At 39.3% G+C, this 72,089-nt stretch overlaps 1 long non-coding RNA gene across 1 annotated transcript; it reads left to right on the forward strand.

The window, feature by feature from the left end:
• Positions 1-13,608: 13,608 nt before the first annotated feature.
• Positions 13,609-22,134, forward strand: LOC135644669 (uncharacterized). Its single transcript, XR_010498556.1, has 2 exons — positions 13,609-15,247; positions 17,359-22,134. It is a non-coding gene; the product is annotated as an uncharacterized LOC135644669 (long non-coding RNA).
• The last annotated feature ends 49,955 nt before the right edge of the window (positions 22,135-72,089 follow it).

Consider the following 72,089-nt stretch of genomic DNA (forward strand, 5'->3'; position numbering starts at 1 on the left):
GAACACCCATCGAACTTGACTCTAGTAGACTTGCTTTATGTTTTCAGGCTATCGTAATTAATCCTGCACACTTAACTCAATAATATAGATTAGATCAATTAACCCATCAATTGATTTAATCATCAAAATCTGAGATTCAACAATCTCTCCCTTTTTGATGATGACAATCAATTGATGACGAAGTTAAACATAACTCCCCCTATCTATATGCCATATTATGAGAAGATTAAAATACTTGAATTCAATTTCTTTGAATTCAAGCCTAAGCCGATAAGTTCTATTTGTTGAACTTATCGTCATTCTCAATAAGCATGAGCAAATACGAAACTTCATATTTCTCATAATTTCAGGCTATGAAGATTATTTTCAAGTCGAATGATAAAAGATAATTTTCATTTCAACAAGAGATATGAACTTTCAACACGAATCTCATGATATAAATGTAAGGCAAGATTAAGCAACCTAAAAGCTTGCAATATTCTCAAGGAGTTTTGTGATGTGTTTAGGACATTTACACAGGTTCTTGCAATTCAGATAAGTTTTGCTATCGATGCATATAATTCATATAAGTCCTTTGCAATACAAAAGCTTTTGCTATTTATATAAGTCATGCTTTCACATTGGCATACAATTCATCAATCTTTTACTTCATTCTTCTAGTATTAATGTAGGCTCTTGCAATTGATATAAGTCATGCTATCGATGCAGACAAGACATTTGCATTAACATAAGCTTTTATAAGTTATATAAGTCATGTTATCACATTGGCATACAATTCATCAATCTTTTACTTATTCTTCTCCCCCTTTGTCATCAACAAAAAGGAGATAAGACTCTTAAGTATACAATTTGTGATTGAAAATTCACCATGAAGATTGATCATTCGGCATTCATAAGATTATACAGCAGCATGGCTTTCATCTTAGTAGAAAGAAATCAGCATTCATTCAAAATTCATCATATTTGAAAAATTCAGCATTCATTTAAAACATCATGGCTTTCATACAAAAGAAAGAAGATGGAAAAAGTTTAACTTGGTATTAAGAGTAATCATACAAGGATCGCATGTCAAGGTAACAGAATAAGAAGGCATATCGATTAATCCTTAGGAGGAAATCCATAGTTCTTATACATGACATCTATATTTTGATTCATTTGTCGTAGTTCCTTCAAAATTTCAATTTGTTAAATTTGAATTTGCTCTTGCTGTGATTTGAGTTGTTCCTGTTGTGATTTGATCTGATATAATTCTGCCATGATGAGTTATATAGAAGATGAAGCAGGAGCTGAAGGTGCTGCACCAAAGGGATTAGGAGGAGGAGATTCATTTCCCCTAAAAATTGGTGTTTCGGGGTATTCTACTAGTGGGGGACTTGGATCAGTCCTTCTAGGTTGCCTAACCCATATACCATTGCTAAATGTGCACCTTAGTCTTTTCAGTAGATTTCTATTAATGGTGTTAAATCGATCAACTTGAATTATTTCTTCATCAAGTGAGACACAAATGTCATGGGCAAGTATTAATCAAGTGATTAGCCCCCCATATGGTAACATAGTGTCTTTAGCTATTATATCCTGCATGTATTACCAGATTAAGTATCCAAAACAATTATATTGTCCGGTCATAATCCAATATATGGTGCTTAGTTCTATTTGACTCATTTTATCAAGATAAAATTGCTTAGGAAGTAGTATGTTAGTCATGATGTGATAAAGAATTTTAGAGTTAAAGGGTAGTAAGTGCTCGCAACTTTTGGGTATCATGCCTAGGTTCGGATTTTCAAAAATATTTTCTAAGGCTTCGTAGTAAGTTGCTCCGATTATAGTGACATCCCATTTATTTCTAAAGTAACATCCCCTATCATTTTCAGTAATTCCCATTAGTTCACAAATAGTACTATCAAAGATTTGAATTTATGTTCCTAAAAGGTAGGTACTTAGTCTATCGTTGTCCACACATAAGTTTGCATAAAATAGCCTAACAAACCTAGGATAAATTGGTTCATTGATTTATAGGAGAGGTAAGACATCTAAATGTGCAAATCATCTAATGGGCTCTAGGTTTTCAAGTTCATCTAGATCAACATGTTTGCCCTTATGTATAGTTCTTGTTTCAAAATTTGAAAATCTAAGAGCTATTCATTAGATCTAAATGTTGAATCTCGGATTTTGATGATAAAATCAATTGATAGGTTATTTGATCTAATCCATATTATTGAGTTAAGTGTGCAGGATTAACTATGATAACCAGAAAACACAAAGCGAGAATACCGGAGTCAAGTTTGATGGACGTTTAAGAGTCCGAAGAATCGTCGGAGATGCTGCTAGAACCAACCGAGAAGAAATCGGGAACCTGTTGAAATTTTCGGAAGTTCACCGAAGAGATTGTCGGAGGTTCACGGAGATCACCGAGAAGGCTCGGCTACTCATTAAAGTCATCACAAGTTCGGGAGCTTGCTAGAAGCCCGTCGGCAGAAAGTTCGTCGGAAAGCTCGCCAGAACAAGACTCGACGTTCGCGGTTGAAAATTTGCTTAGGATGTGTTTTGGTTATGTAGTCCACTTGTAATTAGGATTAGGATTAAGAGATAATCCTATATCCTGGTTTGGGGCCAACTGGGCCCAAAGTCAGAGTTGGTTTAGGCTAAAAATTAAGCTAAACCAGCGAACTAGAGAGCCAAGATTGAAGCCCAACTAGTGGCTGAAAACACTGTAGTCGGGCTGAAAACACTGTAGGCGGTGGCACCGCCTAGCTGGGCGGTGACACCTCCTGGGCTGGGCGGTTGCACCGTCCAGCACCCGAGCGCTGGGCGGTGGCACCGCCTGGCTGGGCGGTGGCACCGCCAGCACCGGGAACCCTAAGAGAATTCAAATTTTGGAGCCCAAAATTTGAATCCTCTTGAGGCCTATAAATACCCCTCAAATCTCAGCTGAGGTTACAACTTTTGAGAAGCATTTTGATTGAGAAAAAAGTCTTAGAAAGTCTTAGCAAGTCTTGTTTTCAATTTGCTAGAGAGTTCTCCTCCTTCTTTCTTATTGAAAATTTGTAAGAGGTTGAGCTGCTTGTAAAAGGTTGTAAGAGGGGTGTTTACCCTTCCATTTCAAGAGACTTGCTAGTGGAAGGTGGGAGCCTCATCGAAGAGGGGCCTCGCAAGTGGAGTAGGTCATTTGACCGAACCACTCTAAAAATCGGCGTAATCTCTGGTTTGCATTTTATTATTGTCATTTACATTACTGCAAATCTTCTTACTGCTTTAGTTCCTTATTACCCTTGCTGCGCAACTTTAAGAATACGCTTTCAAGTTAAACTTTTCAAGTTCCGTTCTTATCGTACGAAAGATTTTGTTAAAATCGAAGTTTTAATCCGCTGCACTAATTCACCCCCCCCTCTTAGTGCCGCTCCGATCCTAACAAGTGGTATCAGAGCGAGGGTATCTCTCATATTTGGTTCAATACCCAAGAGAGATGGCTTACTCCGGCATGCAAGAGGGCCATTCTATTGCACGACCACCTTTGTTTAATGGGTCGGATTACACATATTGGAAGACTCGCATGAGGATCTTCCTCATTTCTATGGACTTTGAGCTTTGGTCTATTGTTGAGAATGGATTTCAAAAATCTTCTCTTCCGATGAGTGAATGGAATGAATCGGAGAAGAAGGTTTTTGCTTTAAATGCAAAGGCTATGAATGCCTTGTTTTGTGCATTAGACAAAAACGAATTTAATCGTGTTTCAATGTGTGATTCGGCTTTTGATATTTGGAGAACTCTTGAGGTCACTCATGAAGGCACTAGCCGAGTGAAAGAGTCCAAAATCAACATCCTTTTGCACTCTTACGAACTTTTCCGAATGAAACCAAGTGAGTCCATCGGAGACATGTACACCCGGTTTACGGATGTCATCAATGGACTCAAAGCTCTTGGTAAAGATTTTACTAACTTTGAACTAGTAACTAAAATCTTAAGATCCCTCCCTAAAAGTTGGGATCCAAAAGTTACAGCCATTCAAGAGGCCAAAGACCTTAAAGCATTCCCTCTTGAAGAACTCATTGGGTCTCTAATGACCTACGAAATGACATGTCAAGCTCATGACGAGCTCGAGAACCCCCTTCCAAAGAACAGGAAGGATATGGCACTCAAATCACAAGAAGACCACTTGAAAGGAACATCAAGTGATGAGGACAGTGACAATGACATTGCACTTTTGACTCAAAAATTTAAAAAATATTTAAGAAAGAACAAACTTAAAAATAATGTAAAAAATAAATTTGAACAAAAGAAGGACCAAGTGATTTGCTATGAATGTAAAAAACCGGGACACTACAAGAACGATTGTCCTCAAGCCAAAAAGAGGACATCAAAGAAGAAAGCGCTCAAGGCAACATAGGATGATTCAAGCGCGTCCGAAGAAGAGGAGTCCAACACCGAGCAAGTTGCTCATTACGCGCTAATGGCGTTAGGAGAAGAGGTATGTGATTTATTTAATGAAGATTTATCTTTTGAAGAACTATCTATCGCTTTTCATGAATTATTTGATGAATGTAGAACTGTTAGCAAGAAGTTAAGTATCTTAAAGAAAGAGCATGCTTTGCTACAAGATAAGTTTGATAGTCTTCAAACTCCTCCATGCTTTAAGTGTGAGCACTTAGAAGCAATAAAAAATGAAAATTTGCTTCTTAAGGAAACCTTAAACAAGTTTAAGGTTGGTAGCAAAGGATTAGATATGATCCTTGCACACAAGGGTCACATCGCAAATAGAAATCGAATTGGATTTGTAAAAGGATTACATCAAAATCCTACCACTTTCATAAAAGGACCTACATTACATGTTTCCTCTTATATGAAATGCAACTTTTGTTGCAAATCCGGACATATTGCCTACAAATGCCCATTTAGGAAAATTAGTTCACAAAAATTAATATGGGTTCCTAAAGGAACTATAAAGAATTCAATCAAAAATAACAAAGTTAGTGGGTCAATTTTTAAGGCACCCAAAATCAAATGGGTACCTAAAAATCATCCTCTTTTGTAGACAAACCCACAAGCTAGGAGCAAGAGATGGTATCTCGATAGTGGATGCTCAAGACTTATGACTGGAGATCCATCTCATTTCTCTATGCTCACTAGCAAAGAAGAAGGGTACGTTACCTTCGGAGACAACAACAAGGGCAAAATCATTGGCAAGGGAACTATTGGTAACAAATTTAATTTTTCCATTGATGATGTCTTACTAGTTGATGGATTGAAACATAATCTCTTGAGTATTAGTCAACTATGCGATAAAGGTTACATCATTAGATTTGAATCAAATATGTGCATTATTGAAAAACCAAATCATAACATGATTATGATTGCTTTAAAACAAAATAATGTCTATACCATCAATCTTGATGAACTAAGTAATGAAATGTGCTTCTCCGCCGTAAATAATGATGCTTGGCTTTGGCATAGGAGATTAGGCCATGCAAGCATGAAAACAATATCTAAGATCTCATCTCAAGAATTAGTACGAGGAATTCCAAATATAAAGTTTATTAAGGACAAAGTATGCGATGCATGTCAACTAGGCAAACAAATAAAAACAAGCTTCAAACCAAAAAATCAAATTAGCACTACTACACCATTACAATTGATCCATTTGGACCTATTTGGACCAATTGATACAACAAGTCTAGGTGGAAGCAAATATGCTTTTGTGATTGTGGATGACTACTCTAGATACACTTGGACCTATTTCTTAGCTCACAAAAGTGATTGCTTCAAGTGTTTCTCTAAATTTTGTAAACTCACTCAAAACGAAAAAGGCTTCATGATTTCATCAATTCGGAGTGATCACGGTGGTGAATTCCAAAACCGTGACTTTCAAATTTTTTGCGAAAGTAATGGGTACAATCACAACTTCTCAACTCTAAGAAATCCTCAACAAAATGGAGTAGTTGAAAGGAAAAATAGAAACCTACAAGAAATGGCAAGAACTATGTTGAATGAACATAGTTTACCTAAGTACTTTTGGGCCGAAGCCGTAAATACGGCTTGCTACATCATGAATAGAGTCCTAATAAGACCATCCTTATCCAAAACTCCCTATGAATTATGGAATAACAAAAAACCAAACATCTCCTATTTTAAAGTTTTTAGTTGTAAATGCTTTATTTTAAATGAAAGGGATGCTTTAGGAAAATTTGATGCTAAATCCGATGAAGGCATCTTTCTTGGTTACTCTTCCGTTTCTAAAGCTTTTCGGGTTTTTAATAAAAGAACTTTAGTAATTGAAGAGTCTATTCATGTAGTTTTTAATGAAATTTCCGATTTAAAGAAAAATGATTTTGATGATGATCTTGGTTTTGATAATTTGAATTTAAATGAACCCTCTCCTCAAAATAGCCATTTGAATGCATCTTCTTTCGAAATTTCTTTACCAAAAGAATGGAAGTATGTAGATGCTCATCCAAAAGAGCAAATTATAGGAGATACATCAAAAGGGGTTCAAACTCGTTCTTCTTTCAAAAATTTCTGTGCTAACGCCGCTTTCCTTTCTCAAATTGAACCTAAATGCATTAACGAAGCCTTAAAAGATGATTTTTGGATCATTGCAATGCAAGAAGAATTGAACCAATTTGAGAGGAATGAGGTATGGAAGCTTGTTCCTAGACCAAGTGACCACTTAGTCATAGGTACTAAGTGGGTCTTTAGAAATAAGCAAGACGAAAATGGTATCGTGGTTAGAAACAAGGCTAGATTAGTGGCCAAAGGTTTCAACCAAGAAGAAGGTATCGATTACGAAGAAACCTTCGCTCCCGTGGCTCGATTAGAAGCCATAAGGATGCTCCTTGCCTATGCTAGTAGTAATAATTTTAAACTATTTCAAATGGATGTTAAAAGTGCTTTCTTGAATGGTTTTATTTTCGAAGAAGTATTTGTCGAACAACCTCCCGGATTTGAAAATTCTCTTCTTCCTAATCATGTATTCAAATTGACTAAAGCTCTCTATGGCTTAAAACAAGCTCCTAGAGCTTGGTATGAAAGGCTTAGTTCCTTTCTTATTTTAAATAATTTTACCAAAGGCAAGGTTGATACTACATTGTTTATTAAACATTTTGAAAATAATTTTCTTATTGTGCAAATTTATGTTGACGATATTGTGTTTGGCTCTTCGGATGAATCACTATGTGAATCATTTGCCAAATGTATGAGTCTTGAATTTGAAATGAGTTTAATGGGTGAATTAACTTTCTTTTTGGGATTACGAATCAAACAACTTAGTGATGGTATATTTCTTAACCAATCCAAATATACATTAGAATTGTTAAAACGATTTAACATGGATAATTCAAAAGCAATAAACACCCCTATGAGTACTGCGACTAAGTTAGATATGGATGAAAATGGTGAAAGTTTCGATCAAAAAACATATAGGGGAATGATAGGTAGTCTACTCTACCTCACTGCGACTAGACCGGATATTATGTTTAGTGTAGGACTTTGCGCTAGGTTTCAATCTAATCCTAAATTATCTCATCTTAAGAGTGTTAAAAGAATATTTAGGTATCTTAAAGGAACTCCAAATTTAGGATTGTGGTATCCAAAATCTGAAAAATTTGATCTAATAGCTTATGCAGATGCCGATTTTGGCGGATGCAGGATAGATAGAAAAAGTACATCCGGAACATGCCAATTTTTAGGACATGCACTTGTTTCTTGGACTTCCAAGAAACAAAATTCAGTTGCACTATCTACAGCGGAAGCCGAATACATTGCTGCAAGTGCATGTTGTGCACAAGTAATTTGGATGAAAAATACATTAGAAGACTATGGAATTCACCTTGAAAATATTCCCATAAAATGCGATAATACTAGTGCCATATGCCTTACTAAAAATCCAATTCAGCATTCTAGAACTAAGCACATCGACGTTAGGCATCATTTCATACGCGATCATGTCCTTAACAATAATGTTGTTCTAGAATTCATTGACACAAAGCATCAATTAGCAGATATATTCACAAAAGCCTTGAATGAAGACCAATTTGAATTCATTAGAAGGGAATTAGGTATGTTAAATTGTCCCTAAACAATAAACTTGTTTGATTGGATTTTCCGTAAAGTTTTTCATCTTCTTTCCATCTCTCATTCTCCTTCAAATTCCATATGACATGTTGTGAAATCTCGAAATCGACTTTGATGACTTGATTATGAATTTCAAGTTAGCAATTTGATTTAAATAAGTTTTATCTAAATCATAATCTTGATCTTGCAAAATTGGAATCACAAATAATATCTTTTGGCATTCATGAATTGATACTTACAAATATGAAAGTATTGGCATTCATGACTTGAATTTGATTGAAACATTGTATGCTTAAATTCATCATTCTCTTATGTTTCAAAAATTCTTTAAATGCCTTATGTGATGATTAAAAAGTAATGTTGAGATTTTCATGAATTTGACGATTTGAATGAGTTTGTATTCGAATTATGATCTTGACTTCGTGAAATTACTACTTGAATTTTTTTTTATCCCAATCTCTCTCTTATACATCTACAATTTCTATTATTCATAGAAAGAAGAGATTAGATAATATGAATGCATGCTGAATTTTCCTCTAAAATGAACTCTGCGTAAATATTTTTGCATACTTAATTTTCAATGATAAAATCGTTGTATGACAAAATATGTGCTTCAAGTCTCATTTTCCTTTTTGTTGATGACAAAGGGGGAGAAAAGTGATGACTTATATCATTCTTAATAGCATGACAAAATATGAATTGCAAAATCCTTGAGAAAAGTGATCGATCGATGATTATCTTATATGCCTTGCAAAATCCTTGAAAATATCGTAAGATTGATTGATCATATTGAATGCATGTCTAAAATGTATAATCATGCAATTCAAGTTGAAAATCTTTATCTCTTGTCATAGTAAAATTTGTTTCTTATCTTTCGACTTGAAAAAGATTTTCATCAAAGTTTCGCATTTACATTATGCTTAATGAGAATAACGATAAGTTCTACGGTTAGAGCTTATCGGTTTATACTTGAATTCAATGATGAAATTCAAGTGTTTTATCTTCTCATAATATGGCATATAGATAGGGGGAGTTACGTTTAACTCCGTCATCAATTGATTGTCATCATCAAAAAGGGGGAGATTGTTGAATCTCGGATTTTGATGATAAAATCAATTGATAGGTTATTTGATCTAATCCATATTATTGAGTTAAGTGTGCAGGATTAACTATGATAACCAGAAAACACAAAGCGAGAATACCGGAGTCAAGTTCGATGGACGTTTAAGAGTCCGAAGAATCGTCGGAGATGCTGCTAGAACCAACCGAGAAGAAATCGGGAACCTGTCGGAATTTTCGGAAGTTCGCCGAAGAGATTGTCGGAGGTTCACGGAGATCACTGAGAAGGCTCGGCTACTCATTAAAGTCATCACAAGTTCGGGAGCTTGCTAGAAGCCCGTCGGCAGAAAGTTCGTCGGAAAGCTCGCGAGAACAAGACTCGACGTTCGCGGTTGAAAATTTGCTTAGGATGTGTTTTGGTTATGTAGTCCACTTGTAATTAGGATTAGGATTAAGAGATAATCCTATATCCTGGTTTGGGGCCAACTGGGCCCAAAGTCAGAGTTGGTTTAGGCTAAAAATTAAGCTAAACCAGTGAACTAGAGAGCCAAGATTGAAGCCCAACTAGTGGCTGAAAACACTGTAGGCGGTGGCACCGCCCAGCACCCGAGAGCTGGGCGGTGACACCTCCTGGGCTGGGCGGTTGCACCGTCCAGCACCCGAGCGCTGGGCGGTGGCACCGCCTGGCTGGGCGGTGGCACCGCCAGCACCGGGAACCCTAAGAAAATTCAAATTTTGGAGCCCAAAATTTGAATCCTCTTGAGGCCTATAAATACCCCTCAAATCTCAGCTGAGGTTACAACTTTTGAGAAGCATTTTGATTGAGAGAAAAGTCTTAGAAAGTCTTAGCAAGTCTTGTTTTCAATTTGCTAGAGAGTTCTCCTCCTTCTTTCTTATTGAAAATTTGTAAGAGGTTGAGCTGCTTGTAAAAGGTTGTAAGAGGGGTGTTTACCCTTCCATTTCAAGAGACTTGCTAGTGGAAGGTGGGAGCCTCATCGAAGAGGGGCCTCGCAAGTGGAGTAGGTCATTTGACCGAACCACTCTAAAAATCGGCGTAATCTCTGGTTTGTATTTTATTATTGTCATTTACATTACTGCAAATCTTCTTACTGCTTTAGTTCCTTATTACCCTTGCTGCGCAACTTTAAGAATACGCTTTCAAGTTAAACTTTTCAAGTTCCGTTCTTATCGTACGAAAGATTTTGTTAAAATCGAAGTTTTAATCCGCTGCACTAATTCACCCCCCCCTCTTAGTGCCGCTCCGATCCTAACACTAAAAAGGTTTTGATCATATGAATCTCCTTCCACCCTCTTCCCTTTTGTTCTTGTTGATCTCTTATGTGTCATTATCTAAACAAAATGATAGATCAAGTATATGAAACTGTGAAGAGTAGGCAAAATAATGAGAAGAGGAAGGAAAGATTTCAGATTTTACCTTATAGAGAATTCCTTGGAAGATAGAGAGCTTGAACCAACAAGAATCCCTCTCTTAGGCTTCTAAAGGTTAGAATGGGGGTTAGAGAGATTTAGAGAGTGTTGTGGGAGTTCTAGGGAGGGTCTCACGGGTTGGGGGTGGTTCCACTAGTGGCCCTAACCCCTTCTCTTATAAAGGAATTCTCAGGCGGTGCCACCGCCAATCCGAGCGGTGCCACCACCTGGCGACTGAGCGCTCAGGCGGTGCTACCGTCGGTTCTGGTGGTGCCACTGCTGGCGTGCCAAAGGAGAAGAAAAAAAAAAATTCTTTCCTCCCCCTTTTTGTTTTTCAGAGGTGTTTGGTTTGGTTTGCGCTTAAAGATGTCATTTGGAATCAAAAGAGAAGGAAGAAATCAAATCGACGAAAAAACGGAAAGAGGATGAAAAACACTTCGGAAAATACATTCAATCAAGCTTATTCTTAGGGACAATTTAATATGCCTAGTTCCTTTCTAATGAAATCAAATTGGTGTTCATCTAAGGCTTTTGTAAAAATGTCTGCTAATTGATGCTTTGTGCCAATAAACTCTAAAATGACATTATTGTTAAGGACATGATCACGTATGAAATGATGCCTAACGTTGATATGCTTAGTTCTAGAGTATTGAATTGGATTTTTGGTAAGACAAATGACACTTGTATTATCACATTTTATGGGTATGTTTTTCAAGTAAATTCTATAGTCTTCCAATGTATTCTTCATCCAAACAACTTGTGCACAGCATGCACTTGCAGCAATATATTCGGCTTCCGCCGTAGATAGTGCAACTAAATTTTGTTTCTTGAAAGTCTAAGAAACAAGTGCATGTCCTAGAAATTGGCATGTTCCGGATGTACTTTTTCTATCTATCCTACATCCGCCAAAATCAGCATATGCATAAGCTGTTAAATCGAATTCATCGGATTTCGGATACCACAATCCTAAATTGGGAGTTCCTTTAAGATATCTGAAAATTCTTTTAACACTCTTAAGATGAGATAATTTAGGATTAGATTGAAACCTAGCGCAAAGTCCTATACTAAACATGATATCCGGTCTAGTCGCGGTGAGGTAAAGTAGACTACCTATCATTTCCCTATACGTTTTTTTATCAAACTTTTCACCATTTTCATCCATATCTAACTTAGTCAAAGAACTCATAGGAGTGTTTATCACTTTTGAACCATCCATGTTAAATCGTTTTAACAATTCTAATGTATATTTAGATTGATTAAGAAATATACCATCACTAAGTTATTTAATTTGTAATCCTAAAAAGAAGGTTAATTCACCCATTAAACTCATTTCAAATTCATGATTCATACACTTGGCAAATGATTCACATAGTGAATCATCGGAAGAACAAAAAATAATATCGTCAACATAAATTTGCACAATAAGAAAATTATTTTGAAAGTATTTGATAAATAATGTAGTATCAACTTGGCCTTTGGTAAAATTATTTGAAATAAGAAAGGAACTAAGCCTTTCATACCAAGCTCTAGGAGCTTGTTTCAAGCCATAGAGAGCCTTAGTCAACTTGAATACATGATTAGGAAGAAGAGAATTTTCAAATCCGAGTGGTTGGTCGACATATACTTCTTCGGAAATAAAACCATTCAAGAAGGTACTTTTGATATCCATTTGAAATAGTTTATAAGTATTACTACTAGCATAGGCAAGAAGCATCCTAATGGCTTCTAATCTTGCCACAGGAGCGAAAGTTTCTTCGTAGTTGATACCTTCTTCTTGGTTGAAACATTTGGCCACTAATCTAGCCTTGTTTCTAACCACGATACATCATTCGTCTTGCTTATTTCTAAAGACCCATTTAGTACCAATGACTAATTGGTCACTAGGTCTAGAAACAAGCTTCCATATCTCATTCCTCTCAAATTGTTTCAATTCCTCTTGCATTGCAATGACCCAAGAATCATCTTTCAAGGCCTCATCGATGCATTTAGGTTCAATTTGAGAAAGGAAAGCGGCATTAGCAAAAAAATTCGTGAAGGAAGAATGAGTTTGAACCCCTTTTGATGTATCTCCTAGAATTAGCTCCTTTGGATGAGCATCCACATACTTCCATTCCTTAGATAAGGAAGAAGATGCATCCAAGTTGCTATTTTTAGGAGGGAGTTCATTTAAATTTAAAATTTCAAAACCAAGGTCATCATCAAAATCATTTTTATTTAACTCAGAAATTTCATTGAAATCTATATGAATAGACTTTTCTATAACTAAGGTTCTTTTGTTAAAAACACGAAAAGCCTTATAAACAGAAGAGTAACCAAGAAAGGTGCCTTTATCAGATTTGGCATCAAAATTTTCTAAAGTATCCTTTTCATTCAAAATAAAGCATTTGCAACTGAAAACTTTAAAATAAGAAACGTTTGGTTTTTTGTTATTCCATAATTTATAGGGAGTTTTTGATAGAGATGGTCTTATTAAAACCCTATTCATGACGTAGCAAGCCATATTAACGGCTTCGGCCCAAAAATACTTGGGTAGACTATGTTCATTCAACATAGTTCTTGCCATTTCTTGTAGGTTTCTGTTTTTTCTTTCAACTACTCTATTTTGTTGAGGATTTCTTGGAGTGGAGAAATTGTGGTTATATCCATTAGATTCACAGAAACTTTGGCAGTCACAGTTTTGAAATTCGCTATCGTGATCACTCCGAATTGAAGAAATCATGAAGCCTTTTTCATTTTGAGTGAGTTTACAAAAATTAGAGAAACATTTGAAACAATCACTTTTGTGAGCCAAGAAATAGGTCCAAGTATATCTAGTATAGTCATCTACAATTACAAAGACATATTTGCTTTCTCCTAAACTTGTCGTGTCAATTGGTTCAAATAAGTCTAAGTGGATTAATTGTAATGGTCTAGTGGTGCTAATTTGATTTTTTGGTTTGAAACTAGTTTTTATTTGTTTACCTAGTTGACATGCATCGCATACTATGTTCTTAATAAACTTCAAATTGGGAATCTCTCGTACTAACTCTCTAGATGAGATCTTAGATATTAGTTTCATACTTGCATGACCTAATTTCCTATGCCAAAGCCAAGCATCATCATTTAAAGTGGAGAGGCACATTTCATTACTTAGTTCATCAAGGTTGATGTTCTAGACATTATTTTGTTTCAAAACAATCATTGACATGTTATTGTTTGTGTAATATCCCTCGCTTTTAAAAAATTATTAATAAAGATTTATATGTAAATTGGAGGACCTATATGTAAATATAGAAATTACAAGGACTAAACTGCTAAGTTGCAAAAAAGAAAAAAAAAAAAAAGGGAAAACCGAAAATTCGGTATTATCCCACCGCCTCCCACGCACTCTGTTTCTTCCAGAAACAGAGAGAGCGGTGGGGCGTGAGGACAAGAAGGAGAGTGGTAGAAGAAGAGAGGAAGAAGAGGGAGAAGAGAAGAAGAAGAAGGAGAAGAAGAAGAAGAGGAGGTGGCTGCAGCGAGGGCTGCAGCGAGAAGCTGTGGGGCGTGGGGAGAAGAAGAGAGGAAGAAGAGGGAGAAGAGAAGAAGAAGAAGAAGAAGAAGAGAAGAGGATAGCTGCGGCAAGGCTGCAGCGAGGAGGTGTGTGGGGTTGGGGAGGAAAAGGGAAGAGGAGAAGAAGAGGGAAAAGAGAGGGAAGAGGGAGAGGAGCGAGAGGTGGCAGCAGCTAGGGCTGCAGCACCTCTGTTTCCTGCAGGTGGAAACAGAGGAGAGGTGTGGGGCGTTCGAAGAGGAGAAGAAGAAGAAGAGGAAGAGAAGAGGAAGAGGAAGCAGGGGAAGAGGTTGTGATACCTCTGTTTCCTGCAGAGGAAACAGAGGAGAGGGTGTGTGTGACGCCGGGAAGAAGAAGGGGAGGAAGGAGAAGAAGAGAAGAAGAAGAAAGGAAGGAGAAGGAAGAGGAGAAGGGAAAGAAGTAGCTGCGGCTGCGGCTGTGGCAGCTGCAGCTATGGCAGGGAAAGAGGAAGAGAAAGGAAGAAGGGAAGGAGAGGAAGAAGAGAAGGGAAAGAAGGGGCTGCGGCTGCGGCGATGGCAGCTGCAGTTGGAAGAGAAGAAGGAGAGGAAGATGAGCAGGGGAGGAAGAAAAGGCTGTGGCCGTGGCTGAGGCTGCGACTGCAGCATGCAGCTGGGAAAGAAGAGAAGGAAAGGAAGAAGAAGAGAAAGGAAGAAGGGAAGGAGAGGAAGAAGAGAAGGGGCTACGGCTGCGGCGATGGCAGCTGCAGTTGGAAGAGAAGAAGGAGAGGAAGATGAGCAGGGGAGGAAGAAGAGGCTGCGAGTGTGGTGGCTGCGGCCGTGGCTGCGACTCCGGCTGCGGCTGCGACGTTGGCTGCGGTAGCTGCGGCAGCGGTGGTGGCTGCAGTAGCTGCAGTAGCTGCTTTTGGGAAAGAGAAAGAGTAGGAACGAGAGAAGGGAGGAAGGAAGGTAGTGCTTTGGAAGGGGCTGCGATTGTGGCAGCGGCAGCGGCGACGGCTGTGGCAGCTGCGTTGGGAAAGAAAAAGAAGGAATGAGAGTAAGAGAGAGCAGGTGACTATGCCTCGATGTTCGACACGTGGTGTAGTTGCGAAGAAAGGAAGAAAACGGGAGCACAAAACGAAACAGAGAGAGGACACGGAGGATTTGGGCTAGCACCTTCTTTGGATCTTCGGATCGAAATCCTTGAAAGGCAAGTGTTCTAACCTTTTCTATTGCAAGCTTTCAAATCTTTTCTCTTGCAAGTTTCCCGCTTGTTTCGATCCTTTCTATTGCAAGTTTCCCTGATCGTTTCTCCTATGATTGCTCTGATATGTCTTATTACAAGTTCCCTGATCGTTTCTCCTATAATTGCTCTGATATGTCTTATTGCAAGTATCCTGATCTTTCCTCACTGCCAATTTTATCTCCACATTTGCCTTGAATATGAGGAACTTTGAATTGTTCTAGCCTTGCATTTGATATATCTCCTGTTTAGACGTAACGATTCGAATCTGTGCAACTTCTGAGATTCTGACCTGTTGATACCGAGCTGCCTATAAGTCTTTGTGGAAACTCTGATTTGTTCAAAACTGATTTCATTGGAAACTAGACTCGTAGATCTTTCTTTGATATATGGATTGAAAGATTTGGAATCCAAACACCTGCCCAGTTATCTGTTGAATCTGACATTGTGAATTTTGCCAACAGAGATTTTGTTCTACGAATCTTACTTACCAAATTATTTGTAACTCTCTCTGTTGGACAGTTCAATACATATGAAGCCTGTCTTATCTGAAAGTATTATCCAATGATTATTTCTGAGTAAATTGGAGCACGATTGATAGTTTGAATCATTTGTTCAATGTGCCTTCTGTATTCGGCCAGAAATTGAGCTTGGGTCGATTTCTCATATTCTGGTTTCATTCCTTTGGAAATTGATATCCTTTAGCTTTCTCATTCAATTGAGCTTTATATTACTGCTTTGAATTCTTGTATGCTCTTGTCCTTAAAATTATTGCATTCTTGAAAACTGTTGTGTAACGTTTATGCTATATCGTATTGACTCATATAGGCACATGTATATCCTATTGTTCCGCATTTGCTTTCGATATGTGCCTATTCCAGTTTCATTCCTTTGGATATTGAATTCATCTAACCTTCCTATTTTGAATTGAGCTCAGTATGAATGCTTTGAATCCCTGTATACTCTTGCCTTCATTTCATTCCAAAACTGAATACATTTGTGAGAGATTGTTGCTTGCATCGTATTGTCTCGTAAAGGCACATGTACGTTTGGTTGTTCCGCGTGTGCTTCCGTTATATGCTGCTTATTGTTGAAACTGCCTTCTTGTACTCTGGTGTGTGGGATATTGTGAACCTTTGCCAGAAATGGTAAAGGGAGTTGTGAACCTTTGCCAGAAATGGTAAAGGGAGTTGTGAACCTTTGCCAGAAATGGTAAAGGGAGTTGTGAACCTTTGCCAGAAATGGTAAAGGGAGTTATGCATAGAGCCTGCGATGCTCTGCCGGCCCCCTCTGACTTCACCTAGACGTGGGTGGATGGAGCTCCCAGACGTGGGAGACTTTTGTCAGGTGGTCATTCAGAAATGGATGAATCACATTCTGACTGAGATCCCACTACACCCTCTATATGTTTGATGTGACATCCAGAGTTTTGGTGAGTTATTTCTGTTCGTGCTCTGGATAAGTATGATATGATTGCAACGTCAAGGACGACGTTTGAGCTTCTGTACGACATATGAGTTTGATATGCTCTGAAATGCTTCATTCACTATTGAGTTTGCTTCGTAATGTTCCATAGATCGTTGATGTGTTCTGGAACATTTTATCTGCCATTGATAAGCTCCGATAAGTTTCCTTTGTTTCTGATATGCTCCAATTACTCTGTGCTCCATTTGCTATGAACTGATATGTTCTGAAATGTCCTATCTGCCATTGATATGCTCCAATCACTTTGTGCTCCATTTGCTATGAACTGATATGTTCTGAAATGTCCTATCTGCCATTGATTTGTTCCAATTACTCTGTGCTCCATTTGCTATGAACTGATATGTTCTGAAATGTCCTATCTGCCATTGATTTGTTCCAATTACTCTATGCCCCATTCCTTATGGATCAAATATGTTTGAAATGACATGATACGTATGATTTGGTATCTATTGAGATGGTATCCTTGAGAATTCTTGTATTCTGCCTTGCATTATGATACCTTACTCGTTTGAAACCGTTCCTTTTGTTCTGAATATGCTTTGTCACTTGCTGAGCCGTTTTTGGCTCACTCCGTTGTTATATAAATCTTTCAGGTCAGCTTGTCACTCTTCGAGATGTTGATTTGGGCTGAGGCAGTGGATAGCTATTCAGAATTATGGGCAAGTCTGGATGGTTATTATGATATTGTTGTATAAGTATGTTTTGTATGAAATGAAATGTTGTCGATGAATCGAAATGGATATACTGTGTAAAAGTGTTAGAAGATCTCTCTTATTTGGAATTTCGGAATGTTAAGTCTAATTTATGACGATATGAACTTGTGGTGAATAGTTGGAGTTCTGATTGTATAATTTATTTAGCTTGTGGATTTATAAATGTTGTTCATGTTTGTCAAGTTGGCTTGGGTTGCCATAAATGTGAATTATCGAGTGATGTGATATATGATTTTAAAATGCACAGGTTTTATGGATGTGAATTTGATTGAATGTTTTTCAGTGTCCTCAAACGTTAGTTTGGATCCTGGATGGATTGGTCTGTGATGAAAATTGTTTTAATATCATGGATAATATTTTGAGGGGCGTGACAGAGGTGGTATCAGAGCATTGTTTGAGGATTACTGAAATATTTGATATGTTGACATGCAAAATATATTGAGGTCTAGTGAACTATAGTGATTGGTAGAAATTTTCTTTGATGTATTTTAGGAATCTGGGATGATGAGGACATTTGGTCCTCCTATTTCAATTGTTTCTGATTAATTAAGAGGAATGAAAGGATTGATTGGGGATATTCAATCAGAGTGGCGCAGCGGAAGCTTGGTGGACCTAATTTCATTGGTGGTAGAAAAATGAATGATGCAAACGGAGAAGATATATGATGTACAAAATTGTTTTGATACTCGAAAGATTTCTTTTGCCACGTTATATTGGAAGTAAAGACTTATTATTGATGGCAACAATGAAAAGAATTTTTGAAGATCAATGGCAAGAATGACAAGAACAAGTTTACCAATAAGAATATGATTGGAAATGAATCAGAAAGTAATGACAAGAGGGTCAAGACATTTGGATTTGAAAAGGAAAGTCACCACCAAAGACTTAATCATGTGTGAATTACAAGTTAAATTATGAAACAAGTTTGTGTTTTCGGGTGATTGGAGTCTATTTTGCTTGTAGAAAGTTAGATCATAAGATAAAAGTTTGCCCTTTGAACAAGAAGAAAGAGTCACTGCCTCCTAAATCATCAGCCCATGTCAGAGTGTATGCTATCACTGAATATGATTCTAAGACTTCTGAATTAGTGGTCGAAGGTATTATGCATGTTTATGAAAGAATGCAAATATTTGTTTGACCATGGGTCTCATCTATGATTTGATTCGGAATATTTTGCCTATCACTTGGGTATTCAACCTAGACCACTACATTATGTGCTATATGTAAATACGATCATTAGAGATTCTTTGATAACGAACTTGAATCTGGTCCTCTTGTCTGATTTTTATTGGAGAACTTGAACTTTTGCTGATTTAGTTCTCCTAGAGATTTGGAGTTTTGATATTATACTTGGTATAGATTGGCTATCTTTCTATCATACCAGTATGGATTGGTATATAACCAATGATCACTTTTTGCATATTTGATCAGTCGATCTTTTATTTTGAGAGTACTGGACATCATTTATCTCCTTGCCTAATGTATCCTAGGATGACTTGTTTGGATTACCTCCAAATGTGATCTTGCTTTTGATTTGGTCCTTGGGACAATCCCAATATCTAAGCCTCTCTACAGAAAGATATCATTTGAGTAAGTGGAATTGGAAAAGCAACTACAAGGATTATTAAATGAGGATTTTATTTGGCTTAATATTTCATCATGGGGTGCTCCGGTGTTAGTTAAAAAGATGTATGGAACATTGAGGCTTTGTAATGATTATAGACAATTGAATCAGGTGACAATCAAAAATGAGTATTTCCTGAAGTAACGACTTGCTTGATTAACTGTAGGGTGCGCAAGTATTTTTAGAAAAATTGCTTGAAGGTCGGGTTACCGTCTATTGAGGATCAAGGAGGAGAATATTTCGGTCCCTCGTGGATAATTATGTAATTGTATTGTATTGATGAAACTATTTAAGAGCAGGAGGAGGAAATAGAGATATCATAATCCTCATCTTTTCATCGATTGAGCTATGATCAATTTAGAGGACTAAATTTTCTTTTAAGGAGGGGAGAGTGTAATATCCCTCGCTTTTAAAAAATTATTAATAAAGATTTATATGTAAATTGGAGGACCTATATGTAAATATAGAAATTACAAGGACTAAACTGCTAAGTTGCAAAAAAGAAAAAAAAAAAAAAGGGAAAACCGAAAATTCGGTATTATCCCACCGCCTCCCACGCACTCTGTTTCTTCCAGAAACAGAGAGAGCGGTGGGGCGTGAGGACAAGAAGGAGAGTGGTAGAAGAAGAGAGGAAGAAGAGGGAGAAGAGAAGAAGAAGAAGGAGAAGAAGAAGAAGAGGAGGTGGCTGCAGCGAGGGCTGCAGCGAGAAGCTGTGGGGCGTGGGGAGAAGAAGAGAGGAAGAAGAGGGAGAAGAGAAGAAGAAGAAGAAGAAGAAGAGAAGAGGATAGCTGCGGCAAGGCTGCAGCGAGGAGGTGTGTGGGGTTGGGGAGGAAAAGGGAAGAGGAGAAGAAGAGGGAAAAGAGAGGGAAGAGGGAGAGGAGCGAGAGGTGGCAGCAGCTAGGGCTGCAGCACCTCTGTTTCCTGCAGGTGGAAACAGAGGAGAGGTGTGGGGCGTTCGAAGAGGAGAAGAAGAAGAAGAGGAAGAGAAGAGGAAGAGGAAGCAGGGGAAGAGGTTGTGATACCTCTGTTTCCTGCAGAGGAAACAGAGGAGAGGGTGTGTGTGACGCCGGGAAGAAGAAGGGGAGGAAGGAGAAGAAGAGAAGAAGAAGAAAGGAAGGAGAAGGAAGAGGAGAAGGGAAAGAAGTAGCTGCGGCTGCGGCTGTGGCAGCTGCAGCTATGGCAGGGAAAGAGGAAGAGAAAGGAAGAAGGGAAGGAGAGGAAGAAGAGAAGGGAAAGAAGGGGCTGCGGCTGCGGCGATGGCAGCTGCAGTTGGAAGAGAAGAAGGAGAGGAAGATGAGCAGGGGAGGAAGAAAAGGCTGTGGCCGTGGCTGAGGCTGCGACTGCAGCATGCAGCTGGGAAAGAAGAGAAGGAAAGGAAGAAGAAGAGAAAGGAAGAAGGGAAGGAGAGGAAGAAGAGAAGGGGCTACGGCTGCGGCGATGGCAGCTGCAGTTGGAAGAGAAGAAGGAGAGGAAGATGAGCAGGGGAGGAAGAAGAGGCTGCGAGTGTGGTGGCTGCGGCCGTGGCTGCGACTCCGGCTGCGGCTGCGACGTTGGCTGCGGTAGCTGCGGCAGCGGTGGTGGCTGCAGTAGCTGCAGTAGCTGCTTTTGGGAAAGAGAAAGAGTAGGAACGAGAGAAGGGAGGAAGGAAGGTAGTGCTTTGGAAGGGGCTGCGATTGTGGCAGCGGCAGCGGCGACGGCTGTGGCAGCTGCGTTGGGAAAGAAAAAGAAGGAATGAGAGTAAGAGAGAGCAGGTGACTATGCCTCGATGTTCGACACGTGGTGTAGTTGCGAAGAAAGGAAGAAAACGGGAGCACAAAACGAAACAGAGAGAGGACACGGAGGATTTGGGCTAGCACCTTCTTTGGATCTTCGGATCGAAATCCTTGAAAGGCAAGTGTTCTAACCTTTTCTATTGCAAGCTTTCAAATCTTTTCTCTTGCAAGTTTCCCGCTTGTTTCGATCCTTTCTATTGCAAGTTTCCCTGATCGTTTCTCCTATGATTGCTCTGATATGTCTTATTACAAGTTCCCTGATCGTTTCTCCTATAATTGCTCTGATATGTCTTATTGCAAGTATCCTGATCTTTCCTCACTGCCAATTTTATCTCCACATTTGCCTTGAATATGAGGAACTTTGAATTGTTCTAGCCTTGCATTTGATATATCTCCTGTTTAGACGTAACGATTCGAATCTGTGCAACTTCTGAGATTCTGACCTGTTGATACCGAGCTGCCTATAAGTCTTTGTGGAAACTCTGATTTGTTCAAAACTGATTTCATTGGAAACTAGACTCGTAGATCTTTCTTTGATATATGGATTGAAAGATTTGGAATCCAAACACCTGCCCAGTTATCTGTTGAATCTGACATTGTGAATTTTGCCAACAGAGATTTTGTTCTACGAATCTTACTTACCAAATTATTTGTAACTCTCTCTGTTGGACAGTTCAATACATATGAAGCCTGTCTTATCTGAAAGTATTATCCAATGATTATTTCTGAGTAAATTGGAGCACGATTGATAGTTTGAATCATTTGTTCAATGTGCCTTCTGTATTCGGCCAGAAATTGAGCTTGGGTCGATTTCTCATATTCTGGTTTCATTCCTTTGGAAATTGATATCCTTTAGCTTTCTCATTCAATTGAGCTTTATATTACTGCTTTGAATTCTTGTATGCTCTTGTCCTTAAAATTATTGCATTCTTGAAAACTGTTGTGTAACGTTTATGCTATATCGTATTGACTCATATAGGCACATGTATATCCTATTGTTCCGCATTTGCTTTCGATATGTGCCTATTCCAGTTTCATTCCTTTGGATATTGAATTCATCTAACCTTCCTATTTTGAATTGAGCTCAGTATGAATGCTTTGAATCCCTGTATACTCTTGCCTTCATTTCATTCCAAAACTGAATACATTTGTGAGAGATTGTTGCTTGCATCGTATTGTCTCGTAAAGGCACATGTACGTTTGGTTGTTCCGCGTGTGCTTCCGTTATATGCTGCTTATTGTTGAAACTGCCTTCTTGTACTCTGGTGTGTGGGATATTGTGAACCTTTGCCAGAAATGGTAAAGGGAGTTGTGAACCTTTGCCAGAAATGGTAAAGGGAGTTGTGAACCTTTGCCAGAAATGGTAAAGGGAGTTGTGAACCTTTGCCAGAAATGGTAAAGGGAGTTATGCATAGAGCCTGCGATGCTCTGCCGGCCCCCTCTGACTTCACCTAGACGTGGGTGGATGGAGCTCCCAGACGTGGGAGACTTTTGTCAGGTGGTCATTCAGAAATGGATGAATCACATTCTGACTGAGATCCCACTACACCCTCTATATGTTTGATGTGACATCCAGAGTTTTGGTGAGTTATTTCTGTTCGTGCTCTGGATAAGTATGATATGATTGCAACGTCAAGGACGACGTTTGAGCTTCTGTACGACATATGAGTTTGATATGCTCTGAAATGCTTCATTCACTATTGAGTTTGCTTCGTAATGTTCCATAGATCGTTGATGTGTTCTGGAACATTTTATCTGCCATTGATAAGCTCCGATAAGTTTCCTTTGTTTCTGATATGCTCCAATTACTCTGTGCTCCATTTGCTATGAACTGATATGTTCTGAAATGTCCTATCTGCCATTGATATGCTCCAATCACTTTGTGCTCCATTTGCTATGAACTGATATGTTCTGAAATGTCCTATCTGCCATTGATTTGTTCCAATTACTCTGTGCTCCATTTGCTATGAACTGATATGTTCTGAAATGTCCTATCTGCCATTGATTTGTTCCAATTACTCTATGCCCCATTCCTTATGGATCAAATATGTTTGAAATGACATGATACGTATGATTTGGTATCTATTGAGATGGTATCCTTGAGAATTCTTGTATTCTGCCTTGCATTATGATACCTTACTCGTTTGAAACCGTTCCTTTTGTTCTGAATATGCTTTGTCACTTGCTGAGCCGTTTTTGGCTCACTCCGTTGTTATATAAATCTTTCAGGTCAGCTTGTCACTCTTCGAGATGTTGATTTGGGCTGAGGCAGTGGATAGCTATTCAGAATTATGGGCAAGTCTGGATGGTTATTATGATATTGTTGTATAAGTATGTTTTGTATGAAATGAAATGTTGTCGATGAATCGAAATGGATATACTGTGTAAAAGTGTTAGAAGATCTCTCTTATTTGGAATTTCGGAATGTTAAGTCTAATTTATGACGATATGAACTTGTGGTGAATAGTTGGAGTTCTGATTGTATAATTTATTTAGCTTGTGGATTTATAAATGTTGTTCATGTTTGTCAAGTTGGCTTGGGTTGCCATAAATGTGAATTATCGAGTGATGTGATATATGATTTTAAAATGCACAGGTTTTATGGATGTGAATTTGATTGAATGTTTTTCAGTGTCCTCAAACGTTAGTTTGGATCCTGGATGGATTGGTCTGTGATGAAAATTGTTTTAATATCATGGATAATATTTTGAGGGGCGTGACAGTTTGGTTTTTCAATAATGCACACATTAGATTCAAATCTAACGATATAACCCTTATTGCATAATTGACTAATACATAAAAGATTATATTTTAATCCATCAACTAGTAACACATCATCAGTAGAAAAACTTAATTTGTTACCTATGGTTCCCTTGCCAATGATTTTGCCTTTGTTGTTGTCTCCGAAAGTGACATACCCTTCTTCTTTACTAGTGAGCATTGATAAATGAGATGGATCTCCAGTCATGTGTCTTGAGCATCCACTATCGAGATACCATCTCTTGCTCCTAGCTTGTGGGTTTGTCTACAAAAGAGGATGGTTTTTAGGTACCCATTTGATTTTGGGTGCCTCAAAAATTGATCTACCAATTTGGTTATTCATTATTGAACTATTTATAGTTCCTTTAGGAACCCATATTAATTTATGTACTTATCAACATATTAATTTATGTGGACTAATTTTCCTAAATGGGCATTTGTAAGCAATATGTCCGGATTTACAACAAAAGGTGCATTTCAAACAAGGTGAAACATGTAATGTGGGTCCTTTAATGAAAGTGGTAGGATTTTGGTGAGATCCTATCACAAAACTGTTAGGATCAAGAGCACTAAGAGGGGGGGGGGGGGGGGAGGGAGTGAATTAGTGCAGCAAAAAACTTTTGATGTTTAAAACTACGTTCGTACGATGAAAGCGATTTTGGTAAGAAAGCCGAATCGTAAATCACTTTAACTTGTGATTAAGCGAGATGCAGTTAAAGAAAATATATAGAGGCAGTTTGCAGTTAAGATAGACAATAGAATGTAATAGCAAACTGGAATATGACATTCGTATGATAAAAGTGATTTCGGTATGAAAGTTAATTCGTAAATCACTTTAACTTGTGATCAAGCGAGATGCAGTTAAAGCAAAGATATAAAGGCAGTTTGCAGTTATGATGGAAATCAGAATGTAAGCGCAAACTGAAATATGATATTCATACGATAAAACTGATATCTGTCTTAACGCCGATTCGGAAAATACATAACTATGAAACATGTTCGTAAATGAGCAGAAGGCAGTAAGCTATTGAGGAGGTTTGCAGTAAAGATAAGATGCTCAAAGTAAATGCAAACCGAGATTTAGGGTGGTTCGGTCAATCTTGACCTATATCCACTTTTGGCTTCCTTCACCAACGAGGTCGCTAACGTCCACTAGAGGCCTTCCTTCAATAAGTGAAGGCCAACCACCCTTTTACAGTTTCACTCCTTTTGATGGGCTTAGGAGACAACCCTAACAGAATTTCTCTCCTCTCTTGAAAGATCAAAACTTGGAAGAAAAGAGGGAGGAGAACTTCTAGCCTTTACAACACTTTTGAGCTCTAAAAATCATAGAGTAAGATTGGATTTTCGGTGTCTTTTGGTTGCCCTTTCATGCAGGAAAGGGTGGGGTATATATAGGCCCCTAACTGGTTTGAATTTGGAGCTAAAAAATGTCACCTCCCAGATTTCCGGGGTCCTGGCGGTACTACCTCCTGATTGGGGCAGTACAACCGTTTGGCAGCTCGGAGACTGAGCCTCTAGGCGGTGCTACCTCCTGAAAGGGGCGGTTGCACCGCCCATTCTCACTCGGAGACTGAGCCCAGGTGGTGCCACCGCTTGACTAGGGCGGTTGCACCACCTAGTCTCGCTCGGAGACTGAGCCCAGGCGGTGCCACCGCCTGATTGGGGCGATTGCACCGCCCAGCTTTCTTGGGAGACCATCTCCTGGGCGGTGCCACCGTCGACCCTAGCGGTGCCACCGCTGACCCTAGCGGTGCCACCGCTTGGTAGGAATTCTGGTCCGAATTGTCACGGACTTAGCTGGTTTTGCCTAAGTCGTGCGGCACCCTTGCGTGTTCGTCCGCAAAGGTCAGCCTCCCCGAAGCCTCCCATTGTCCCTTAGGACCAACAAAAGAGAGAACGGGCTAGAGAGAACGCCTCAATCGGGATCCACAAGCAAACATCTCCGAAAAATACTTCATAGACAATGCAAATTACAAACAGACTTTACAAGCTCTGAATAGTGGCACAACAAAGGGTAAAATGGTCCATTACAGACCGAAAATCTCTCGCACGTGTCCACATGACACAACCTTTATTTACAAGCCTAAAGAGGCCACCAACCCAACTAAAATGGGACTATTAAGCCTTCGGCCGCCCCTCTACATGCTGTACAAGGCATGAACATGCCAAAAGACACGGACATACATAAGCATTACATCAAAACCTTGTTTAGAAGTTTGTCCGTGACATTCTCCCCCACTTATTCCTTCGACGTCCTCGTTGAAGCCTTTGTCGACACTGCAACTCCTCGCCTTTGCTGAGTCTTCAATCTTCTGCTCCAGCTACAATGCGCCTCTTGGCTCCTTGCTGCTCTCCACTGCTGTTTTTGAGTAATCGAACCTTTGATCCGCCATGCTGCTTCAACTCACCAATGACTCTGACTTTGGTGTGGGGTTGGTTGAGTTGTGTTGATCCTTGTTGATTCCTGCGGATCCCCCAAATGAAGGAAAAGACCATCCTTACTGCGCCAGTCTCTCGAATTTCTCATGCTGCTAGAACTGGTTGGATGCTTGTTGGAGCTTTAACGAGCATCATCTCGCAAACTTCTGAAGTTTTGGGTCCTTCCTCCACAAAATCTGCTCATTGACTCTTCTTTCACTTAGTTGTCACATTCAAGTAGGTTCGCATCACTTCCGCTTTCGATTGGCATTTTGTTAGGAAATGAAGCAGACAATCTACTCTCAGTAGCACTGATCACCGTTGGTGAGGATTTGACAACTATTGTCTTCCATTTGTTGAATCTCGGATTTTGATGATATAATCAATTGGTGGGTTAATTGATCTAATCCATATTATTGAGTTAAGTGTGCAGGATTAACTACGATAACCAGAAAACATAAAGCAAGGATACCGGAGTCGAGCTTGATGGACGTTTAAGAGACCGAAGAATCATCGGAGATGCTGCCGGAACCATCCGAGAAGAAATCGGGAACGTGTCGGAAGTTCGCTGAAGAAATCGTCGGAGGCTCGCGGAGATCACCGAGAAGGCTCGGCTACTCGTTAAAAGTCATCACAAAGATTGGGAGCTTGCAGGGAGTCCGTCGGAAGAAGTTCGTCGGAAAGCTCGCCGGAACAAGACTCGACGTTCGCGGTTGAAAATTTGCTTAGGATGTGTTTTGGTTATGTAGTCCACTTGTAATTAGGATTAGGATTAAGAGATAATCCTATATCCTGGTTAGGGGCCAACTGGGCCCAAAGTCAGAGTTGGTTTAGGCTAAAAATTAAGCTAAACCAGCGAACTAGAGAGCCAAGATTGAAGCCCAACTAGTGGCTGAAAACACTGTAGTTGGGCTGAAAACACTGTAGGCGGTGGCACCGCCTAGCTGGGCGGTGGCACCGTCCAGCACCCGAGTGCTGGGCGGTGACACCTCCTGGCTGGGCGGTGGCACCGCCCAGCACCCGAGCGCTGGGCGGTGGCACCGCCTGGTTGGGCGGTGGCACCACCAGCACCGGAAACCCTAAGAAAATTCAAATTTTGGAGCCCAAAATTTGAATCCTCTTGAGGCCTATAAATACCCCTCAAATCTCAGCTGAGGTTACAACTTTTGAGAAGCATTTTGATTGAGAGAAAAGTCTTAGAAAGTCTTAGCAAGTCTTGTTTTCAATTTGCTAGAGAGTTCTCCTCCTCCTTTCTTATTGAAAATTTGTAAGAGGTTGAGCTGCTTGTAAAAGGTTGTAAGAGGGGTGTTTACCCTTCCATTTCAAGAGACTTGCTAGTGGAAGGTGGGAGCCTCATCGAAGAGGGGCCTCGCAAGTGGAGTAGGTCATTTGACCGAACCACTCTAAAAATCGGCGTAATCTCTGGTTTGCTTTTTATTATTGTCATTTACATTACTGCAAATCTTCTTACTGCTTTAGTTCCTTATTACTCCTGCTGCACAATTTTAAGAATACGCCTTCAAGTTAAATTTCTCAAGTTTTGTTCTTAACGTACGAAAGATTTTGTTAAAATCGAAGTTTTAATCCGCTGCACTAATTCACCCCCCCCTCTTAGTGCCGCTCCGATCCTAACAAGTGGTATCAGAGCGAGGTTATCTCTCATATTTGGTTTAATACCCAAGAGAGATGGCTTACTCCGGCATACAAGAGGGTCATTCTATTGCACGACCACCTTTGTTTAATGGGTCGGATTACACATATTGGAAGACTCGCATGAGAATCTTCCTCATTTCTATGGACTTTGAGCTTTGGTCTATTGTCGAGAATGGATTTCAAAAATCTTCTCTTCCGATGAGCGAATGGGATGAATCGGAGAAGAAGGTTTTTGCTTTAAATGCAAAGGCTATGAATGCCTTGTTTTGTGCACTAGACAAAAATGAATTTAATCGTGTTTCAATGTGTGATTCGGCTTTTGATATTTGGAGAACTCTTGAGGTCACTCATGAAGGCACTAGCCGAGTGAAAGAGTCCAAAATCAACATCCTTGTGCACTCTTACGAACTTTTCCGAATGAAACCAAGTGAGTCCATCGGAGACATGTACACCCGGTTTACGGATGTCATCAATGGACTCAAAGCTCTTGGTAAAGATTTTACTAACTTTGAACTAGTAACTAAAATCTTAAGATCCCTCCCTAAAAGTTGGGATCCAAAAGTTACGGCCATTCAAGAGGCCAAAGACCTTAAAGCATTCCCTCTTGAAGAACTAATTGGGTCTCTAATGACCTACGAAATGACATGTCAAGCTCATGACGAGCTCGAGAACCCCCTTCCAAAGAACAGGAAGGATATGGCACTCAAATCACAAGAAGACCACTTGAAAGGAACATCAAGTGATGAGGACAGTGACAATGACATTGCACTTTTGACTCAAAAATTTAAAAAATATTTAAGAAAGAACAGATTTAAAAATAATACAAAAAATAAATTTGAACAAAAGAAGGACCAAGTGATTTGCTATGAATGCAAAAAACCGGGACACTATAAGAACGATTGTCCTCAAGCCAAAAAGAGAACATCAAAGAAGAAGGCGTTCAAGGCAACGTGGGATGATTCAAGCGCATCCGAAGAAGAGGAGTCCAACACCGAGCAAGTTGCTCATTACGCGCTAATGGCGTTAGGAGAAGAGGTATGTGATTTATTTAATGAAGATTTATCTTTTGAAGAACTATCTATTGCTTTTCATGAATTATTTGATGAATGTAGAACTGTTAGCAAGAAGTTAAGTATCTTAAAGAAAGAGCATGCTTTGCTACAAGATAAGTTTGATAGTCTTCAAACTCCTCCATGCTCTAAGTGTGAGCACTTAGAAGCAATAAAAAATGAAAATTTGCTTCTTAAGGAAACCTTAAATAAGTTTAAGGTTGGTAGCAAAGGATTAGATAAGATCCTTGCACACAAGGGTCACATCGCAAATAGAAATGGAATTGGATTTGTAAAAGGATTATATCAAAATCCTACCACTTTCATAAAAGGACCTACATTACATGTTTCCTCTTATATGAAATGCAACTTTTGTTGCAAATCCGGACATATTGCCTACAAATGCCCATTTAGGAAAATTACTTCACAAAAATTAATATGGGTTCCTAAAGAAACTATAAAGAATTCGATCATAAATAACAAAGTTAGTGGGTCAATTTTTGAGGCACCCAAAATCAAATGGGTACCTAAAAATCATCCTCTTTTGTAGACAAACCCACAAGCTAGGAGCAAGAGATGGTATCTCGATAGTGGATGCTCAAGACATATGACTGGAGATCCATCTCATTTCTCTATGCTCACTAGCAAAGAAGAAGGGTACGTTACCTTCGGAGACAACAACAAGGGCAAAATCATTGGCAAGGGAACTATTGGTAGCAAATTTAATTTTTCCATTGATGATGTCTTACTAGTTGATGGATTGAAACATAATCTCTTGAGTATTAGTCAACTATGCGATAAAGGTTACATCGTTAGATTTGAATCAAATATGTGCATTATTGAAAAACCAAATCATAACATGACTATGATTGCTTTAAAACAAAATAATGTCTATACCATCAATCTTGATGAACTAAGTAATGAAATGTGCTTCTCCGTCGTAAATGATGATGCTTGGCTTTGGCATAGGAGATTAGGCCATGCAAGCATGAAAACAATATCTAAGATCTCATCTCAAGAATTAGTACGAGGAATTCCAAATATAAAGTTTATTAAGGACAAAGTATGCGATGCATGTCAACTAGGCAAACAAATAAAAACAAGCTTCAAACCAAAAAATCAAATTAGCACTACTAGACCATTACAATTGATCCATTTGGATCTATTTGGACCAATTGATACAACAAGTCTAGGTGGAAGCAAATATGTTTTTGTGATTGTGGATGACTACTCTAGATACACTTGGACCTATTTCTTAGCTCACAAAAGTGATTGCTTCAAGTGTTTCTCTAAATTTTGTAAACTCACTCAAAACGAAAAAGGCTTCATGATTTCATCAATTCGGAGTGATCACGGTGGTGAATTCCAAAACCGTGACTTTCAAAATTTTTGCGAAAGTAATGGGTACAATCACAACTTCTCAACTCCAAGAAATCCTCAACAAAATGGAGTAGTTGAAAGGAAAAATAGAAACCTACAAGAAATGGCAAGAACTATGTTGAATGAACATAGTTTACCTAAGTACTTTTGGGCCGAAGCCGTAAATACGGCTTGCTACATCATGAATAGAGTCCTAATAAGACCATCCTTATCCAAAACTCCCTATGAATTATGGAATAACAAAAAACCAAACATCTCCTATTTTAAAGTTTTTGGTTGTAAATGCTTTATTTTAAATGAAAGGGATGCTTTAGGAAAATTTGATGCTAAATCCGATGAAGGCATCTTTCTTGGTTACTCTTCCGTTTCTAAAGCTTTTCGGGTTTTTAATAAAAGAACTTTAGTAATTGAAGAATCTATTCATGTAGTTTTTAATGAAATTTCCGATTTAAAGAAAAATGATTTTGATGATGATCTTGGTTTTGATAATTTGAATTTAAATGAACCCTCTCCTCAAAATAGCCATTTGAATGCATCTTCTTCCGAAATTTCTTTACCAAAAGAATGGAAGTATGTAGATGCTCATCCAAAAGAGCAAATTATAGGAGATACATCAAAAGGGGTTCAAACTCGTTCTTCTTTCAAAAATTTCTGTGCTAACGCCGCTTTCCTTTCTCAAATTGAACCTAAATGCATTGACGAAGCCTTAAAAGATGATTTTTGGATCATTGCAATGCAAGAAGAATTGAACCAATTTGAGAGGAATGAGGTATGGAAGCTTGTTCCTCGACCAAGTGACCACTTAGTCATAGGTACTAAGTGGGTCTTTAGAAACAAGCAAGACGAAAATGGTATCGTGGTTAGAAACAAGGCTAGATTAGTGGCCAAAGGTTTCAACCAAGAAGAAGGTATCGATTACGAAGAAACCTTCGCTCCCGTGGCTCGATTAGAAGCCATAAGGATGCTCCTTGCCTATGCTAGTAGTAATAATTTTAAACTATTTCAAATGGATGTTAAAAGTGCTTTCTTGAATGGTTTTATTTCCGAAGAAGTATTTGTCGAACAACCTCCCGGATTTGAAAATTCTCTTCTTCCTAATCATGTATTCAAATTGACTAAAGCTCTCTATGGCTTAAAACAAGCTCCTAGAGCTTGGTATGAAAGGCTTAGTTCCTTTCTTATTTTAAATAATTTTACCAAAGGCAAGGTTGATACTACATTGTTTATTAAACATTTTGAAAATAATTTTCTTATTGTGCAAATTTATGTTGACGATATTGTGTTTGGCTCTTCGGATGAATCACTATGTGAATCATTTGCCAAATGTATGAGTCTTGAATTTGAAATGAGTTTAATGGGTGAATTAACTTTCTTTTTGGGATTACAAATCAAACAACTTAGTGATGGTATATTTCTTAACCAATCCAAATATACATTAGAATTGTTAAAACGATTTAACATGGATAATTCAAAAGTAATAAACACCCCTATGAGTACTGCGACTAAGTTAGATATGGATGAAAATGGTGAAAGTTTCGATCAAAAAACATATAGGGGAATGATAGGTAGTCTACTCTACCTCACTGCGACTAGACCGGATATTATGTTTAGTGTAGGACTTTGCGCTAGGTTTCAATCTAATCCTAAATTATCTCATCTTAAGAGTGTTAAAAGAATATTTAGATATCTTAAAGGAACTCCAAATTTAGGATTGTGGTATCCAAAATCTGAAAAATTCGATCTAATAGCTTATGCAGATGCCGATTTTGGCGGATGCAGGATAGATAGAAAAAGTACATCCGAAACATGCCAATTTTTAGGACATGCACTTGTTTCTTGGACTTCCAAGAAACAAAATTCAATCGCACTATCTACGGCGGAAGCCGAATACATTGCTGCAAGTGCATGTTGTGCACAAGTAATTTGGATGAAAAATACATTAGAAGACTACGGAATTCACTTTAAAAATATTCCAATAAAATGTGATAATACTAGTGCCATATGTCTTACTAAAAATCCAATTCAGCATTCTAGAACTAAGCACATCGACGTTAGGCATCATTTCATACGCGATCATGTCCTTAACAATGATATTGTTCTAGAATTCATTGACACAAAGCATCAATTAGCAGATATATTCACAAAAGCCTTGAATGAAGACCAATTTGAATTCATTAGAAGGGAATTAGGTATGTTAAATTGTCCCTAAACAATAAACTTGTTTGATTGGATTTTCCGTAAAGTTTTTCATCTTCTTTCCATATCTCATTCTCCTTCAAATTCCATATGACATGTTGTGAAATCTCGAAATCGACTTTGATGACTTGATTATGAATTTCAAGTTAGCAATTTGATTTAAATAAGTTTTATCTAAATCATAATCTTGATCTTGCAAAATTGGAATCACAAATAATATCTTTTGGCATTCATGAATTGATACTTACAAATATGAAAGTATTGGCATTCATGACTTGAATTTGATTGAAACATTGTATGCTTAAATTCATCATTCTCCTATGTTTCAAAAAGTATTTAAATGCCTTATGTGATGATTAAAAAGTAATGTTGAGATTTTCATGAATTTGACGATTTGAATGAGTTTGTATTCGAATTATGATCTTGACTTCGTGAAATTACTACTTGAATTTTTTATCCCAATCTCTCTCTTATACATCTACAATTTCTATTATTCATAGAAAGAAGAGATTAGATAATATGAATGCATGCTGAATTTTCCTCTAAAATGAATTCTGCGTAAATATTTTTGCATACTTAATTTTCAATGATAAAATCGTTGTATGACAAAATATGTGCTTCAAGTCTCATTTTCCTTTTTGTTGATGACAAAGGGGGAGAAAAGTGATGACTTATATCATTCTTAATAGCATGACAAAATATGAATTGCAAAATCCTTGAGAAAAGTGATCGATCGATGATTATCTTATATGCCTTGCAAAATCCTTGAAAATATCATAAGATTGATTGATCATATTGAATGCATGTCTAAAATGTATAATCATGCAATTCAAGTTGAAAATCTTTATCTCTTGTGATAGTAAAATTTGTCTCTTATCTTTCGACTTGAAAAAGATTTTCATCAAAGTTTCGCATTTACATTATGCTTAATGAGAATAACGATAAGTTCTACGGTTAGAACTTATCGGGTTATGCTTGAATCCAATGGGATGGAATTCAAGTGTTTTTTATCTTATCATAATATGGCATATAGATAGGGGGAGTTATGTTTAACTCCGTCATCAATTGATTGTCATCATCAAAAAGGGGGAGATTGTTGAATCTCGGATTTTGATGATATAATCAATTGGTGGGTTAATTGATCTAATCCATATTATTGAGTTAAGTGTGCAGGATTAACTACGATAACCAGAAAACATAAAGCAAGGATACCGGAGTCGAGCTCGATGGACGTTTAAGAGACCAAAGAATCATCGGAGATGCTGCCGGAACCATCCGAGAAGAAATCGGGAACGTGTCGGAAGTTCGCCGAAGAAATCGTCGGAGGCTCGCGGAGATCACCGAGAAGGCTCGGCTACTCGTTAAAAGTCATCACAAAGATTGGGAGCTTGCAGGGAGTCCGTCGGAAGAAGTTCGTCGGAAAGCTCGCCGGAACAAGACTCGACGTTCGCGGTTGAAAATTTGCTTAGGATATGTTTTGGTTATGTAGTCCACTTGTAATTAGGATTAGGATTAAGAGATAATCCTATATCCTGGTTAGGGGCCAACTGGGCCCAAAGTCAGAGTTGGTTTAGGCTAAAAATTAAGCTAAACCAGCGAACTAGAGAGCCAAGATTGAAGCCCAACTAGTGGCTGAAAACACTGTAGTTGGGCTGAAAACACTGTAGGCGGTGGCACCGCCTAGCTGGGCGGTGACACCTCCTGGCTGGGCGGTGGCACCGCCCAGCACCCGAGCGCTGGGCGGTGGCACCGCCTGGTTGGGCGGTGGCACCACCAGCACCGGAAACCCTAAGAAAATTCAAATTTTGGAGCCCAAAATTTGAATCCTCTTGAGGCCTATAAATACCCCTCTAATCTCAGCTGAGGTTACAACTTTTGAGAAGCATTTTGATTGAGAGAAAAGTCTTAGAAAGTCTTAGCAAGTCTTGTTTTCAATTTGCTAGAGAGTTCTCCTCCTCCTTTCTTATTGAAAATTTGTAAGAGGTTGAGCTGCTTGTAAAAGGTTGTAAGAGGGGTGTTTACCCTTCCATTTCAAGAGACTTGCTAGTGGAAGGTGGGAGCCTCATCGAAGAGGGGCCTCGCAAGTGGAGTAGGTCATTTGACCGAACCACTCTAAAAATCGGCGTAATCTCTGGTTTGCTTTTTATTATTGTCATTTACATTACTGCAAATCTTCTTACTGCTTTAGTTCCTTATTACTCTTGCTGCACAATTTTAAGAATACGCCTTCAAGTTAAATTTCTCAAGTTTCGTTCTTAACGTACGAAAGATTTTGTTAAAATCGAAGTTTTAATCCGCTGCACTAATTCACCCCCCCCTCTTAGTGCCACTCCGATCCTAACACCATTATCTTCGAAGGGTCTTTGAACTTGTGCAGAGCTCCTCTGCTGGATAGATAAGAGAATTGGGGTACTTGGTTTCGCCCATTCTCTTGAGAGTTGAGAAGGCAAAGGTTACTTGACTTCGCCCGCCTCCTCGAGGTTGTACTCCATGCATCGAGCTGGTTACTGGTCTTCGTTTGCTCTTTGCTCACACTTCTGAAGCACTTGAAGTGTTTGCACTCCTTGCGTTGAGTTGGCTACTATGATTCACCTTCTCAATGCCATCGAACTTCTGGAATGCGAGAAGTTTTCACCCCGACTTGGAGTAATTCTCTTATAGGTTTGGTCGCATCTGGGATTGTACCGTCTTCTCCATCAACCCTGCCGCCTACTCCTCTGAGTAGCAAAGGTACAGCACCGCGTACTGCCTGCTTCGTTCCTTGGTTATGCACTCTTGCATGACCCGAAGTCCTTCACTTTCGGCTATCTTTGATGAGAAGCATATTGACACTGGTCTTACGAAGTTCTTCGGCCTCTGCCCTTCAGCCTTGTCTCGGTACTTGGAGATTGCCTCTGCATTCTCCACCTCCTCGGCCCCTTTCATGACCAAACGCTCTCCCTCCATGAGAGCAAGGGATCAATGACTTTCACGGAAGTCCCGCCTCTGCGGTACCATGGCGCTGCCATGCCCATGGCCCTACTATCCGTCGCCTCGCATCTGCATCACTTTTCTTCACGATCAGTAGATATGTCTCCGTGGCACTCCTATAAGTCCACCTCCATTCTAACCGATGCTTGCTTTTGGGTAGCTAAGTCCCTCTGGACTCGTCGTCACTTCCTCGCCCCTTTCGACCCCCTGCTTTAACACCTCTGTGTTCTCCAAGCAGTCCGTTTGGTCGATGGAAAGACAGACTACAACTCCCATGCATGGCCTCTGCCATCACGTTGTAGGGTTTGCAGCAATTCTGTTCTCCTTAGCTTCCTTGGTAGCAACGTTCGCTTACTCGGCCTTGTCCTCTGACTTGCCGGGCTCCCTTAAGCGAATATGAGCTCTGGAGCAGTCCAACTCTCCAGCTGCTTCGATCATACCTCTGCATGATCAAGTTCCTCCCATGGAACTCACTGGTACTTGCATTCGAACTTTTCCCTTGGTGGAACCCAGCCCCCATATGCTGATGACCAAGGTTTTCATCCGATGCAAAATTCGATGCACGCACGGAAGACCCGCCTCTGCGGTACCATGGCCTTCACTCCTTGAATCCATAGCCCTTCTTGCCGTCATGTTGTTCACCGAAGTGGAGCTCCCAGTAGCTCCCGATCATACCTCCATATGATCTAGTCCCTCCCGGGACTATGTCGTGTGTATCGCATTGCCATGAACTGTTCCACCACGATTCGCTGCACCATGTCGCCTCCTGGTGACATCTCCATTGCATTCTGATCCTTGTGGAATAAACTCGAATTGTAAACCCTCCATGTGTGGCCTCTGCCAATACATCGCAGGGTCTCCTCCACCTTCGATTTTGTTCGCTCCTTTGGCAATCGACCTTCATCCACCCACTCTTGGGTTACACCTAGATGAAGCACCGCTCTAGGATAGTCCATCGCCTAGTAGCTCCCGAAGTCCACCGACTTCACAGTAATTTGTGCACCATTGTCTGGATCCTGGGCCTCTGCCCCTACCAGCACAATCTCCGCTACGCACTGCTTCCTTCATGGCAACTTGAATGGCAACACTGTGGCATATTCTTCAAGAGTACCCGCCTTTGCATCCTCTTGCCCCATGCTAAGGCCTTTTGAACCCAACTTCGCCTCCGCAAATTGAGTCGCCTTAGTTTCTCCATCAAATGCTCCTCCGAGATAAGGTGCATGTGCCCAGAAGCTCCCTTCGTCTTTGGCACTATGCAAGATGAGTCCGCTCCGTTAGAAAGAAGGACCTATGGAACAACATGATCCTACTCTTGCCTCTGCAAGAGTTCATGTCCTTGACCTCTGTCTAAGAAAAGCATTGTGCCTCTACTCTATGTTCCAACTTCTATGCTGGCTCCCTTCATTCGGCTTGGGTACTTCGCCAAGTTACACCCAAGTTGCTCCGCTCCTCGTTTTTGCATTGAGTCGATGGTGGCCCTCACGCCCACCATTCCACGGGTCAGCCCTTCCTTGAGTCCGATCTCCACATCGACTCCAAGTGTGCCTTCATTTAAGTTGCTTTGCGTCGCTCCCCCACTTGATCTCGCAATGCATCCACCAATGCATTCTCTCAAGCGAGATCATGTGACGACTCCTCGCCGCTTGCTCAGTCCATCGAGCTTCGTGGAGTTGTTGTTTGTTGAGGTACTCCTCCTCAACATGTGAGGTCTGTCTCACATGATTCTCCCTTTGGAGAGCTGGAACTTATCCCTCCTGGATAACTGTCCCATTGGAGCAATATCTCTCTTCGTTTCGGAGACCACCATCCCCTTGGACTACTCCGATCTGCTGAACAAACTGTGCATTGTTCTGCCTCCTGCAAACGCACTTGCTAGATTGCGACTCCCCGTCAATACAGCCCCCGCTGCACCCCTCAAGGCCTAGCAACATGCTGAACTCGTTGCACACTTCAGCCTCCTACGGACGTATCCTTCACATGCCGAAGAGAAAGTTTCAATGCTCCATGGCGCCGAGTTTCGGTCGCCTTGGGATGACCATGAACATTCCATCGTCCGCATACAAGCCCATGCATGAGTACCAAATTCTTCGAGTTAGCAATTCCCTTCACCTCTGTGAGCTTTGCATAACTCTTTTGGTTGTTAAGCAACTTATTCCACCTTGGATGGTCTCATCCTTTACCAAGCGCCTCGCTTGCCTTGAGCACCATCAAGTATAGTTGTCAACGTTGAGTCGTAGCTTAAACTCAGCCATCCCAACCTTTGTGCGCTCCACATTCTTCCAAGCTTGCCTGTTCTCGTGGTGCCTCTTACGCGAAGGGTTGGCCATTCCTCTGAATGCCAATCTCAGATGCCCGCTCCTCTGAGCGACTCCTTTTCCCTACATCTCCATGCCCGTTTTCCCCCAAACGGTCACGCATGTGCTGACTGCCCTCAACGCAGTCCCGCTAGGTCCCCCACGTTTGCATGCTAAGTGTTTCTATGAGTGCTTGTCCCGCTCTGATACCATCTGTCACGGACTTAGCTGGTTTTGCCTAAGTCGTGCGGCACCCTTGCGTGTCCGTCCGCAAAGGTCAGCCTCCTCGAAGCCTCCCATTGTCCCTTAGGACCAACAAAAGAGAGAACGGGCTAGAGAGAACGCCTCAATCGGGATCCACAAGCAAACATCTCCGAAAAACACTTCATAGACAATACAAATTACAAACAGACTTTACAAGCTCTGAACAGTGGCACAACAAAGGGTAAAATGGTCCATTATAGACCAAAAATCTCTCGCACGTGTCCACATGACACAACCTTTATTTACAAGCCTAAAGATGCCACCAACCTAACTAAAATGGGACTATTAAGCCTTCGGCTGCCCCTCTACATGCTGTACAAGGCATGAACATGCCAAAAGACATGGACATACATAAGCATTACATCAAACACCTTGTTTAGAAGTTTGTCCGTGATAGAATGGGTTGATCCATTCAGCCTAATTTGAGTCTATCAAGGGCCCAATTGCCCCCAGATTAATTTAATGGGTTCACCTCTCATTCCTAACTTAATCTACATGCTAACTACGATATTTCTTAAGACATTGATTGTAACTTGCTCCAGTGCGTCAATCGCTTCTTCCAGCGAGCTTCCGACGAACTTTCGGTGAACATCCGACGAACCTTCGACGATCCTTCGGCGGACTTCCGGCAAACTCCTGGACTTACGACGATCCACTTGGCGAGTTCCGACAAGTTTCTTTGGCAAGCTCCTAGACTTCTCGGATTTGTTCCCGTTGTTGAATCTCGGATTTTGATGATGAAATCAATTGATGGGTTAATTGATCTAATCCATATTATTGAGTTAAGTGTGCAGGATTAACTACGATAACCAGAAAACACAAAGCAAGAGAACCGGAGTCAAGATCGATGGACGTTTAAGAGTCCGAAGAATCGTCGGAGATGCTGCCGGAACCAACCGAGAAGAAATCGGGAACCTATCAGAATTTTCGGAAGTTCGCCGAAGAGATCGTCGGAGGTTCACGGAGATCACCGAGAAGGCTCGGCTACTCGTTAAAGTCATCACAAGATCGGGAGCTTGATGGGAGTCCGTCGGAAGAAGCTCGTCGGAAAGCTCGCCGAAACAAGACTCGACGTTCGCGGTTGAAAGTTTGCTTAGGATGTAATTTTGTTATGTAGTTCACTTGTAATTAGGATTAGGATTAAGAGATAATCCTATATCCTGGTTAGGGGCCAACTGGGCCCAAAGTCAGATATGGTTTGGGCTTAAATTAAGCCAAACCAGTGAAATCGGAGTGCTAGGCGGTGGCACCGCCCAGCACCCGAGAGCTGGGCGGTGACACCTCCTTGGCTGGGCGGTTGCACCGTCCAGCACCCGAGCGTTGGGCGGTGGCACCTCCAGCACCGGGAACCCTAAGAAAATTCAAATTTTGGAGCCCAAAATTTGAATCCTCTTGAGGCCTATAAATACCCCTCTAATCTCAGCTGAGGTTACAACTTTTGAGAAGCATTTTGATTGAGAGAAAAGTCTTAGAAAGTCTTAGCAAGTCTTGTTTTCAATTTGCTAGAGAGTTCTCCTCCTCCTTTCTTATTGAAAATTTGTAAGAGGTTGAGCTGCTTGTAAAAGGTTGTAAGAGGGGTGTTTACCCTTCCATTTCAAGAGATTTGCTAGTGGAAGGTGGGAGCCTCATCGAAGAGGGGCATCGCAAGTGGAGTAGGTCATTTGACCGAACCACTCTAAAAATCGGCGTAATCTCTGGTTTGCATTTTATTATTGTCATTTACATTACTGCAAATCTTCTTACTGCTTTAGTTCCTTATTACTCTTGCTGTGCAACTTTAAGAATACGCTTTCAAGTTAAACTTTTCAAGTTCCGTTCTTATCGTACGAAATATTTTGTTAAAATCGAAGTTTTAATCCGCTGCACTAATTCACCCCCCCCCCTCTTAGTGCCGCTCCGATCCTAACAAGTGGTATCAGAGCGAGGTTATCTCTCATATTTGGTTTAATACCCAAGAGAGATGGCTTAGTCCGGCATGCAAGAGGGCCACTCTATTGCACGACCACCTTTGTTTAATGGGTCGGATTACACATATTGGAAGACTCGCATGAGGATCTTCCTCATTTCTATGAACTTTGAGCTTTGGTCTATTGTCGAGAATGGATTTCAAAAATCTTCTCTTCCGATGAGCGAATGGAATGAATCGGAGAAGAAGGTTTTTGCTTTAAATGCAAAGGCTATGAATGCCTTGTTTTGTGCATTAGACAAAAACGAATTTAATCGTGTTTCAATGTGTGATTCGGCTTTTGATATTTGGAGAACTCTTGAGGTCACTCATGAAGGTACTAACCGAGTGAAAGAGTCCAAAATCAACATCCTTGTGCACTCTTACGAACTTTTCCGAATGAAACCAAGTGAGTCCATCGGAGACATGTACACCCGGTTTACGGATGTCATCAATGGACTTAAAGCTCTTGGTAAAGATTTTACTAACTTTGAACTAGTAACTAAAATCTTAAGATCCCTCCCTAAAAGTTGGGATCCAAAAGTTACGGCCATTCAAGAGGCCAAAGACCTTAAAGCATTCCCTCTTGAAGAACTCATTGGGTCTCTAATGACCTACGAAATGACATGTCAAGCTCATGACGAGCTCGAGAACCCCCTTCCAAAGAACAGGAAGGATATGGCACTCAAATCACAAGAAGACCACTTGAAAGGAACATCAAGTGATGAGGACAGTGACAATGACATTGCACTTTTGACTCAAAAATTTAAAAAATATTTAAGAAAGAACAGATTTAAGAATAATACAAAAAATAAATTTGAACAAAAGAAGGACCAAGTGATTTGCTATGAATGCAAAAGACCGGGACACTATAAGAACGATTGTCCTCAAGCCAAAAAGAGAACATCAAAGAAGAAGGCATTCAAGGCAACGTGGGATGATTCAAGCGCATCCGAAGAATAGTCCAACACCGAGCAAGTTGCTCATTACGCGCTAATGGCGTTAGGAGAAGAGGTATATGATTTATTTAATGAAGATTTATCTTTTGAAGAACTATCTATCGCTTTTCATGAATTATTTGATGAATGTAGAACTGTTAGCAAGAAGTTAAGTATCTTAAAGAAAGAGCATGCTTTGCTACAAGATAAGTTTGATAGTCTTCAAACTCCTCCATGCTCTAAGTGTGAGCACTTAGAAGCAATAAAAAATGAAAATTTGCTTCTTAAGGAAACCTTAAACAAGTTTAAGGTTGGTAGCAAAGGATTAGATATGATCCTTGCACACAAGGGTCACATCGCAAATAGAAATGGAATTGGATTTGTAAAAGGATTACATCAAAATCCTACCACTTTCATAAAAGGACCTACATTACATGTTTCCTCTTATATGAAATGCAACTTTTGTTGCAAATCCGGACATATTGCCTACAAATGCCCATTTAGGAAAATTAGTTCACAAAAATTAATATGGGTTCCTAAAGGAACTATAAAGAATTCAATCATAAATAACAAAGTTAGTGGGTCAATTTTTGAGGCACCCAAAATCAAATGGGTACCTAAAAATCATCCTCTTATGTAGACAAACCCACAAGCTAGGAGCAAGAGATGGTATCTCGATAGTGGATGCTCAAGACATATGATTGGAGATCCATCTCATTTCTCTATGCTCACTAGCAAAGAAGAAGGGTACGTTACCTTCGGAGACAACAACAAGGGCAAAATCATTGGCAAGGGAACTATTGGTAACAAATTTAATTTTTCCATTGATGATGTCTTACTAGTTGATGGATTGAAACATAATCTCTTGAGTATTAGTCAACTATGCGATAAAGGTTACATCGTTAGATTTGAATCAAATATGTGCATTATTGAAAAACCAAATCATAACATGACTATGATTGCTTTAAAACAAAATAATGTCTATACCATCAATCTTGATGAACTAAGTAATGAAATGTGCTTCTCCGCCGTAAATGATGATGCTTGGCTTTGGCATAGGAGATTAGGCCATCCAAGCATGAAAACAATATCTAAGATCTCATCTCAAGAATTAGTACGAGGAATTCCAAATATAAAGTTTATTAAGGACAAAGTATGCGATGCATGTCAACTAGGCAAACAAATAAAAACAAGCTTCAAACCAAAAAATCAAATTAGCACTACTAGACCATTACAATTGATCCATTTGGACCTATTTGGACCAATTGATACAACAAGTCTAGGTGGAAGCAAATATGTTTTTGTGATTGTGGATGACTACTCTAGATACACTTGGACCTATTTCTTAGCTCACAAAAGTGATTGCTTCAAGTGTTTCTCTAAATTTTGTAAACTCACTCAAAACGAAAAAGGCTTCATGATTTCATCAATTCGGAGTGATCACGGTGGTGAATTCCAAAACCGTGACTTTCAAAATTTTTGCGAAAGTAATGGGTACAATCACAACTTCTCAACTCCAAGAAATCCTCAACAAAATGGAGTAGTTGAAAGGAAAAATAGAAACCTACAAGAAATGGCAAGAACTATGTTGAATGAACATAGTTTACCTAAGTACTTTTGGGCCGAAGCCGTAAATACGGCTTGCTACATCATGAATAGAGTCCTAATAAGACCATCCTTATCCAAAACTCCCTATGAATTATGGAATAACAAAAAACCAAACATCTCCTATTTTAAAGTTTTTGGTTGTAAATGCTTTATTTTAAATGAAAGGGATGCTTTAGGAAAATTTGATGCTAAATCCGATGAAGGCATCTTTCTTGGTTATTCTTCCGTTTCTAAAGCTTTTTGGGTTTTTAATAAAAGAACTTTAGTAATTGAAGAGTCTATTCATGTAGTTTTTAATGAAGTTTCCGATTTAAAGAAAAATGATTTTGATGATGATCTTGGTTTTGATAATTTGAATTTAAATGAACCCTCTCCTCAAAATAGCCATTTGAATGCATCTTCTTCCGAAATTTCTTTACCAAAAGAATGGAAGTATGTAGATGCTCATCCAAAAGAGCAAATTATAGGAGATACATCAAAAGGGGTTCAAACTCGTTCTTCTTTCAAAAATTTCTGTGCTAACGCCGCTTTCCTTTCTCAAATTGAACCTAAATGCATTGACGAAGCCTTAAAAGATGATTTTTGGATCATTGCAATGCAAGAAGAATTGAACCAATTTGAGAGGAATGAGGTATGGAAGCTTGTTCCTAGACCAAGTGACCACTTAGTCATAGGTACTAAGTGGGTCTTTAGAAACAAGCAAGACGAAAATGGTATCGTGGTTAGAAACAAGGCTAGATTAGTGGCCAAAGGTTTCAACCAAGAAGAAGGTATCGATTACGAAGAAACCTTCGCTCCCGTGGCTCGATTAGAAGCCATAAGGATGCTCCTTGCCTATGCTAGTAGTAATAATTTTAAACTATTTCAAATGGATGTTAAAAGTGCTTTCTTGAATGGTTTTATTTCCGAAGAAGTATTTGTCGAACAACCTCCCGGATTTGAAAATTCTCTTCTTCCTAATCATGTATTCAAATTGACTAAAGCTCTCTATGGCTTAAAACAAGCTCCTAGAGCTTGGTATGAAAGGCTTAGTTCCTTTCTTATTTTAAATAATTTTACCAAAGGCAAGGTTGATACTACATTGTTTATTAAACATTTTGAAAATAATTTTCTTATTGTGCAAATTTATGTTGACGATATTGTGTTTGGCTCTTCGGATAAATCACTATGTGAATCATTTGCCAAATGTATGAGTCTTGAATTTGAAATGAGTTTAATGGGTGAATTAACTTTCTTTTTGGGATTACAAATCAAACAACTTAGTGATGGTATATTTCTTAACCAATCCAAATATACATTAGAATTGTTAAAATGATTTAACATGGATAATTCAAAAGCAATAAACACCCCTATGAGTACTGCGACTAAGTTAGATATGGATGAAAATGGTGAAAGTTTTGATCAAAAAACATATAGGGGAATGATAGGAAGTCTACTCTACCTCACTACGACTAGACCGGATATTATGTTTAGTGTAGGACTTTGCGCTAGGTTTCAATCTAATCCTAAATTATCTCATCTTAAGAGTGTTAAAAGAATATTTAGGTATCTTAAAGGAACTCCAAATTTAGGATTGTGGTATCCAAAATCTGAAAAATTTGATCTAATAGCTTATGCAGATGCCGATTTTGGCGGATGCAGGATAGATAGAAAAAGTACATCCGGAACATGCCAATTTTTAGGACATGCACTTGTTTCTTGGACTTCCAAGAAACAAAATTCAGTTGCACTATCTACGGCGGAAGCCGAATACATTGCTGCAAGTGCATGTTGTGCACAAGTAATTTGGATGAAAATACATTAGAAGACTATGGAATTCACCTTGAAAATATTCCCATAAAATGCGATAATACTAGTGCCATATGCCTTACTAAAAATCCAATTCAGCATTCTAGAACTAAGCACATCGACGTTAGGCATCATTTCATACGCGATCATGTCCTTAACAATAATGTTGTTCTAGAATTCATTGACACAAAGCATCAATTAGCAGATATATTCACAAAAGTCTTGAATGAAGACCAATTTGAATTCATTAGAAGGGAATTAGGTATGATAAATTGTCCCTAAACAATAAACTTGTTTGATTGGATTTTCCGTAAAGTTTTTCATCTTCTTTCTATCTCTCATTCTCCTTCAAATTCCATATGACATGTTGTGAAATCTCGAAATCGACTTTGATGACTTGATTATGAATTTCAAGTTAGCGATTTGATTTAAATAAGTTTTATCTAAATCATAATCTTGATCTTGCAAAATTGGAATCACAAATAATATCTTTTGGCATTCATGAATTGATACTTACAAATATGAAAGTATTGGCATTCATGACTTGAATTTGATTGAAACATTGTATGCTTAAATTCATCATTCTCCTATGTTTCAAAAATTCTTTAAATACCTTATGTGATGATTAAAAAGTAATGTTGAGATTTTCATGAATTTGACGATTTGAATGAGTTTGTATTCGAATTATGATCTTGACTTCGTGAAATTACTACTTGAATTTTTTATCCCAATCTCTCTCTTATACATCTACAATTTCTATTATTCATAGAAAGAAGAGATTAGATAATATGAATGCATGCTGAATTTTCCTCTAAGATGAACTCTGCGTAAATATTTTAGCATACTTAATTTTGAATGATAAAATCTTTGTATGATCAATGATAATATAGATGAGTGATGTATGATCAATGATAATATAGATGAGTGATGTATGATCAATGATAAAATCTTTGTATGATAAATTATGTGCTTCAAGTCTCATTCCCTTTTTGTTGATGACAAAGGGGGAGAAAAGTGATGACTTGTATCATTTTAATAGCATGACTTATATGAATTGCAAAAGCTTGTGTGATATGAATGTCTTATATGCCTTGCAAAATCCTTGAGAATATCACAAGATTGATTGATCATATTGAAAGCATGCCTTACATCGATATCATGAAATTCATGTTGAAAATCTTTATCTCCTATCGTAGTAAAAATTGTCCCATATCATTTGACTTATGATTTTCATCGAAGTTTCGCATTTACTATTGCTTAATGAGAATAACGATAAGCTCTACGGTTAGAACTTATCGGTTTATGCTTGAATTCAATGGATGAAATTCAAGTGTTTTCATCTTCTCATAATATGGCATATAGATAGGGGGAGTTATGTTTAACTCCGTCATCAATTGATTGTCATCATCAAAAAGGGAGAGATTGTTGAATCTCGGATTTTGATGATGAAATCAATTGATGGGTTAATTGATCTAATCCATATTATTGAGTTAAGTGTGCAGGATTAACTACGATAACCAGAAAACACAAAGCAAGAATACCGGAGTCAAGATCGATGGACGTTTAAGAGTCTGAAGAATCGTCGGAGATGCTGCCGGAACCAACCGAGAAGAAATCGGGAACCTATCGGAAGTTCGCCGAAGAGATCGTCGGAGGTTCACGGAGATCACCGAGAAGGCTCGGCTACTCGTTAAAGTCATCACAAGATCGGGAGCTTGATGGGAGTCCGTCGGAAGAAGTTCGTCGGAAAGCTCGCCGGAACAAGACTCGACGTTCGCGGTTAAAAAACTTGCTTAGGATGTTTTTTTTTGTGTTATGTAGTTCACCTGTAATTAGGATTAGGATTAAGAGATAATCCTATATCCTGGTTAGGGGCCAACTGGGCCCAAAGTCAGAGTTGGTTTAGGCTAAAAATTAAGCTAAACCAGCGAACTAGAGAGCCAAGATTGAAGCCCAACTAGTGGCTGAAAACACTGTAGTCGGGCTGAAAACACTGTAGGCGGTGGCACCGCCCAGCACCCGAGAGCTGGGCGGTGACACCTCCTTGGTTGGGCGGTTGCACCGTCCAGCACCCGAGCGCTGGGCGGTGGCACCGCCTGGTTGGGCGGTGGCACCTCCAGCACCGGGAACCCTAAGAAAATTCAAATTTTGGAGCCCAAAATTTGAATCCTCTTGAGGCCTATAAATACCCCTCAAATCTCAGCTGAGGTTACAACTTTTGAGAAGCATTTTGATTGAGAGAAAAGTCTTAGAAAGTCTTAGCATGTCTTGTTTTCAATTTGCTAGAGAGTTCTCCTCCTTCTTTCTTATTGAAAATTTGTAAGAGGTTGAGCTGCTTGTAAAAGGTTGTAAGAGGGGTGTTTACCCTTCCATTTCAAGAGATTTGCTAGTGGAAGGTGGGAGCCTCATCGAAGAGGGGCATCGCAAGTGGAGTAGGTCATTTGACCGAACCACTCTAAAAATCTGCGTAATCTCTGGTTTGTATTTTATTATTGTCATTTACATTACTGCAAATCTTCTTACTGCTTTAGTTCCTTATTACCCTTGCTGCGCAACTTTAAGAATACGCTTTCAAGTTAAACTTTTCAAGTTCCGTTCTTATCATACGAAAGATTTTGTTAAAATCAAAGTTTTAATCCGTTGCACTAATTCACCCCCCCCCCTCTTAGTGCCGCTCCGATCCTAACAGAATTCAAACTGAATTCAAGTCATTGTAATATTCATCATGAATACTTACAACACGTCAACATAAACTTATGCATAACATCATACTTCTCCCCCTATGTCATCAACAAAAAGGAGAAGTTCCTACTCTTATGTGTTTAGAGATAAAAAGTTCAAATCATTGCATGATAAACATAGTATCAAATTTTATCATCATGCAACCTAGCAATTAAAGATGTGCAAGTTTTAGCATGTTTGCTTTTCTTGACATAGCAACTGTTTGCTTCTCTTTAGACTATAAGCTAGCAATTTTTACGATATGCAAGTTTTACTAAGCTAGCTTTTCATCATAACATATAAACACAAAAGCATAGCAAGATTCTTAAGTTCAATCATGGCAATTCAACACTTGCTTCTTGTGCAAGATTGCACTTTGCTTTTCTTTACATGTTCTAACTAGCAAAAGCTTTCTCCCCTTTGTTTTTGTCGAAAAGAAGGGAAGAGAACAAGCTAGCCAGCATTTGCCTTGAGCTTGCAATCTTTCTCCCCCTGTGTCATTGCCGTAAAGAAGGAGAGGAACCAATGATTTAGACATTTACATAAACTATGAATTTGCATCAATCAATATTTCAATTATCACATGATACATACAAGATAACAATGTAAAGAAATCATGCCATGAAAGACATCAATTGTTAAACATGATATGATAATAGTCTCAAAAATTTTAATTTGCGATACATGTGATACATTGCGATACACTAAAAAATTTAATGCGATGCTTTTAAGGATATCAACCTATTTTTGATACAAAGTATGGCAAGAGCAATTATATTGCAAGTTTTCTAAGTTTTGTATTTTTTGCTTCTTTCAAGATAGCAATTCTTTGCTTCTCTTTATATTGCAAGATTTGTAATTCATTGGTAGTGTTCATGATAGCAAGTTCTTTGAAATATGCAGGCTAGTAAACTAACTCCCCCTTTATCATTATCAAAAAGAAGGGAGAGATCAATGGCTAAAAAATTTAATCATTATACAAGCCATATTACAAAATTATGTCATGATATCAAGAAAATTCAAGAAGGACATTATTCATTTGATAAATCTTTTTAATAGAGCAAAATAATTATACAACCAAAGATCATAATTAAAATATATCAATATCACAGATCAAGTCATGATTCGTGATTCATTATAAAGCAAATTAATTTTCAATCATCACATAAGGCATTTAAAGAATTTTTGAAACATAGGAGAATGATTAATTTAAGCATGCAATGTTTCAATCAAATTCAAGTCATGAATACCAATACTTTCATATTGTGAGTATCAATTCATAAATACCAAAAGATGTTATTTGTGATTCCAATTTTGCAAGATCAAGATTATGATTTAGATAAAACTCATTCAAGTCAAATCGTTAACTTGAAACTCATAATAAAGTCATCAAAATCAATTTTGATATTCACAAAATATCATGAAATCATTAATCTCGATCAGATGGGAAAGATATTTTTTTAGTGATTCTTTTTCATCTAAGCATACCTTAGTCTTTATATGCCAAATCAAGATAAGCATGAAGGTTCAAGACATAAAGACAAAATCTTATAAAACAACTCATCAAGCAAGATTTTTAAACATCTATTTTCAAGCCATATAAAGAGTAAGTCAAGGATTCAATTACCTCATGTCAGGCATCTCAAATTATCAACATCACATTAAAGAGATATTTCAAAAAGATATATCGATAAGTGATTCATTTGTATCATTTCATTCATTTGGAAGATTCTCCTCTTTGGTAAATAAATCTAGGAGAATAAAATGAATTAAGGAAGATGTAACATGATTGAAGCATTGAACATGATTCATATTTAAAATGTGTCTCATGTCATAAGTATGAATCAAGCATTTGTGAAATCCGAAATCATCCTCACAGTCATATTCAATAAATTCATACATGACAAGCATAGATTTATTGAGAAGACGATAAGATAGAGGATCACATTTCATTTTTATAAATTTCTATTCATGTGATTTGCTTCTTATAAGCATGTTTTTATCTTTAATAAAACAAGTGTCAACATTAAGACGGAAAGGTAAATTTCATAAAACAAATCATCAAGCATGATTCCATGATAACATCCTTTTAATATCTTGATATTCATCATCAAGTATGATTTCAAAAAGTATGTTCAAGAGAAATCATTAAGACCAAATGCATGATACACTCATTTATTTTCAAAATATTCATCATGTTTATTTTCATGAGATTCACAAGATTGATAAAATAAATTCATTAATCTCAATAGGATAGAAAATTCATTTCCATTTCATATAATTGATTTCATGTGAGGGTATTCAAGTCTTTTGTGAAAACATGTATCATTATTTAAAATCGAAACATAAGTTTCGTCATGAAACCGTCAAGAACAAACACATCATGATATCACATCTATCATCAAAAGACTATCAAGAAATTCATACATAGATGTACATACACTATGTCATCTTAATACGTCATGAGAATGTCATCTTAATTCGTCATAAAAATGATCAGCAAAAACATGTTAACCTAAAATGAGAGTTTCAAATCAACATTTACTTCAAAAACTTATGCATGACATAAAATCATCAAGATACACATGCATGGATTAATCCTAAGCATTATCACATATCATATAATTATCATCCCTAATGTTGCATACATCATTCAACATTTCAAAACATAACATGCAGAAACCTTAACAATATACTTTTCATGATCAAATTTTTAATTTTTCAAAGATGCTAAAAAGAAAAACATGATATAATTTTTGAAAAATAATTTTTTGTTTCCTATTCCTACGATCTAAATTAAGCACTCATGAAAAACTTCAAGTAATTTCAAAATAATTCAAGAGAGTTGAGTTACTTACCTTGTAGTCGAAGCCCCTCAAAGCCTAATTCGCCATTTCACCTTTGGAAGTTCTTAATTCATCCTTAGTTGCCTTACTCTTCTTTGGCCTCTTCCTCCGTTCAAGTTCATTGTTTATTTTAGATTTTTGTTTAATAAACTTATTAAGATTTAATGTTCGAAGTTCAAGTTCATCATTGTCCTCATCACTTGAGTCATCGCTCAAGTGGTATTCATTTGTCCGGAGTTCCAAATCCTTTCTATTCTTTGGAAGGTGGTTCAAGTGCTTATCGGGTTCAAAATGTTCCAAAAGTGTCATTTCATAGGTCATTAATGACCCGATTAATTCTTTTAATGAAAAATTATTTAAATTATTTATCTTTTGTATTGCAATTATTTTAGGATCCCACCGTTTTGGAAGGGATCTTAAGATCTTACTTACGAGATCAAAATTCAAAAAAGATTTACCAAGAACTCTTAGATTATTGATGACATCCGTGAAACAAGTGTACATATCGCCTATAGTCTCGCTTGGTTGCATTCGAAAAATCTTAAAATCATGCAATAAAATATTAACTTTCAAGTCTTTGACTCTACTAGTTCCCTCGTGCGTGATTTCAAGTGTTTGCCAAATATCAAAAGCTGTTTCACATGTAGAAATCCAATTGAACTCATTTTTGTCCAAAGCACAAAATAAGGCATTCATAGCCTTTGCATTTAATGAAAAATACTTCTTCTCCAAATCCGACCATTCGTTCATCGGTTTAGAGGGAAGTTGAAAACCGTATTCAACGAAATTCTATAAATCCAAATTCATAGAAATAAAGAAAACTCTCATTTGAGTTTTCAAATAAGTGTAGTCCAATCCGTTAAACAACGGTGGACGAACAACCGATAAGCTCTCTTGAAAGCCATGAAGAGCTATTTCTCTCGGGTGTAAATCTGAAATGAGAAATACCGGGCTTTGATACTAATTGTTAGGATCAAGAGCACTAAGGGGGGGGGGGGGGGAGGAGAGGGGTGGGGGGTGAATTAGTGCAGTGGAAAACTTTCGATGTTTAAAACTACGTTCGTACGATGAAAGCGATTTTAGTATGAAAGTCGATTCATAAATCACTTTAACTTATGAACAAGTGATATATAGTTAAAGAAAATATATAGAGGCAGTTTGTAGTTAAGATAAACAACAGAATGGAATAGCAAACTGGAATACGACGTTCGTACGATAAAAGCGATTTCGGTATGAAAGTCGATTCGTAAATCACTTTAACTTATGATCAAGCAAGATGTAGTTAAAGCAAAGATATAAAGGCAGTTTGCAATTATGATAGAAATCAAAATGTAAGCGCAAACTGAAATATGGTGTTCGTACGATAAAATCGATTTACGTCTTTACGCCGATTCGGAAAATACTTAACTATGAAACACGTTCGTAAATGAGCATAAGGCAGTAAGCTACTTAGGAGGTTTGCAGTAAAGATAAGATGCTCAAAGTAAATGCAATATGACATTTAGAGTGGTTCGATCAATCTTAACCTACATCCACTTTTGGCTTCCTTCACCAACGAGGTCACCGACGTCCACTAGAGGCCTTCCTTCAATAGGCTGTTGGGAAATCATTGGGGGGCAACATCATATGCGCAGCGGAAGAACAAGAAAACAAAATCTCCGATTCCCAAAAAGATGTTCGTCGTCGTGCGAAGATTGGTGCGCAAAAATCCGCGAAACATGAAACTGCGTATAGAGTAGATTGTGTTACCTAGGGAGATCGTATATCCCTGCTTCCTTGCAGATCCTTAGGAGAGGGTGAAGGAGGTCAAACGTCCTCCTCTCTAGCGGTGATCCACACAGCAGGGTTGCGACGACGCTCCTCAAGACTCCAGGCTTGCTCTGAGGTGGAGAAGGAGAGGAGAATAGGAAAGGCAAGCAAAGACTCTAGCCTATGAGGCTGTGAATCCCTCCTATTTATAGAGATCCCGTGTCAAACCCTAATGGGTCCTTCCCTAGTGGGTATTGGATCTGCATCCAATAAGACAAGGGCTCCGTCGGATATCTCATATCCGAACCTCTACTCATCGCAATGCCTACCATATGTGTGTGACCCTCTAGGCCCAATATCGAGCTGGCCGTGAGTCATACCTGTCAGAACTCCTTCTGACTGAGTGAATTATTATCTCTGTAATAATTCACTTGACTCATCGACTACGGACGTACTAGGCCACTACGCCGTAGTCCCCAGACGATACAGGGGAATCCAATCCATTGGACCTGTCTGTCCTCAGTTACCATGTACCTATAGTCCCTCATCCATCTAATATCCCAGAGACCGTATATCGAGCATGGTGCTGTCAGACCCATACGGTTTCTACTCGAGTCTCGCTCTAATCGGATTCTCCCGGAGAACTCTTTCTCTCTCAACCCGAATGACCCTAGCCAGGGATTTGTCTGAGTAAGAACACATAGGATATTCCTCTCATGATGCCGAGAGTGGATGATCCTCTATTGACACTCAATAGCCCTCGTAAGGTCGACTACCACTCCCAATGACCAGCTATACTAGATCTGGGGACAGCCAAACCTATAAGTCTGGTATCAAAGAGTGGAGCACTCATACAGGACATCCTTGGTGTCTCAAGTCTAAGGACCAGATACACCACTAGGACTACGGAATCGCTGTCTGACAATAAGGCATCATCAACCATCCAGCATTTCGTAAGCGGATCAATCAGTGAACTCATTCTCCAATGAGCACCTGTACTGTATCCCTAGTGTCCCTACACGAGCAGCTATGATACCAGCTGCATCCATCATATGGACGGGTATACAGCACACCAGTCTATCCGGTTATCACGATGTCCCTCTCGAGTAACCTATGACCGGGATTATTTAGGATATGTGTTTAAAGGTGAATCGATCTCATTATCGTGATCTCATCACGATCCGATTCCAATTGCACAAATCCAAGGACATCACAATATATATATATGCATTTATGCAATAGTTATAAGTGATATACGCCAAAATATAATAAGCAAAAAGATTCTGTATCAAGTCACACGTGCCATCACTTGACCTAAAGCCAATCACCTATGTGTCTAATCCCCATCAGACCCCTGTGACGCTCAAAGACAATCTGAGACAACGGCTTTGTCAGTGGATCTGCAATGTTATCTTCGGATGGAACTCTTTCCACTGCTACATCTCCTCAGGTTACGATCTCTCTTATAAGGTGGAACCTCCTCAGAACACTTCTGATGAGACCCGGGTTCCCTTATTTGAGTAATCACCCCATAGTTGTCGTAATATAAGGAAGTCGACTTGTCGCTATTTGTATCGACTCCCAAATCTATGATGAACTTCTTCACCCAGACTCCCTCCTTTGCTGCATCTAATGCAGCAATGTACTCCGCCTCTGTGGTCGAGTCAGCAATGGTATTTTGTTTGGAACTCTTCCAGCACACTGCTCCTCCATTCAAGGTGTACACATACCCTGAATTCGACTTGCTATCATCGACATCAGACTGAAAACTTGAGTCAGTGTAGCCTTCAACCTTAAGGCTATTACCTCCGTATACTAGTAAAAGATTCTTAGTCCTTCTCAAGTACTTAAGGATACACTTTACTGCTTTCCAGTGCTCCAAGCCTGGATCCGCCTGATACCTGCTCATGACACTCAGAGCATGCGCTATATCAGGCCTAGTACATAGCATGGCATACATGATAGACCCTATTGCTGAGGCATAAGGTATCATATTCATGTTTGCCCTTTGGAATTTTTCATGCCAAACCTGTTGACAATGGTTTCTATGTACCTGGACTGGGACAAGCCAAGCATCCTCTTGGGGAGGCATATAGGATGCTTCCCCTAAGTCCTTTATGGAGAAGTGTCTAGATAACCAAGTCTTTACTGTGGATAGCATTCCTACGTCATTCCCAATGATGAGGATGTCATCCACATATAACACCAAAAAGGTGATAGCGCTCCCGCTTACCTTCCTGTACACACAAGGCTCATCTTCGTTCTTAACGAAGTCATAAGATCTGATTGACTCATCAAATCTTATGTTTCAACTTCGGGAAGCTTGCTTTAGTCTATAAATGGATTTAAGCAACCTACACACTTTATCTGGGCAGTTCTTGGACACGAATCCCTCAGGTTACATCATATACACCTCCTCCTCGAGGTTCCCATTGAGGAATGCGGTTTTCACATCCATCTGCCAGATCTCATAATCATAGTGTGATGCAATAGCCAATAGAATTCTGATGGATTTTAGCATTGCTACGGGTGAGAAGGTTTCGTCGTAGTCAACACCTTGCCTTTGACGATACCCTTTAGCCACTAGCCTTGCTTTATAGGTCTCTACCTTTCCATCTACTCTGATCTTTTTCTTACAGATCCATTTGCAACCGATGGGTACAATACCTTCGAGCGCATCAACTAGGTTCCAAACCTTATTGGAGTACATAGAATCCATCTCAGAATTCATGGCTTCTTGCCACTTCCCGGAGTCTATACTCATAATAGCCTCCTCGTAGGTCTGAGGATCAATATCCTCAGCATCCTCTCCTCTAATATGTCCCACATATCTCTCAGGTGGATGAGATGCTCTATCAGACCTGCGTAAAGTTGAAACTTGTGTATTAGGTACCTGAACAGACTTGGGCTGTAGAGTGGTGCTTGAGCTTGGTTCTCCAACCTCGCTCAATTCTATCATTCTCCCACTGTCTCCGTCAAGAATGTGTTCCTTCTCAAGGAACACTGCTCTCTTAGCTACAAAGACCTTTTGGTCCTCGAGATGATAGAAATAATACCCACAAGTTTCCTTGGGGTATCCCACAAATTTGCATCGCTCTGTCCTTGATTCTAACTTATCGGGGTTGTGTCTTTTAATGTGGGCAGGGCAGCCCCAAATCTTAACAACCTTAAGATCAGGCTTCTTCCCTTTCCATATCTCATATGGTGTAGACACTACCGACTTAGTTGGAATTCTGTTCAGAAGGTAAGCTACGGTTTCTAGGGCATATCCCCAGAATGAGATGGGTAGGTCAGTGAAACTCATCATGGATCGTACCATATCTAATAACGTACGATTTCTCCTTTCAGAGACACCATTGAGCTGAGGTGTGTAAGGAGGTGTCCATTGGGATAATATCCCATGGTCCTTGAGGAACTGAGTAAACTCTGTACTTAAGTACTCACCTCCTCGATCTGATCGAAGAGTTTTGATACTCTTTCCAGTCTGGTTCTCCACCTCATTCTTATACTCTCTGAATTTCTCAAAAGCCTCGAACTTGTACTTCATTAAGTACACATATCTATACCTTGAGAAATCATCAGTAAATGTAATGAAGTAGGAGTAACCTCCAATGGCATGAGTTGACATGGGTCCACATACATCACTATGTATGAGTTCCAACAACTCAGTGGCTCTCTCTCTAGTTCCATTAAATGAAGAGTTGGTCAGTTTTTCACGAAGGCAAGGCTCGCAAGTTGCATATGACACATAGTCGAATGGATCTAGATATCCATTATTTAGCAACTTTTGAATCATTCTTTCATGGATGTGACCTAGCCTACAATGTCATAGGTATGTACTGTTCACCTCATCTCGTTTCCTCTTAGACACTTACATTCATGATATGTGGAGTAGTGTCTTGCATAAACAAACCTTTATGCAATATTCCTCTCGTCAATCTCCCCTCGGCTTTGCTAGAATTTACAATAAATTGTAGATGTGATAAGCAATATTGGTATCCAATACCAATGCATTATCACAAAAATCTGTCAATTGGAGATTGATCATGAATATACCTGAAGCTTCTCCAAGCTTCTATTTCACCCTTTCTACAAGGTACTCTTTGTAGTTCCTCTTCCAGTGCCCATCTTTACCACAGTGGAAGCATTGGCCTTTGTCCTTTACTAGGTCTTTCTTAGCAACCTTTGCTTTACCTAGTTTGCCCTTGCCCTTTCCCTTCTTAAGGGACCTTTCTGCTTTCCTTTTCTTTCTGGTCTCACCAGTATAGAGAACTGGCTTCTCTTTCTTAATAGTACTCTCTGCTTCCCTCAACATATTAAGGAGCTCTGGGAGAGTCACCTCAAGCTTGTTCATATTAAAATTCATTATGAACTATGAAAAGGAATCTAGTAGGGATTGAAGCACAATGTCCACACACAAGTTATCCTCTAGGACCATTCCTAGACTTGTGAGTTTCTCTATCCACTCAATCATCTTTAGGACATGGTTCTGAACCGGTGTCCCCTCAGTCATCCTAGCACGGAAAAGGCTCTTGGATATCTCATATCGTTGAGTCCTTCCCTGTTCCTCAAACAATTTACGGACATGTAGGAGAATGGATCTGGCATCCATCTTTTTATGTTGTCTCTATAACTCATGAGTCATAGAGCCCAACATATAGCACTGAGCAAGAGTGGAGTCATCAATGTATTTCACGTAGCGAGCGATCTCATCCTCGTTTGCCCCTTCTTCGGGCGTCGGTATCACTGTATCAAGGACGTACACGATTTTCTCCGCTGTGAGAACAATTCTCAAGTTACGGAGCCAATCCGTATAATTTGGACCAGTGAGGCGGTTGACATCAAGTATGCTATGTAAGGGATTTGAAAGCGACATTTTCTGAAAATAAAGATGTAGCAGAAATGAATAACATGCAGATTTTGAAAGAAATAAACTATCAAGATATGGACTTCTATCTTAATATGCTCCTACTATTTTACTATCGAGTCACGCGACACCCTCAGCACGTGAAACGGAAGTCTCCGGCAGACTTCTAGTGGGAATCAGGATCCAATCAGCGTCTTAGTGTAACCTCAAGGGACTCGACCAATCACACTAAGCCTAAAAGGTAGGCAACTCTTGCCGATCACAACTCCTTGTGATTCCCGTCCTGTTCGGCTTCCGAATCACCATGGCCTCGAGGGACTCGACCAACCATGATGCTCGGTTAAGTCAACACCTTCGTTACAAGATGAGTCTGATTTGATGATATACCCTCGAGGGACTCGACCAAGCATACCATGCCCTCAGGTCACCGGTGACATCTCTATGTCGTAAGCAAGATAGCGAATCGCGATATAGGTGAGTCTCGAGGGACTCGACAAACTCAACCTACACCGGGAATTGGTTCCTACTCATAACGATGGAAAGCCACGTGGGTCAATCTAATTGCCTCACGTTTACCGACTTAATATTATCGAGAGATGTTTCTATAATTTGGTCTCCTAATATGACAAGTCACACATATACATATTTAATATATATCTACATCGCATGCAAATATATATACATATCTAGTATGTATATAAGCAATCACATCATATGATCATGGACCACAACCTAATATGATTAGGCCCGAGCCAGTAGGCCTAATCACTCACATCAAGATCTATGTGTGCAACGGTGCATCTCCATGCCCTGTGATCGTCCATCTCGTCCTCGTCGGTTCCGTCGACATCTTGATGCATCTCCATGCATCACGATCGTCCGTCTCGTGGGTCCCGCTATCGCATCCACGCTCCCGCTGCGCCTCCTCATGTGATTACAACTTAATCATAGGCACGCAGGCCCGACAATAAACGAGAAATATAATAGAGGTTCGCAGACCTCAATAATAATAATCACAAGTACACACATCACACGGTCCATGATCATCCGTCCACACATCATAAATCACATGTATAAATAATCATCATCAAGTAGGACTACTAGATAATAATAAAAATAATAATCAACTAAACCTTTTAATTAATTAATATTTTTCTGAAATCAGGGACATGTAGAGAATTTCTGAATTTATAGGGGTATTTTCATAATTTGGACAAAAGACAGAAACTGGAATTTCTCAAATTCCGAGGGGCAAAACTGTCTTTTGCCCAGAAAACCCTAATGCCCTTTCCCCCTTTCGCTGCTGCCGCCGCCGCCACCCTACCGGCGGCGGCCTGTGCGGCGGGGCGAGGGCACTGCCCTCGCCTGCAGGCGGCACGCCCGCTGGCGGCGCTGCCGCTGCGGGTGGGCGCCCCCTTCGGGCGCCGCTGCCTCTGCAGGCGGTGCTGTCCCGCCGGGCGGCCGCCCCTGTGGGGGGGGGGTTTCGCCCGCGGGAGCAGCGGCGGGAGGCATCGCTGCCCTGCGGCGACAGACGCCGCTGCCCTACGGCGGCAAGCGCCGCTTTCTTGCGGCGCCTCTGCCCGTGGGCTGCCAACCCCGCTGGCAGCAAGCTTGCTGCAAGCAGGCCGCCGGCCGGCTGCTGCAGACGCAGCCCCTGTGCTGCCCGCCTTCGGCTGCGCTTCACGCACGTAGATCGAGGGCAGCAACTGTTGCTGCCCTTTCTCGCTTTTGCGTCAACGATTTTGACGTCAAAATTCTTCCTGAACACAACACACGTAGTTCAAAACCAATCATTCGCACAAACAACCTGGCTCTGATACCACTGTTGGGAAATCATTAGGGGGCGACATCATATGCGCAGCGGAAGAACAAGAAAACAAAATCCCCGATTCCCAAAAAGATGTTCGTCGTCGTGCGAAGATTGATGCGCAAAAATCCGCGAAACATGAAACTGCGTATAGAGTAGATTGTGTTACCTAGGGAGATCGTATATCCCTGCTTCCTTGCAGATCCTTAGGAGAGGGTGAAGGAGGTCAAGCGTCCTCCTCTCTAGCGGTGATCCACACAACAGGGTTGCGACGACGATCCTCAAGACTCTAGGCCTGCTCTGAGGTGGAGAAGGAGAGGAGAATAGGAAAGGCAAGCAAAGACTCTAGCCTATGAGGCTGTGAATCCCTCCTATTTATAGAGATCCCATGTCAAACCCTAATGGGTCATTCCCTAGTGGGTATTGGATCTGCATCCAATAAGACAAGGGCTCTGTCGGATATCTCATATCCGAACCTCTACTCATCGCAATGCCTACCATATGTGTGTGACCCTCTAGGCCCAATATCGAGCTGGCCGTGAGTCATACCTGTCAGAACTCCTTCTGACTGAGTGAATTATTATCTCTGTAATAATTCACTTGACTCATCGACTACGGACGTACTAGGCCACTACGCCGTAGTCCCCAGACGATACAGGGGAATCCAATCCATTGGACCTGTCTGTCCTCAGTTATCGTGTACCTATAGTCCCTCATCCATCTAATATCCCAGAGACCGTATATCGAGCATGGTGCTGTCAGACCCATACGGTTTCTACTCGAGTCTCGCTCTAATCGGATTCTCCCGGAGAACTCTTTCTCTCTCAACCCGAATGACCCTGGCCAGGGATTTGTCTGAGCAAGAACACATAGGATATTCCTCTCATGACGTCGAGAGTGGATGATCCTCTATTGACACTCAATAGCCCTCGTAAGGTCGACTACCACTCCCAATGACCAGCTGTACTAGATCTGGGGACAGCCAAACCTATAAGTCTGGTATCAAAGAGTGGAGCACTCATACATGACATCCTTGGTGTCTCAAGTCTAAGGACCAGATACACCACTAGGACTACGGAATCGCTGTCTGACAATAAGGCATCATCAACCATCCAGCATTCCGTAAGCGGATCAATCAGTGAACTCATTCTCCAATGAGCACCTGTACTGTATCCCTAGTGTCCCTACACGAGCAGCTATGAGACCAGCTGCATCCATCATATGGACGGGTATACAGCACACCAGTCTATCCGGTTATTACGATGTCCCTCTCGAGTAACCTATGACCGGGATTATTTAGGATATGTGTTTAAAGGTGAATCGATCTCATTATCGTGATCTTATACTAATCCGATTCCCATTGCACAAATCCAAGGACATCACAATATATATATGCATTTATGTAATAGTTATAAAGTGATATACGCCAAAATATAATAAGCAAAAAGATTCTGTATCAAGTCACACGTGCCATCACTCACGTGATTGGCTTGCTGGGCACCTATGACTAGCATAGGCGAAGGCCAACACCCTTTTACAGTTTCACTCCAATTGAAGGGCTTAGGAGACAACCCTTACAGAATTTCTCTCCTCTCTTGAAAGATCAAAACTTGGAAGAAAAGAGGGAGGAGAACTTCTAGCCTTTACAACACTTTTGAGCTCTAAAAATCACAGAGTAAGATTGGATTTTTGGTGTCTTTTGGTTGCCCTTTCATGCAGGAAAGGGTGTGGTATATATAGGCCCCAAACTTGTTTGAATTTAGAGCTAAAAAATGTCACCTCCCGAATTTTCGGGGTCCTGGCGGTACTACCTCCTGACTGGGGCGGTACAATCACCTAGCAGCTCGAAGACTAAGCCTCTGGGCGGTGCCACCGCCTGACAGGGGCGGTTGTGTTAGGATCGGAGCGGCACTAAGAGGGGGGGGGTGAATTAGTGCAGCGGATTAAAACTTCGATTTTAACAAAATCTTTCGTACGATAAGAACGGAACTTGAAAAGTTTAACTTGAAAGCGTATTCTTAAAATTGCGCAGCAAGGGTAATAAGGAACTAAAGCAGTAAGAAGATTTGCAGTAATGTAAATGACAATAAAAAAATGCAAACCAGAGATTACGCCGATTTTTTGAGTGGTTCGGTCAAATGACCTACTCTACTTGCGATGCCCCTCTTCGATGAGGCTCCCACCTTCCACTAGCAAATCTCTTGAAATGGAAGGGTAAACACCCCTCTTACAACCTTTTACAAGCAACTCAACCTCTTACAAATTTTCAATAAGAAAAGAGGAGGAGAACTCTCTAGCAAATTGAAAACAAGACTTGCTAAGACTTTCTAAGACTTTTCTCTCAATCAAAATGCTTCTCAAAAGTTGTAACCTCAGTTGAGATTTGAGGGGTATTTATAGGCCTCAAGAGGATTCAAATTTTGGGCTCCAAAATTTGAATTTTCTTAGGGTTCCCGGTGCTGGAGGTGCCACCGCCCAGCCAGGCGGTGCCACCGCCCAGCGCTCGGGTGCTGGACGGTGCAACCGCCCAGCCAAGGAGGTGTCACCGCCCAGCCAGGCGGTGCCACCGCCTGACACTCCAATTTCACTGGTTTGGCTTAATTTAAGCCCAAACCATATCTGACTTTGGGCCCAGTTGGCCCCTAACCAGGATATAGGATTATCTCTTAATCCTAATCCTAATTACAAGTGAACTACATAACAAAAACACATCCTAAGCAAGCTTTCAACTGCGAACGTCGAGTCTTGTTTCGGCGAGCTTTCCGACGAGCTTCTTCCGACGGACTCCCATCAAGCTCCCGATCTTGTGATGACTTTAACGAGTAGCCGAGCCTTCTCGGTGATCTCCGTGAACCTCCGACGATCTCTTCGGCGAACTTCCAAAAATTCCGATAGGTTCCCGATTTCTTCTCGGTTGGTTCCGGCAGCATCTCCGACGATTCTTCGGACTCTTAAACGTCCATCGATCTTGACTCCGGTATTCTTGCTTTGTGTTTTCTGGTTATCGTAGTTAATCCTGCATACTTAACTCAATAATATGGATTAGATCAATTAACCCATCAATTGATTTAATCATCAAAATTTGAGATTCAACAATCTCCCCCTTTTTGATGATGACAATCAATTGATGACGGAGTTAAACATAACTCCCCCTATCTATATGCCATATTATGAGAAGATGAAAAAACTTGAATTTCATCCATTGAATTCAAGCATAAACCGATAAGTTCTAACCGTAGAGCTTATCGTTATTCTCATTAAGCAATAGTAAATGCGAAACTTCGATGAAAATCATAAGTCAAATGATATGGGACAATTTTTACTACGATAGGAGATAAAGATTTTCAACATGAATTTCATGATATCGATGTAAGGCATGCTTTCAATATGATCAATCAATCTTGTGATATTCTCAAGGATTTTGCAAGGCATATAAGACATTCACATCACACAAGCTTTTGCAATTCATATAAGTCATGCTATTAAAATGATACAAGTCATCACTTTTCTCCCCCTTTGTCATCAACAAAAAGGGAATGAGACTTGAAGCACATAATTTATCATACAAAGATTTTATCATTGATCATACATCACTCATCTATATTATCATTGATCATACAAAGATTTTATCATTCATAATTAAGTATGCTAAAATATTTACGCAGAGTTCATCTTAAAGGAAAATTCAGCATTCATCCATATTATCAAATCTCTTCTTTTTATAAATAACAAAAATTGTAGATGTACAAAGAAGAGATTGGGATAAGAAAAAAAATTTTAAGTAGTAACTCCAATAAGTCAAGATCATAATTCGAATACAAATCCATTCAAATTCAATTCGTCAACTTGAAACTCATAATCAAGCAATCAAAATCAATTTCGAGATTCAAAATATCATAAAATCATTAATCTTGATCAGATGGAAGCGGTGTTTGACTCAAGATAGGATAAGATAATTTAACAAGTCACCGAGGAACGGAGAAAGAATGAAAAACTTTATGAAAAATCCATTCAACCAAGTTTATTCTTAGGGACAATTTAACATACCTAATTCCCTTCTAATGAATTCAAATTGGTCTTCATTCAAAGCTTTTGTAAATATATCTGCTAATTGATGCTTTGTGTCAATGAATTCTAGAACAACATCATTGTTAAGGACATGATCGCGTATGAAATGATGCCTAACGTCGATGTGCTTAGTTCTAGAGTGCTGAATTGGATTTTTAGTAAGACATATGGCACTAGTATTATCACATTTTATGGGAATGTTTTTAAAGTGAATTCCATAGTCTTCTAATGTATTTTTCATCCAAATGACTTGTGCACAACATGCACTTGCAGCAATGTATTCGGCTTCCGCCGTAGATAGTGCAACTGAATTTTGTTTCTTGGAAGTCCAAGAAACAAGTGCATGTCCTAAAAATTGGCATGTTCCGGATGTACTTTTTCTATCTATCCTGCATCCGCCAAAATCGGCATATGCATAAGCTATTAGATCAAATTTTTCAGATTTTGGATACCACAATCCTAAATTTAGAGTTCCTTTAAGATACCTAAATATTCTTTTAACACTCTTTAGATGAGATAATTTAGGATTAGATTGAAACCTAGCGCAAAGTCCTACACTAAACATAATATCTGGTCTAGTCGCGGTGAGGTAGAGTAGACTACCTATCATTCCCCTATATGTTTTTTGATCGAAATTTTCACTATTTTCATCCATATCTAACTTAGTCGCAGTACTCATAGGGGTGTTTATTGCTTTTGAATTATCCATGTTAAATCGTTTTAACAATTCTAATGTATATTTGGATTGGTTAAGAAATATACCATCACTAAGTTGTTTGATTTGTAATCCTAAAAAGAAGGTTAATTCACCCATTAAACTCATTTCAAATTCATGACTCATACATTTGGCAAATGATTCACATAGTGATTCATCCGAAGAGCCAAAAATAATATCGTCAACATAAATTTGCACAATAAAAAAATTATTTTCAAAATGTTTAATAAACAATGTAGTATCAACCTTGCCTTGGTAAAATTATTTAAAATAAGAAAGGAACTAAGCCTTTCATACCAAGCTCTAGGAGCTTGTTTCAAGCCATAGAGAGCTTCAGTCAATTTGAATACATGATTAGGAAGAAGAGAATTTTCAAATCCGGGAGGTTGTTCGACATATACTTCTTCGGAAATAAAACCATTCAAGAAGGCACTTTTGACATCCATTTGAAACAGTTTAAAATTATTACTACTAGCATAGGCAAGGAGCATCCTAATGGCTTCTAATCTTGCCACAGGAGCGAAGGTTTCTTCGTAATCGATACCTTCTTCTTGGTTGAAATCTTTGGCCACTAATCTAGCCTTATTTCTAACCACGATACCATTTTCGTCTTGCTTGTTTCTAAAGACCCATTTAGTACCAATGACTAAATAGTCACTAGGTCTAGGAACAAGCTTCCATACCTTTTTCCTCTCAAATTGATTTAATTCCTCTTGCATTTCAATAACCTAAAAATCAACTTTTAAGGCCTCATCAATGCAATTAGGTTCGATTTGAGAAAGGAAGGTGGTGTTAGCACAAAAATTCTTGAAAGAGGAACGAGTTTGAACCCCTTTTGATTTGTAATCCTATAAAGAAGGTTAATTCACCCATTAAACTCATTTCAAATTCATGACTCATACATTTGGCAAATGATTCACATAGTGATTCATCCGAAGAGCCAAAAATAATATCGTCAACATAAATTTGCACAATAAGAAAATTATTTTCAAAATATTTAATAAACAATGTAGTATCAACCTTGCCTTTAGTAAAATTATTTAAAATAAGAAAGGAACTAAGCCTTTCATACCAAGCTCTAGGAGCTTGTTTCAAGCCATAGAGGGCCTTAGTCAATTTGAATACATGATTAGGAAGAAGAGAATTTTCAAATCCGGGAGGTTGTTCGACATATACTTCTTCGGAAATAAAACCATTCAAGAAAGCACTTTTAACATCCATTTGAAATAGTTTAAAAGTATTACTACTAGCATAGGCAAGGAGCATCCTTATGGCTTCTAATCGAGCCACGGGAGCGAAAGTTTCTTCGTAATCGATACCTTCTTCTTGGTTGAAACCTTTGGCCACTAATCTAGCCTTGTTTCTAACCATGATACCATTTTCGTCTTGCTTGTTTCTAAAGACCCACTTAGTACCTATGACTAAGTGGTCACTTGGTATAGGAACAAGCTTCCATACCTCATTCCTCTCAAATTGGTTCAATTCTTCTTGCATTGCAATGACCCAAAAATCATCTTTTAAAGCTTCGTCAATGCATTTAGGTTCAATTTGAGAAAGGAAAGCGGCGTTAGCACAAAAATTCTTGAAAGAAGAACGAGTTTGAACCCCTTTTGTTGTATCTCCTATAATTAGCTCCTTTGGATGAGCATCTACATACTTCCATTCTTTGGGTAAAGAAATTTCGGAAGAAGATGCATTCAAATGGCTATTTTGAGGAGGGGGTTCGTTTAAATTCAAATTATCAAAACCAAGATCATCATCAAAATCATTTTTCTTTAAATCAGAAATTTCATTAAAAACTACATGAATAGACTCTTCTATTACTAAGGTCCTTTTGTTAAAGACACGAAAGGCCTTAGAAACGGAGGAGTAACCAAGAAAAATACCTTCATCGGATTTAGCATCAAATTTACCTAGGGCATCCTTTTCATTTAAAATGAAGCATTTACAACCAAAAACTTTAAAATAAAAAATATTTGGTTTTTTGTTATTCCATAATTCATAGGGAGTTTTTGATAGAGATGGTCTTATAAGGACCCTATTCATGATGTAACAAGCCGTATTTACGGCTTCGGCCCAAAAATATTTGGGTAAACTATGTTCATTTAACATAGTTCTTGCCATTTCTTGTAGGTTTCTATTTTTCCTTTCAACTACTCCATTTTGTTGAGGATTTCTTGGAGTTGAGAAGTTATGATTGTACCCATTAACTTCGCAAAAATTTTGAAAGTCACGATTTTGGAATTCACCTCCGTGATCACTCCGAATTGATGAAATCATGAAGCCTTTTTCGTTTTGAGTGAGTTTACAAAACTTAGAGAAACACTTGAAGCAATCACTTTTGTGAGCTAAGAAATAGGTCCAAGTGTATCTAGAGTAGTCATCCACAATCACAAAAGCATATTTGCTTCCACCTAGACTTGTTGTATCAATTGGTCCAAATAAGTCCAAATGGATCAATTGTAATGGTCTAGTGGTGCTAATTTGATTTTTTGGTTTGAAGCTTGTTTTTATTTGTTTGCCTAGTTGACATGCATCGCATACCTTATCCTTAATAAACTTCATATTCGGAATCCCTCGTACTAATTCTTGAGATGAGATTTTAGATATTGTTTTCATGCTTGCGTGACCTAATCTCCTATGCCAAAGCCAAGCATCATTATTTACGGCGGAGAAACACATTTCATTACTTAGTTCATCAAGATTGATGGTATAGACATTATTTTGCTTTAAAGCAATCATAGTCATGTTATGATTTGGTTTTTCAATAATGCACATATTTGATTCAAATCTAACGATATAACCTTTATCGCATAGTTGACTAATACTCAAGAGATTATGTTTCAATCCATCAACTAGTAAAACATCATCAATGGAAAAACTAAATTTGTTACCAATAGTTCCCTTGCCAATGATTTTGCCTTTGTTGTTGTCTCCGAAGGTGACGTACCCTTCTTCTTTGCTAGTGAGCATTGAGAAATGAGATGGATCTCCAGTCATATGTCTTGAGCATCCACTATCGAGATACCATCTCTTGCTCCTAGCTTGTGGGTTTGTCTACAAAAGAGGATGATTTTTAGGTACCCATTTGATTTTGGGTGCCTCAAAAATTGACCCACTAACCTTGTTATTTATTTTTGAATCCTTTATAGTTCCTTTAGGAACCCATATTAATTTTTGTGAACTAATTTTCCTAAATGGACATTTGTAGGCAATATGTTCGGATTTGCAACAGAAGTTGCATTTCATATAAGAGGAAACATGTAATGTAGGTCCTTTTATGAAAGTGGTTGGATTTTGATGTAATCCTTTTACAAATCCAATTACATTTCTATTTGCGATGTGACCCTTGTGTGCAAGGATCATATCTAATCCTTTGCTACTAACCTTAAACTTGTTTAAGGTTTCCTTAAGAAGCAAATTTTCATTTTTTATTGCTTCTAAATGCTCACACTTAGAGTTTGTTCTTTCTTAAATATTTTTTAAATGTTCAAATTTATTTTTTACATTATTTTTAAGTTTGTTCTTTCTTAAATATTTTTTAAATTTTTGAGTCAAAAGTGCAATGTCATTGTCACTGTCCTCATCACTTGATGTTCCTTTCAAGTGGTCTTCTTGTGATTTGAGTGCCATATCCTTCCTGTTCTTTGGAAGGGGTTTCTCGAGCTCGTCATGAGCTTGACATGTCATTTCGTAGGTCATTAGAGACCCAATGAGTTCTTCAAGAGGGAATGCTTTAAGGTCTTTGGCCTCTTGAATGGCCGTAACTTTTGGATCCCAACTTTTAGGGAGGGATCTTAAGATTTTAGTTACTAGTTCAAAGTTAGTAAAATCTTTACCAAGAGCTTTGAGTCCATTGATGACATCCGTAAACCGGGTGTACATGTCTCCGATGGACTCACTTGGTTTCATTCGGAAAAGTTCGTAAGAGTGCACAAGGATGTTGATTTTGGACTCTTTCACTCGGCTAGTGCCTTCATGAGTGACCTCAAGAGTTCTCCAAATATCAAAAGCCGAATCACACATTGAAACACAATTAAATTCGTTTTGGTCTAATGCACAAAACAAGGCATTCATAGCCTTTGCATTTAAAGCAAAAACCTTCTTCTCCGATTCATTCCATTCGCTCATCGGAAGAGAAGATTTTTGAAATCCATTCTCGACAATAGACCAAAGCTCAAAGTCCATAGAAATGAGGAAGATTCTCATGCGAGTCTTCCAATATGTGTAATCCGACCCATTAAACAAAGGTGGTCGTGCAATAGAATGGCCCTCTTGCATGCCGGAGTAAGCCATCTCTCTTGGGTATTAAACCAAATATGAGAGATAACCTTGCTCTGATACCACTTGTTAGGATCGGAGCAGCACTAAGAGGGGGGGGTGAATTAGTGCAGCGGATTAAAACTTCGATTTTAACAAAATCTTTCGTACGATAAGAACGGAACTTGAAAAGTTTAACTTGAAAGCGTATTCTTAAAATTGCGCAGCAAGGGTAATAAGGAACTAAAGCAGTAAGAAGATTTGCAGTAATGTAAATGACAATAATAAAATGCAAACTAGAGATTACGTCGATTTTTAGAGTGGTTCGGTCAAATGACCTACTCCACTTGCGATGCCCCTCTTCGATGAGGCTCCCACCTTCCACTAGCAAATCTCTTGAAATGGAAGGATAAACACCCCTCTTACAACCTTTTACAAGCAGCTCAACCTCTTACAAATTTTCAATAAGAAAGGAGGAGGAGAACTCTCTAGCAAATTGAAAACAAGACTTGCTAAGACTTTCTAAGACTTTTCTCTCAATCAAAATGCTTCTCAAAAGTTGTAACCTCAGTTGAGATTTGAGGGGTATTTATAGGCCTCAAGAGGATTCAAATTTTGGGCTCCAAAATTCGAATTTTCTTAGGGTTCCCGGTGCTGGAGGTGCCACCGCCCAGCCAGGCGGTGCCACCGCCCAGCGCTCGGGTGCTGGACGGTGCAACCGCCCAGCCAAGGAGGTGTCACCGCCCAGCTCTCGGGTGCTGGGCGGTGCCACCGCCTGGCACTCCGATTTCACTGGTTTGGCTTAATTTAAGCCCAAACCATATCTGACTTTGGGCCCAGTTGGCCCCTAACCAGGATATAGGATTATCTCTTAATCCTAATCCTAATTACAAGTGAACTACATAATAAAAACACATCCTAAGCAAGCTTTCAACCTCGAACGTCGAGTCTTGTTTCGGCGAGCTCGACGAGCTTCTTCCGACGGACTCCCATCAAGCTCCCGATCTTGTGATGACTTTAACGAGTAGCCGAGCCTTCTCGGTGATCTCCGTGAACCTCCGACGATCTCTTCGGCGAACTTCCGAAAATTCCAATAGGTTCCCGATTTCTTCTCGGTTGGTTCCGGCAGCATCTCCGACGATTCTTCGGACTCTTAAACGTCCATCGATCTTGACTCCGGTATTCTTGCTTTGTGTTTTCTGGTTATCATAGTTAATCTTGCACACTTAACTCAATAATATGGATTAGATCAATTAACCCATCAATTGATTTCATCATCAAAATCCGAGATTCAACAGGTTGCACCGCCCAGCTTTCCTAGGAGACCATCTCCTGGGCGGTGCCACCGCCGACCCTAGTGGTTCCACCGCTTGGTAGGAATTCTGGTTCGAATGGGTTGATCCATTCGGCCCAATTTGGGTCTATCAAGGGCCTAATTGCCCCAAGATTAAGTTAATGGGATCACCTCCCATTCCTAACTTAATCTACATGTTAACTATGATATTTCTTAAGACATTTACTACAACTTGCTCCGGTACGTCAATAACTTCTTCCGGCGAGCTTCCGGCGAACTTCCGGCGAACATCCAACGAACCTTCGGCGATGCTCCGGCGGGCTTCCGACAAACTCCTGGTCTTGCGACAATCCACTTAGCGAGTTCTGACGAGCTTTTTTGGCAAGCTCCTGGACTTCTCGGATTTGTTCCCGTAGAACCTCTGACAACCGTCCGGACTTCCATCGAACTCTTGAACTCCCAACGTGATCATAGTCTTGACTCTGGCGCAACTCCTACTGCATGTCTTACTTCCATCGTAGTTAATCCTGCACATGTAAAATAAAACTTTGATCAAGACAATTAATCCTAAGCAATTAACCAAGTTGTCCGGCATGTCATTGGTCCCTCGACGCTTCGTCTGATTCTTCGGCGCATCGTCCTCTCCTGCGGCCTATTGCCCAATTGGCCAGTTGACTCCGTAACTCCGATATCCTTGTAATAACACCCACTCTTCTTGGTCTGATGCTAGAGTCCACGGCCTGAAGCCTTTTGTCGATACGTCAACCGATCCACCGGTCCGACGTCCAATCTTCTGACATGTTCCTCCGGCACAACATGATTTTTCCTGCTTTAAAATTCTCATCCTGATCGAATATCCTGCATCACTCAAAACACAGATTAAAACATAAACACATATCAAGTGGTTTCATCATCAAAATACAAGATTCAACAAAAACCAATTCCACTTCTTTTTGCGACATGAGCCTTGTTTGCAAGGATCATGTCCAATCCCTTGCTACCGACCTTAAACTTGTTTAAGGTCTCTTTAAGTAGCAAGTTTTCATTTTTTATTGCTTCTAAATGTTCATACTTAGAGCATGGAGGAGTTTGAAGACTACCAAGCTTATTTTGTAGTAAGACATGCTCTTTCTTTAAGATATTAAACTTCTTACTAATAGTTCTACACTCATCAAATAATTCATGAAAAGCGATAGAAAGTTCATCGGAAGATAAATCTTCATTAATTAAATCACATACCTCTTCTCCCAAAGCCATTAGCGCGAAGTTTGCCTCCTCTTTGTTGCTAGCTTCTTCACTTTCGGAATCACTTGAATCGTCCTAAGTCGCTTTTAGAGCTTTCTTCTTCTTTGGTTGCTTTTTCTTGGCTTGGGGGCATTCATTTTTGAAGTGCCCCGGCTTCTTGCATTCGTAGCATATCACTTGGTCCTTTTTATGTTTAAGTCTATTTTTGGTGTTATTTTTAAATTTGTTCTTTCTTATAAATTTTTAAAAATTTTGAGTTAAAAGTGCAATGTCATTGTCATTGTCCTTATCACTTGATATTCCTTTCAAGTGGTCTTCTTGTGATGTGAGTGCCATATCCTTCCTGTTCTTTGGAAGGGGGTACTCGAGCTCTTCATAAGCATGTCACGTCATTTCATAGGTCATTAGAGACTCAATAAGTTCTTCAAGAGGAAATGTTTTAAGGTCCTTAGACTCTTGAATGGCCATAACTTTTGGATCTCAACTTTTAGGAAGGGATCTTAAGATTTTAGTTATAAGTTCAAAGTTAGAAAAATCTTTACTAAGAGCTTTGAGTCCATTGATGACATCTGTGAAATGGGTGTACATGTCTCCGATGGACTCACTTGGTTTCATTCAGAAAAGTTCATAAGAGTGCACAAGAATATTGATTTTGGATTCTTTCACTCGGCTAGTGCCTTCATGAGTGACCTCAAGAGTTCTCCAAATATCAAAAGCCGAATCACAAATTGAAACGCGATTGAATTCATTTTTGTCTAATGCACTGTTAGGACTCTGGCTTCGAGAGTCCTAATTGAAAGGGACATTCATGTAAAACCTACCTAAGCCGACCCCTATTAAAGAGGTAAAGAGGCCGGCTAGGGTTAGGAGGTTGTTTTTTAGAGAAGAATAAGGAGTTGTAAAGGAATAGGAGTCTTGAGTAGGAGTCCTATTAGGAGTTGGTTAGAAGTAGGAGTCTTGAGTAGGAGTCCTATTAGGAGTTAGGATTTAGAAGCCCTATAAATAGTTATGTATTCCCCCAATTTTCACAAGTAATAGATGAATCTTTTCTGCAGCCTTTGAGTAGCAACTTGGAGGGAGGAACCCCTATAGAGTTCCAAGGAGGCCAATCCCCTAAAGAGATCAACCCCAAGTTTAGAATATGCAAGGGTTCTAACACCTGGTATCAGAGCAGCGTTCTTGGCATCTTGTTGCCCTCCACAGCCATCCATCAACCCTCCACAACTGCCCAAAGTAATTCCCACAATTGCTTAAAAGATCGTCACCGAATTCTGCCATCATCTCCACCACCACGGATTATTCTTTGATCTCCCCGTGAATTGCAACAGGTTCTGGTTTCCTACCTTACTGCTGCTGCAATTTAGTTATCCTTATTCGAAAATCCAAAAAAAAAACTGTTCTTATTTTGCTGCATAAACTTTTTGTCACAAAGTTTTCATCTCTATGACGAAAGATACATTGCAGAATTCCAATTGTATAGCACCGTCTGTTTGATCTTGCTACTGTGTTTTTTCTATCCAAATCTCTACAAAATTTTATGACATCTTTGACACTTTCTAACAGCAGATTTCCCTTTGGTTTTGTCAAAAATTCTCAATATAAACCATTGATATTTTACGTATAATCTGCTATACTTGAAAATCTGCACCGTAAAATTTCAACCGCATAGCACTGTTTGTTTGATCATGATACTACCTTGTTTCTATCCAAATCTCTACAAAATTTTTATAATAGCTTTGACACTTCCTAATAGTGCATTTCCGTTTGGTTTCATAAAAAAATTCTCAATATAAACTACTAATCTTTTACGTCCAATCTGCTATACTTGAAAATCTGTGCTGTAGAAAATTTCAGCCGCATATTGTTGCCTTAACCAATGTATTTGCATTCTTTTTTGAATGAAATTTCTTATACACTTAATAGATCATCTTGGCTTCTATCTAAGATTGATCTATTGAGGAATTCATCTCTAAAAACGATTTTGTGTTGCTGTAAATTTTCATCATAAACCGCTGAAATTTTTTGATGAGAATTCTGCTATCGAAACTTGCACCAATTTCCTTGCAGTTATACTGATAAAATTTTCTTGATTAAATTAGTCATCCTTGCTGTCATATAAACTGTGATTTTGCTATCAATTCCCTCCTCAATTCTCTCAAGTTTTTGGTGGAAATTACGTCGAGAAACCGTTGTTTCTTCGATGACAATTCTGCTCTTACAAGATAGCACATACTTGCTGCAACTTCCACTGATTTTTATCAAACCTTTGCTGCCATCTACCATAGATCCAAAACTTTCATCCACAGCCCTAAAACTCCACTAAACCATACCCTCAAACTGCACCCAAAACAGCCACAAAACAAGCCTAAACCGTAGC

Source organism: Musa acuminata, chromosome BXJ3-8 (genome assembly GCF_036884655.1).
Source record: "Musa acuminata AAA Group cultivar baxijiao chromosome BXJ3-8, Cavendish_Baxijiao_AAA, whole genome shotgun sequence".
Taxonomy (NCBI): domain Eukaryota; kingdom Viridiplantae; phylum Streptophyta; class Magnoliopsida; order Zingiberales; family Musaceae; genus Musa; species Musa acuminata.